Consider the following 72,089-nt stretch of genomic DNA (forward strand, 5'->3'; position numbering starts at 1 on the left):
TCTAACTACCAATATCCAATATCCTCATTTTTCTGCCCCTGGAATATAAAATAAATAAAAATAAACATACAAAGAAATAATGTGCAGAATAAACACTATTTTTATTATAATGCAAATAAATCTCTCGAATTTTGGTTGGCTTAAACACTTTGTAAACAATGCAGTAACTAAAGCATGCACAAATAACTTTGTACTTTTACATCCTAGACAGTTACCTATATGTGTGCATAAAATTATACAATACAAGCACCTCGGGTCATATAATCATACAATACAAGCACCTCGGGTCATATAATCATATAATACAAGCACCTCGGGTCATATAATCATATAATACAAGCACCTTGGGTCATATAATCATACAATACAAGCACCTCCGGTCATATAATCATACAATACAAGCACCTCGGGTCATATAATCATACAATACAAGCACCTCGGGTCATATAATCATACAATACAAGCACCTCGGGTCATATAATCATACAATACAAGCACCTCGGGTCATATAATCATACAATACAAGCACCTCGGGTCATATAATCATATAATACAAGCACCTTGGGTCATATAATCATACAATACAAGCACCTCGGGTCATATAATCATATAATACAAGCACCTCGGGTCATATAATCATACAATACAAGCACCTCGGGTCATAGAATCATATTAATACAAGCACCTCGGGTCATAGAATCATACAATACAAGCACCTTCGGGTCATATAATCATACAAATACAAGCACCTCGGGTCATATAATCATACAATACAAGCACCTCGGGTCATATAAATCATACAATACAGCACCTCGGGTCATATAATCATACAATACAAGCACCTCGGGTCCATAGAATCATACAATACAAGCACCTCGGGTCATAGAATCATACAATACAAGCACCTTGGGTCATATTTATCTCATTCAGGCAATATTCTCCCATATATAGCATCAGAGAATTGTATAACTAATAATATATGAATATACAAAGAAATATTGTGTGGAATATACAATAAATATATATTAACATACAAAAATATACAAGTATTTTATTATTTCTATTTAACTCTAAAATGCTTCACAGTATCACCTATCAAACAGATAGGACAAACAAGTGCATTATTACTCGATATATGCGCAGCATCAAACAGGAATACTTACATCTAATATGACTTTAGATCCTACGTCAACAAACCAAATGATATCAGAAAAAAATACTTCTTTACGCTTCATGTAGTTCAACATATTTTTATCAATTCTCTTTTTTATTAGCATGTTAGAAATAGATATTAATTTTTCTTGCATTACTTAATAATTCAGTGATTTTCCAGTATCATCATTAGAGGGATAAAACAGGTACCATTTTTAATTATTCTTTTTCCATTAGCATGTTAGAATGTAAAAAGATATGTTTTTGTCTTCTTGAACAATTAAGCATAGTTAATTGTTCGAAATCTTTGTAATTAATCACTCGCATACCTACCAGCCTTTATGATAATATATCAGCACATCTATACGCAATACATTAATGAATTTATTCTACAACAAAGCACATGAAATTAATGTTTAAAATCACCTTCCCTTATATAATTACAGTTATGTACGAAAATGTTTCAGCTAAGACTAAGAATACAATAGGGAAAATATGAATCCCCACTCACTGACTGTGCATCTATGCAAACTGAACTGTTAGGGGTAAAAAGATAACATCTGATAATGTGAATGAGATCCATCATCACTCATATAATGGGGAGTGCTGTCACTGCACTGAAGCTTTACTCTTCTTAAATTCAAACATTACCTTTTCCGTCACAGGCTACAATCTTCACCTTATCAACTTTGGCTAGTTCTTGCATGTCTTTAAATTCAGCATTATTTAACACAAATGTCCATACATTATCACAAAATCTGTAGGTATTCAACTTGCCCTATAGAGAAACAAAAGCTGTGATAATTGAGATAAAAAATAATACAAATGTATATAAAAGACTTTATTAAAACATAGGGTTATTATAACCCTAATGTCTCACTACTGACTGAATGCTCTGTACACATGCCTGTCTCATTTGCTCGCGATTTTGTCCCAATGGGAATGGTATGAATTGGTTTCAGGAAACTGTCAATGACATACAGCACCTAGCATATTATTTGGTGGTAGATTAGTATTTTTGTGTGAACTGTTCCAGGTGTAAGCAGATCTCACACCTGGTACTGGTAGAACCAAACATTTTCTGTCAGCTAGTAGTCTAGTTCTATAATAACTATAACAAATAATTCATGTCAGTTCCTAAATGCACTGCAATGGAAAGTGAATTTATTAAGCATTTGTCTTTTGTTGACATGTATGTTTACTACTTCTAGAAAGTGTTGTTATTTCCCCTACCTTAATATTGTCCACATGAGTTATAGAGCTCAAGTCAGGGACCATAGGTTTTAGTTCATAAACTAGTATGAATTAAAGTTTTATTTAAAGAGCTAAAGTCTAAGGCAGCAACAGTTATGACCTAGAAGAATCATACTGACCTTGAATGTTACTCTGTTTTTCACTCTATTAGCTAATGCCACATTTATAGCCTTATCAAATTGTAGAAGAACCTTCAGTGCCAGCTGAGGAGAAATCTGTCCCATCTGAAATGAAAGAAAATAATCATCTGTTACATAACAGTTTAAATGACAAGAGCAATCAGTTATCACGTATTGCCTGATGATAGCTAGTTAAGAAAGTAAGTAAGTAAGTAAAGTCTTTATTTACTGAGGCTACACATTTGGTTTCCCAATCTTCCATGTGGGCCTCAAAAGAAAAAACTACAACTTTTCACCTAAACTGTTCAAACAAAATTGCACCAAACATTAAATGATACATATTTGTACCAACTTGCAAAAATTCTCCATCAAATAAACTTAGGAAAATGTGTGGCAAGTTTTGGTGAAAAATTTAAAGACCACCAACATCGAAAAAAAAGTATATTAAAATAAAAACATACAATTTTCTTATACTGTGAATTTTTATGATATACACGAAATTTTCTGCAATTCAATTGAACAAATTTAAACAAGATCACAGCATAGGTGGGGCAATATACATCTGAATGCAAATTTGTTAAAGGAAATATAAATTAATCTTTAAATTGGAGAAAGAATCCATTCATTACTATTGTTAAGCAGTTGTATTGACGGGTGATTGGACACTCATGATCTATTTATTGTCAGTTTTGATAGAACAAGGCAGTCTGAAGGACAGCTAAATCCCCTTCCGCAATGAACATGAATGTGTACTTCTTGACCTTTTACCAACCATGACCTTGATGTTCTGCCATGCATATCATAAGCACATAGTCTCACAATGCCAAGTTATTCAAAATCTTCCATAAAGAGAACATTATAACCTTGACCCTGGGGGTATTTAAAAGTTATTGAAGGGACATGAAATGTAGACTTTTATACATTTGACCTTTAAGTGTGACCTTGGGGGAAGCAACTCAATTACTGCACTCTGCACATGTCTTTATAATGGTTATCAATTCTGTCAAGTTATTTTTTAAAAATTTAAATGGTTAACAAGTTATGTAGTGGACATGAAATGTAGACTTTAACAATTGACCTGAAAGTGCAGGGCTTTTTTTCACAGGTTGGGGAAGCAGCCCAGCCCTTAATTTTGGGGAAAAATTACATGGTATATTTGCAAAAGGGGAAGAAAAAACTTGATGTAAATTCAATTTCTGGGGAAAACTGCATGATTTTAAAGAAATTTTCTATGGGGAAGCAGCCCTATACCGGCCCCTGTTATAGTAGGTAAAAAGGCCCTGAAGTGTGACCTTGACCTTTTGGATAGCAACCCAATTCTTGCACACTGCACATCGTCTCATTAAAGTGATCACTTGTGCCAAGTTATTTTTTAAAAATTTCAGCGGTTAAAAAGTTATGGAGTGGAATCCAAATGTAGACTTCTTAATATGAAATGAAGACTTTTTAACGTTTGACCATTAAGTGTGACCTTGACCTTCGGGGTAGCAACCCAATTCTTGCGCACTGCACATCGTCTCATTATGGTGATTACTTGTGCCAAGTTATTACAAAAACTTTTCAGCGGTTAAAGTTATGACGGAGCGGACACAAAATGTAGACTTTTTATTATGAAATTAAGAATTTTAAACGTTTGACTTTTAAGTGTGACCTTGACCTTGGGGGCAGCAATCCAATTCTTGCGCTCTGCACATCGTCTCATTATAGCGATCACTTGTGCCAAGTTATTTTAATAAGAAAAAATTCAGCGGTTAAAAAGTTATGGAGCGGGCACCAAATGTTGACTTTTAATTAGGAAATGAAGACTTTTTAATGTTTGACCTTTAAGTGTGACCTTGACCTTGGGGGTAGCAACCCAATTCTTGCACTCTGCAAATCGTTTCATTATGGTGATCACTTGTGCGAAGTTATTTTAAAAGTTTTTCAGTGGTTTAAAAGTTATGGAGCGGACATGAAAGTGTTACGGACGGACAGACGAAGGCCATTCCTGTAATCCCCTTTCAGCTATGTGGAAGGGGATTAAAACTATATATTTCATTGATTCCAAGCAAAAATCCAACAATATTACCACCTGTGGGAAAATTTGGAGACGGAGAACGGACATACATGTACACATAATTTTTGTACTAGGATGTTGCACACCCATTAATTCTTTCGTTATGAACAATGTAAATAACCGAAGTATATCAAGTGAAAAAATACGAGTTGTTTCCCTTGTCTTTGAGGAAAATGCTAAAACAATACAATTACAAATTAAAATGTTTTTAAACCACTAGTTTGTTCTGATGTAATGTGTGTTATCTAAATGTTTTAGTTCTACATCATACTGCTTTAAAATTGTTTATGATCACTCTAAGCAGGTACAAATTACAATGTATACATTGTATACATTTTTAAGAGACAGCTATGAGATACAAGGGAAGCAGGGAACCAGTCTCTAGCTCTTATTTAATAGACCCCTTGGCTCTTTTTCATGCCCAGTGTATATGCATGCAAGGATTACCTTGATTTCTTACCAGTACACCTCTAAGTAGGTGGGAAACACTAAGTGTCTCTGAAAAATCCCAAGGTTATAACCCAGGATGGAACCCAGCACCACAGGAATAATAATCAGTGGTCTAACCAACTGAGCTATCGCGCCACCCATATGTATTTCGCACACATCTTTTGACACCAAAGTAATTAAATTAACTGTTAATCCTACCATATGTCAGACAATTTTTACATTTGATTTATACAGTGAGATATGCAACCCTTTATCTTTACTTGAAAAACAACTGATTAGAATAGCCGGTCATCTGCTAGTTTGGAAAGTGTTCATCAGTGTATAACTGTGAACTAATAGCAGCACAGTATACCTTCCAAAAATATGAAATCTTAGACATGTTGGGGACTATAAATGAGTCTGACATTACTAATTTTTGAAATCAAATGTGTTTAAAACTTTATCTATCTTAATATTAAGATTATCAACAAATTCTAAGATAAACTGTATTATTCACAAAAAGAACGAATGAAATTGAGTACGAATCATGCATATAACATGTTTATCATCACGAATACAGGCCCTACCTGAATAAGTTCATCGAGACTTTCCTGCAAGGTATGTCCCAACGTTGTATTTCGGTATAATTGATAAGAACTCATAGTCAGTTGCTAATTTTCCTTCTGCGTAATAAGTTTGATAAAAATTAAATGTTGCAGATCAAACCGGAAGTTGAATCTCTGAAACGGGTCGCACTAAAATGCTGACGCGTTCGCTGACGCTATAGAATATATTGGAAACTGCTGACCAGTTAAATAAAGAAAGATTATCATCATCATCATCATCATCATCATCATCGTCATCATCATCATCATCATCATCATCATCATTATTATTATTATTATTATTATTTTATGCGTACTGAAAAAGTTACAATAGATCTAATAGTAGCCTAATTAATTTGGCGTGAACGGTTTGACCCATTTTACAGACTTTTTTTTTCTTACTGTCAAACCGTTACGCCTAATTTTAACTGTCATTTTTACGCACGGAAAATCTACCGGCAACACTATCGATAGTTTGGACTGATTTTTACTGCTTAAACCTGAAAGTAACTTCAATCACCTCTAAAGATCAATAGAATATAAATTTTAGTACTAACTTCTCCTAGAAAAAATATTAGATTGTACCTGTCTTAACGCATACATGCGATTTATTTCAAATTTGTACTGTCTACTCTATCTTCGGCGGACATGTTATGACGTCATCGTAAAAAATCGATTCCGTGAAAGCTGGTAGTAGCTACCAGTGTGTCTAGCAGGTAAGTGTGGGTTACGCATGAAGATTAACTTAAACGAAATATCGGGGGAAATAAATCTATTCATTATTTTTTAATAAATGTGTGCATTATTAAATACTATTGAAAAGTATCATTGTATTTAACCTAAAATGCAATGGTCGCAAATAGGCTCCGTACAAGTACTGTTGTTTAATATTTTTTAAATATTTTAATACATATACTCAACATTTATCAATTGGTGGTTTGCCTTCTTGTTTACTGCTAATGACTGCCAAATGTCACTCTCGGATAAAATACTGACTTCATTTATACATGCATATTTATATGACAATTAGGAACGTAAAAGAAATATTGAAGGAAACTATTTGAAATACACTTCAAATTATTCAGTATTTGTACAAATAATATTTCAAGAGCTCTTTTTCACCGATTGCCGATATATAATACCATATTAAACCTATTGATAAAGTTAAATGTCTTCTTGACATACTTTATTAATTTACTAAAAAGGAACTTTATTGTGATCCAGCCATATGCTGTGTAACTATAAAGGAAGGGTCACATATTTTAATTGAAATAAATTTTAAGTAGAGGATATTAAAAAAAGTCATTGAGAAGATCAGAATTTTCAAATGAACAGATTAAGAGACTTATAAATGTATAAGGTGTATGTCTTGTTGTTTCATACTGTTTTGGTGACACTTTTGTTTGTGTCCCTTGTTGTTTTCTCGTCTATGGTAAGTTTCTTCCCTTTGCCCCTAGTTTTATTTCTTTATTTCGCCCCCTCCCCCGAATTTCCTATCCCCTTCTCCTGTGCCCGTTAACTTAGTGGTCCTGTTTCATACTGTTTTGGTGACACTTTTGTTTGTGTCCCTTGTTGTTTTTTCGTCTTTGGTAAGTATCTACCCTTTGCCCCTAGTTTTATTTCTTTATTTCGCCCCCTCCCCGAATTTCCTATCCCCTTCCCCTGTGCTCGTTAACTTTGTGGTCCTATTAATCATTCATTTATTTATTTTCTTTGATTTCCTTCTCAGTTACATTTTAGTGATAAGCCTGACCGTGCTCTCCCTTGCGCCCTTTCCCGTTTTAATTTAGGATCCTCCTGGGCTCCTTGCCAATGGTTCATGTTCCTGGGTCATGTGGGGTTTGCGTTCATTGAACGCCGCCTTTCCTTGTTCATCTTGTTTATCATATTGTATACATGTATACCGAACCGTAACAAACAGATAATGATTATCAATACAAGGTTCGGCAAACAAGCAAAGAAATGTAAAGAAACAGAAAAAACTTATCCACATTCATGTATCCACCCTCCAAAAAAACCCACCAAAAACGCCTGAAACTGCAAAATCGAAACATAAATACACAGGAGTGCCAAAGACGGCTCTGGTAGGTTCAAGTGCTCCCTTTCGCCGGTTTAAACAGAATTGATCACTTAAACATAATAATGTTGAAATTTTTAATCAACATCCATGCACAGATGTGTACATAATACGGCGGTAATCATGGAACTTTCAATGAGACACATTCGAGGTGCCGTTCAACGGGAACTAGATAACATGGAATTTTTAATGGGTATCAGAGGTTTTGGTGCCTTTTGCGACAGTCGTTCCAACATTTATCCCATCTGTCTTACATTGTTATGCTATTCAACATGTAAATAACGGTCACTAAATTCTGCTTGCTGTGTTTTTATCATAAACCCCGTCAAATCTGTGCGACAATTATATTTTACTGAGGACTGTCTGAAATTCCATTTTATAGTTTGAAATTTTAAGATTTTTTTTCAGAGTTTTAAAGTTATTTTGGGTTGTTTTGAACTTCTTCCCATACACAACCGTCCTCAATTTCTTTTAAAGAAAATAAACTAGAAAATGATATGGAGTGTAATATAAATTGAAATTCTTCTTTGCTTCATCATGTATAGTATAATTATAATTCATTAATTAAGATGTACCTACAATTACATTGTATTTTCGTATGTGGGAAATCATGGCAGGGTTATAAAATAAAACGGTAGTTCAGAAATTTCACCTAATGATCACAGATGTTAAAAATTCCAACTTAATAATATCTAATTTGACAATTTAAACGGACTTAAATGCAGTATGATCTGACATCGGACATCATAAACTATTTAATTTCTTAAGTAAGGTTATCATAATTTCCTTTACACATTCTCTTTTTAATGCTGAAATATTTGTGTGTGAATAAAAGAGTTATTCCTGCAATAATTCATATAAAAAACAAACAAATTGTATAATAAAGCTTGGCGAATACAATCGATTGCCGCCGATACCTGTGTTACACCATGGATTTTACCAGTGTTTACAATTTTACCATGACACCGTTTTCCAATATGGCCGCTTTCAATAATTTTCAACGATTAAAAAAATTAAAGTGGAATATTTAGACTTCTGTTCGACTTTGAAGTATGATAATTTGGAACCTTGCATAAAAAACGATTCTCTTTCAGGTAATGTAGACCGTTTCTTTGAAACTTTTCTAGTATTCGCTCCCAACAACTTCTAATTGGGAAGCGTCCGTGCATAAAAATGCAGTTCGTGGTTGGACTTGGAAAAAGACAGCGCCCGTCCAAAATTATCTCGGTGTCTCTTTGACAAGTCTAATTAGTTGGACTAATCTAATAGGGGAATGCTTAAAGAACCACATGTATATGTAACATGCACGGGCATTTTAATAATTGTGTAAAACTTAATTAAAAAATTTTGCAATCAGATTTCAGGTGAAAATGATGTTATGTTGACAAAAATGTTTAAACAATTATTCATACAATTTTCTCTATATATAGGCCTAACAGGTCAGCATTTACCCAATATATCTAACTGGTCAGAAAATTCTAATATATGTTTTACTGGTCAGCATTTTTTCGCCTGAATGTAAAGAGCATTAAATTTGCTGACCATATAAAAGTAGAAGGATTTTACGGCTTAAATCAATTTGAATTAATATATACTTGGTCAGCTCTTTTTACTTAATTAAATTGTCGACATATGATTTTATACAATATATATTAACTTTGCAAACATTATAAAATGAATAACAATTTCATGTCAAAATATCGTTTTTCTCTATATATCTTACTGGTCAGCAATTTCCTTATATGTCTAACAGGACAGCAGTTTCCCTATATGTCTAACTCGTCAGCATTTTCTCACCTGAATGTAAAAATTTGCTGACCATATAGAATAAGAAGAGTTTTACGGCTTAAATCTTAAGGCTAAAATCAATTTAAATATTCCGGCAAAAAATATTTTTCTCTTTATATCTGACTGGTCAGCATTTTACTTATATATCTAACTGGTCAGCAGATTCTACTATATGTTAAACTGATCAGCATTTTCTCGCTTGAATTTAAAGAGCGTTAAATTTGCTGACCATATAGAATAAGTAGAGTTTTACGGCTTAGATCAATTTGAATTAATATTTAATTGGTCACCATTTTTTTTTACTAAATTAAGTGGTCGACATAATTTTATAAGGACATATATATTATGTGATTATGTAATTCTTTCATTATTATTTCATTATTATTGTATCATTACTTCTGTTTTAGTTTTCATTTTGATACAGAATTTGCATCTTTTTAGAACGTCACAGAGGTTATATAATTTCAGTCACAGGTTAGACAGCGTGTCGTACCTTGGAGCCTGATATTACACTGGTGGGAATATATAATTGTTCTTTATCTATTTTTCTCTGAGAACTGTAAATCCCTCTCGCGAGTATTATAGGCATTACTGTGATATTTGGGGTGTGGACGTCCATATTAATAGGGAAGGGCCCACAATAATGTTGTTAAAACTTTTTGCCCTTGGAACCTTTTGTATAATGTGTAATTTTGTTTATGTAAATGAATTGATGTACCTCTATAAACGCAATAAAATATTATTAAACTAAACATACTAATCTCTTTTGCTTGTGTTTCATTTTGACTTTGTTGCATTATTATTGAACACATACTAATTTAAATTAAAAAAAAAAAACATTGCTAGTCGTATTTTATTGCCACATTTTAAATTTTGCACTCTGTTCCGTTGCGTATTTTAGTGGTACCGCTTTTAGGCTACTGAGGTCCTGAGGTTAGCCTTGGAGGAAATTTGTTGTCACGTGACACATATTCTGTCCAAAATGTCGGAAGACGGCACTGAACGAAAGTTATTCGGAAATATTGCAAGAAATCAAACTAAATATGGATCTACAACAAAACCCCAACCAAAATTCACTAAATATGTAAAACATATAGTATCCAGAGTTGATACATTGCAGGGTATATCTCTTAAATACGGAGCAACGGTGAGTTTTCTGTTTTGACAGCTGTTAATGAGATAGTTTCGTACTTAAAATTCGTCGAACACATTTATAATTTGTGATATTTTACAAATTTTAAGCAAATATACAATGGTAATTTTGGTTTTCTACAAAAGAAAAAAATACAATAACACATAACATTTCTAAATAATAAATACTTCTGTCATAACTGCCAGCAAACTTAAGGAGACAGTCTAGTTTAAATGTATTAATCTCTATAAGACAGGATAAATAATTTGGGAATACAATGCACGGCTTTAATTACAATACATGGAGTAGAAACTCCCAGATAACCACATATAAACACTTTAATATCTTGTTGTCCACCCCTTAACGGTACATCAATCATAATAAATTTGTCAGCACTAACGGCTATTAAAGTGCAGAATGCCCTTTTGAAACGGGTGGGAGTGGTTACGTCGAACTATCGGTTCGTCTAACTGATCTTCTATAGTAAAAAAGGTAGTGGTTTCGGCTAACTTAATTTATATAGTGAACAATAGCTATTGTATAATGGGCACATCAATTTTCGCGGGTCTTAATCAAGTTAATGTGTGGTTTATCACACATTTTCATGCAAGTAAAGACACAATATTGAAAATTTAAACATATTATTTGTTCTTTTCTTTAGTATAATTATGATATTTACATAAAATAATAACACAAGATCTCAGTGAACAAACAACATCATAGAAATATATATACGTTTAAAAGTACAACCTGAGTATACACCGGCTTTTACGTAGTATTCAACAATATTTTTTTATTCTTTATTCATCACTTTTTATATATAACACTTAAAAATCGTCCTCATAAATCCCGTTGTTGATGTTGTTGCATCCTATTCCAATAATGTGGCTGCACAGTCTCAGTAGTTGGGAAGTAGTCATCTCATGGATTCGGGCGTATCGTGTTAACTGATCGGCTGATAAGACAAACAAACTTTCTCTGTCATCAATTATAAACAATTGATTTATTTCGTAAACCAAGCCCTAACTAAACAATTAATTTTGCAAACAAAATAATATTGTTTTTTTTGTAATTTATTCTTGACTCAAAAATAATTTATCAAATAACGAAAAAAACTTTTCAAAATAAGTATAATAATTTTTATATAAACATACTTCTACAATATATTATATTCATTAATGATATTTGCGTCATAATTTAATTATAACAAAATATTGATGATGAAAACACTTTACAGTATATATGAACCACGTCTACTTTGCCTTTAATTACTATATATAACATCAGTTAAACGAAACCACTTTCGCACCTCTTCATAAATTAAGTTAGCCGAACCGGTAGTTCGACGAAACCACCATAATTCTTTGAAACAATCCTTACCTACTTTACAAAAAAAAATGTAGCTTTACCATTTATTATCTGGTTTTTGAAAAAAAATATTTTTAAGTGATAATACAAATATCTTATTTCTTTTTTTAAATACAGCACATCTGTCTGCAACGATGATAAAAAAACTGATACTTATAATTCATAATTACTATAATATCATAAGCTCAATTTCATTGCAATATTTCAGGTTGATTGAGTTATTTTTAGTCTTATTTATGAACTGAAATAGTTTACGGCAAAAATTACTGGCTTTAAGATTTGCAGGTAATGTGGAATAACTCTGTTCAAATTTCTGGACATGATCCTGAAGAGGATATAATTTTATGTAAATATTATATAAATCTTTTTTTCTTTATTTATAAACGTTTCTTTTTGAACTTATAATATCACATTTGTATTTAGTCCTTTCATTGAAAAATAAATTATGAAAATAATTCATTTGATGTGAATAGTGAAGAATAATGAAGGATATAATTTGTTTATAATAAAACAAGAGGTGTTTTGTGGTGTTTTGTATGCCAATAAAAGTTTATTTCTTGTCACAACTGCATCTATATATATGAATGTTTGAGTTGAATAATTGGGAAATATGTTAAATAGACTAATAAGTAGAATATTTTGATATTAATTAAAATATAATTGAAATGAAAGTATACAAATTATTTTGAAATAATTTACAGAATTTAAATATCAAACTTAAATTTCTTTAAAAATTATTAAAGCTACATTAAATAAATTTCATAAAAAAGAAATAGCTACATTTTGTTAATTAAATGTTTCATATCGACTCCCGTTCTTATTTTGTGTCCATACAACCAAAATGAGTTTTATAAACCATAAAATCTACAACCTCATTGTGGCAAAATCGGAAGTACAATTTCCATTTACATGAGAAAGTCCGCCTTTGGGTCATCCGTTCATCAATAGAAAATCAACAAACATTTTTAAGTAGCAGTCCAAATTTAATGGTATATTTCCGCAATCTTTTTTATGAGATGATTACTTTTTTGTTAACGACAGGGCTAATGTACTGTGAAACTAAAATGATATAAGTTTGTTTGCACAAGAATATCTCCTATTTGCTCATTTTGCTGTGATCTACATGGTTGCAATGGATTTTACCTTTGTGACGTAGCGCATACACAAGCTAATTATACTAGTCTTCATTTGCATGTTAAAATTTGTATACAAACTTTAGTGTTACCACAGGGTTTTCCTTTTAAAATAATAACTTGTGAACAATTTTTAATGAGATTTACAAGAATACTGTTAAAAACGTTAACAAAACTATACGATGCTTGTTTTTTTAAGCTGTCAGATTAATATGTTGACATATTTTATTTAAATCACAAAACTTATTTTGCAATGCAACCATAAAATAAACTTTTAAAAAGCTACTACAACGTCATAATTATACTTTAAAAATCTGCCTTTTATTGCTCTCTGCACAGCTATCTTGAATCTATTATTTGTTGAACAAAATCACAGTGAAAAGTTTCACAGCAATTGATCCTGTTAAAATGCAAAACAAAAAAAAATCATATACTTCATGCAAACCCATACCTAAATAATGTGTTAAAAAGTAGTTTGTGTAAATACAATATTTCATCAGTATTTGGACATGTCATCATCTCTCTTCACAACTGATTTCACGTTTATCTGATGTGCAATTTCATAAACAATTTTTAGCTATTAAACGGTAGCTTTCATTCCTTAAAATTAAAGCCATGTGTACACATGTACCAAATAAAACTGAAAATAAGAAAGGAAAACATAGGAATGACTGTGAAAGGTTAGAAAATGTTTTTTTTTAAAGTGAACAAGAGGCCCATTTCAGTTGAACAGTTTGTAAACCAAATAATATAATTAATTGTACAAATCATACTTGTAATTTTTTGTTGTTTCTATATGTGCAACATGCATACTAAAAATTTAATGCTGGAACAAGGTCATCTTTGATCAAGTTTGATGCAACTTTATTTTGCCTGAGTGTGGTTATATATCCTGGACAACTATATCTAATAAAAATGTAGATCCCTTGTATATATGATGCATTTATAAGCCATGATGACAGTCTATAACATTGTAATTGTATTCAGATAATTATAACCCCGCACAACAAAGTTGTAAGGGGGGTATACTGGAATCAGCTTGTCCGTCCTTCCGTCCGGCCGTCCGGCTGTCCGTCGGTTTTTTCTTGTCCGCCCAATAACTTAAGATTCCTTTGACCCTTAGTCTTCATATTTGGCATGGAGGTTAGACATGATTAGTAGATGACCCCTATTGATTTTGAGGTCACCAGGTGAAAGGTCAAGGTCACAGGGGCCTTGACTTCAAAAAGCTTGTCTGCCCAATAACTTAAGATTCCTTTGACCCACAGTCTTCATATTTGGCATTGAGGTTAGTCATGATTAGTAGATGACCCCTATTGATTTTGAGGTCACCAGGTCAAAGGTCAAGGTCACAGGGGCCTTGACTTCAAAAAGCTTGTCCGCCCAATAACTTATGATTCCTTTGACCCATAGTCTTCATATTTGGCATTGAGGTTAGTCATGATTAGTAGATGACCCCTATTGACTTTGAGGTCACCAGGTCAAAGGTCAAGGTCACAGGGGCCTTGACTTCAAAAAGCTTGTCCGCCCAATAACTTAAGATTCCTTTGACCCACAGTCTTCATATTTGGCATGGAGGTTAGTCATGATTAGTAGATGACCCCTATTGATTTTGAGGTCACCAGGTCAAAGGTCAAGGTCACAGGGACTTTGACTTCAAAAAGTTTGTCTGCCCAATAACTTTAGATTCCTTTGACCCACAGTCTTCATATTTGGCATGGACGTTGATCATGATTAGTAGATGACCCCTTTTGATTTTGAGGTCACTGGATCAAAGGTCAAGGTCATAGGGACTGTGACTTCAAAAAGTTTGTCCACCCATTAACTTAAGATTCCTTTGACCCACAGTCTTCATATTTGGCATGGATGTTGATCATGACTATAAGGTGACCCCTATTGATTTTGAGGTCACTGGGTCAAAGGTCAAGGTCACAGGACCTTGACAAAAAAACAACTTTTCTTCTCAATTGCTAAAGAATGTCCTGTCCGCAATGTATTGATTTTGACATTTTCACATTTGAAGCATGTAGAATACATAACTTAGCAATGCAATGGCTTAGTAACCTCAGATTTGGCAGGGAGGTTGTCCTTGAGCTCTAAATGGCCACTGTTGATTCTGACAAAGTGGTATGCGGGGGTATTCACGCCATGATAGTGGCAGTTCTAGTTTCCATTGTTTTAGCCATTTAATTTAATATATTGATATATGTTCACTTGATTAAATTCAAAGGAGCAAGTCTATAAATTAAAAGGAAAAGTTACAATCAAGCATGTCTATACAAACAAAGGCCATTGAATCATCATTGCATTATTTGTATTTTCACACCTTTTGTTTAATGTTAACAAAGTTACACTGACCATGGTTTGAATTAAAAATGGCCACAGGGAAGGATATTCTAGTGGCTGCTGGCCACAGGGAAGGATATTCTAGCGGCTGCTGGCCACAGGTAAGGATATTCTACTGGCTGCTGGCCACAGACAGCAAGTGACTGCTTATAATAATGGTGTCCATTTATGTAGGGGTTTTCAGCGTGGAGAAATTTACATGACAGTTGTTGGCAAGTGACCGCTACTCGGAAGTTACAGCTCAAGTTAAACTGTAGTATGCTTATTTACACATTAGCATACTTGCTAATCATACATCTGTTTTGCTTATACATTAATTTTTGATTATATCTTAGTACTTGGCATACTTATTGTAGCAATGTTTTCTTCGTAGTTTTCTTTTGTTTTGAACAGGGGAAAAACATGGATGGTTCTGTCTAAGGATTAATCAGTTTTATTATGTTATCTATCTACGTATCATGAACTATGGCCCCCTTCAAAGCTGTTACTTTGTCAAAAATGTTTGTGAATTGCATAATATAAGTCATTATATTTATTATCCCCCGCCGAAAAGGCGGCGGGGGATATAGTAATAGTCTCCGTCCGTACGACCGTCCGTCCATCCATCCGTCCGTCCTTCCGTCCGGCATTTTTGTCCGGAGCATATCTCAAAAAAGTATTTGAGTTATCAACTTGAAACTTCATAGGTGGATAGACCTCATTGAGGAGGAGGAGTGCAGTGCTTAAGAATGATAACTCTACCCTGCATAATTTTTGAGTTATTGCCCTTTGTAATTTTTCAAAATTAATTTTTGTCCAGAGCATAACTCAAAAAGCCTATGAGATATCAACATGAAACTTCATAGGTGCATAGATCTTACTCAGGAGGTGTGCAGTGCACACGAATGATAACTCTACCTTTCATAATTTTTGAGTTATTGCCCTTTGTTATTTTTCATACTTAATTTTTCACCTGAGTGGAGCATAACTCAAAAAGTGTTTGAGATATCAACATGAAATGTCATAGGTGGATAGATCTTATTGAGGAGGAATGCTGTGCACAAGAATGATAACTCTTCCCTACACATTTTTTGAGTTATTGCCCTTTGTTCTTTTTCATGCTATTTTGTCCAGAGCTTATCTCAAAAAGTATTTGAGGTATCAACTTGAAACTTCATAGGTGCATAGATCTCACTCAGGAGGTGTGCAGTGCACAAGAATGATAACTCTACCTTTCATAATTTTTGAGTTATTGCCCTTTGTTATTTTTATGTCTCCCCCACCTCGGGGGGAGACATATTGTTTTTGCCCTGTCCGTCCGTCAGTCCGTCCGTCAGTCCGTCAGTTCGTCCGTCCATTCTTCGTTTCCGGACGATAACTAGAGTTCCTTTTGACCTACAGCTCTCAAACTTCATAGGATGAATGGTCTTATTGAGCAGATGATCCCTATTGTTTTTGGGGTCAGTAGTTCAAAGGTCAAGGTCACAGTGACCGTTGGTCAATTTCTCGTTTCCGGATGATAACTAGAGTTCCTTTTGACCTACAGCCCTCAAACTTCATAGGATGATTGGTCTTATAGAGCTGATGATCCCTATTGTTTTTGGGGTCAGTAGGTCAAAGGTCAAGGTCACACTGACCATTGGTCAATTTCTCGTTTCCGGATGATAACTAGAGTTCCTTTAGACCTACAGACCTCAAACTTCATAGGATGATTGGTCTTATTGAGCAGATGATCCCTATTGTTTTTTGGGGTCAGTAGTTCAAAGGTCAAGGTCACAGTGACCGTTGGTCAATTTCTCGTTTCCGGATGATAACTAGAGTTCCTTTTGACCTACAGCCCTCAAACTACATAGGATGATTGGTCTTATAGAGCAGATGATCCCTATTGTTTTTGGGGTCAGTAGGTCAAAGGTCAAGGTCACAGTGACCGTTGGTCAATTTCTCATTTCCGGATGATAACTAGAGTTCCTTTTGACCTACAACCCTCAAACTTCATAGGATGATTGGTCTTATTAATCAAATGATCCCTATTGTTTTAATGGTCAGTAGGTCAAAGGTCAAGGTCACAGCGACCGTTGGTTAATTTCTCCTTTCCGGATGATAACTAGAGTTCCTTTAGACCTACAACCCTCAAACTTCATAGGATGATTGGTCTTATTGAGCAGATAATCCCTCTTGTTTATGGGGTCAGTAGGTCAAAGGTTAAGGTCACAGTGACCATTGGTCATTTTCTCATTTCCGGATGATAACTAGAGTTCTTATCAGTGAGGACATTTAACTATTATTGATATATCAGTGATATATCAGTTGTCTGGTTTTATATACTCTGTTCTTTTATCTCCATTTCCATTCCTGTTTCCATTCACAGTTATTCTCAGCAGTGGGGGAGACATGCGCTTTTTTACAAAAGCATCCTCTAGTTCATACCTAATTTTTCACCAGAGTGGAGCATAACTCAAAAGTGTTTGAGGTATCAACTTGAAACTTCATAGCTGTATGGATCTTATTGAGGAGGAGAGTGCAGTGCACAAGAATGATAACTCTACCCTGCATAATTGTTAAGGTATTGCCCTTTGTTATTTTTCAAAATTTATTTTTGTCCAGAGCATAACTCAAAAGGCCTTTGAGATATCAACATGAAACTTTATAGGTGCATAGATCTAACTCAGGAGGTGTGCAGTGCACAAGAATGATAGCTCTACCTTTTATAATTTTGAGTTATTGCCCTTTGTTATTTTTCATACTTAATTTTTCAATTCAATTTTTTTCTCAAAAAGTATTTGAGGTATCAACTTGAAACTTCATAGGTGGATAGATTTTACTGAGGAGGGATGCAGCACACAAGAATGATAACCTACCCTGCATTATTTTTCAGTTATTGCCCTTTGTTATTTTCAGCCATCAGTATTCACATAGGTTTCAAATCTATTATCACTATAGCCATCAGTTTTCATTACCAAAAGACCTCTTAAAATGGAATTATTCTGCTCTACTACATATACATTCTTCCAATGAGCAAACACATTCGGCGGGGGATGGCCATGTTGACATGGCTCTTGTTATCTGGAGTGGTTAAAAAAATGGATTAGTAATCTAAGGATCGCTTTCCTTATGGGTTCCAACCCTGTTAGGGACAAGCCGTTGTTCCCTTGAGCAAGAAACTTTACACTTCTGCATTGGTTGGTTAATTCCATGAACAGATTTGAGAGTGTCTATAAGCATTAATCTTCCTACATAATCAAACTTGAAATGAATTCTGTATAAACCAATTATCTGGTTCAGATCATTCTGATTTTTCACTTAAACATGCAGAAAGAATTAAATGGTTGCAAAATGCATATTCATTATTGATGAAGAATTAGTGTAATTTAAGTCAATACAGAGGAACTTCTTGCCTCGGATCAACATCTGCTGTTCATGAAAAGCTGGTATGCATAAAGGCAGTAATGCATAATTTCTCTAATGTCAGTTCATTTACTTGTGGAACCTGTCAATGTAGATTATTGTAACCATTATCCTAAACTAATGAGTGATTGAGCTTCCATAAACTATACAATTACAAAAAAAAATGTTTTTAATTGTATTAAAATTAGAAATATTTATTTTGTGTTTATTATGACTAAAATGCCTGTTTAATGAAAATACCCCTATTCAGTATACCATAATTACATAATCGTGTTTATAAAACTGCAATTTATAATTATTTTTATTGAGACATATGAAGGTCATTTGAAATATTATACAAATCTTTGTGGTATTCAAACTTGAGGTTAAATTATTTGTGTTTTTCTTGATTTTTTTTTTTTACCATCTCAGTAAGAGATATATAACAAACAAATCTGGAAAATGTGAGATGTCTGAAGCAATGAACAGTTAAACAATAAAATTACATGGAAGTGGCAAATTTGGTTAGAATTAATTTGAGTCTGTTCATGAGAAGTAACATGTGACACCTCTCATGCCCTAAACAGTATATGTATACAATCCAAGGCATACCTGGGTAACTGCAAACATATTAAAGTTTTGCTAATTATTGGGAACAGATAAAGTCTCAGTGGTGAACTATATTGTACTAACTGTAGGTACCATGATGTCCCTACAGATATTGAGGTAATCCAAAAGTGTCTTATAAATGAATATGAATACATGCATATGATATAGATTAGCACCACATTTAAACATTAAAGCAGATTGACCTTAACGTTTTTGTTTTTGATTTTTGACTTAAACTTTGATGGACACATATATTTTAAAGAGCAGCAACAGCTTAAAAAAAATTAAAGTCAATAAAAGTAAGTTCTTTCAATAATTTCATGATTACAAATCTCTGTAAAAATTATGTACCATTGTACCAGAGAGCACTTAACCTTTATACCCTTTATACTACCATTATAAACCTTCATTGTTGATACATATAACAATATATTATCAAAAATATTACAATGTAAATAAATCTTTAAAGGCCCATCATGCCCAGAAATGATTGATGCTTTTTTTAAAGCTTTTTTATTTTGGTACCATTTTACAGTCAATGAATTTAAGATTTTAAATTTACTAGCCCGAATTTCAATTTTGAATTTATTCTACTATATCCCTTAGGAAAAGGAAAGGCATTTAACTTGCAGTTATTTAGCATTGTTTTTCTGACCAGTTTTAACCATTTATTAAGCAGTTTTCCTTGACAAATGTGATTATGTAGAAAGCATTTAAAATGCAGTTAAAATGCATTTAAAATGCAGTTATTTAGCATTGAAAAAGCATTGAAATCAGCCGAAATATGTAAATGAGATGACATCATAAAACTGCCTCCAAATATGGAGATAGCATTTCCAACCATTTATATGACCTCATAAATAACTGCCAAAAAATTGTGTTTGCATTTTCAACCATTTATATGACATCATTAAAAAACTTTCAAAAAACTACTGAAGCCTTTATATGACCTCATAAATAACTGCAAAAAAACTTTCAAAAAACTGTTGCATTTATTTGAGCTAATATAATACTGTTAACAACTGTTCACATCTGAAAATAAATGTTTACAATGTAAACTATGCCAATATGTAAAGTATTAGAGAAAAATATTTATCATTCATGATTTTGTAGTTTTACCGGTAATCAAGTTTTAGTTTTATTCTATATAAAACGTTAAAACAGGTCAAAGTAGATAATTGTGTTTCTTGAATAAACTGATGCAATTTTTTTTAGAAATTACTATGCATTGTAGGAGCATGGTCTATATCTATTTGCATATAAATTTATGTGTAGATATAATTTTAACTTTGTAACTTTATTGTTATGTCTCAAACAAATTTTGTCATAACCATACATTGATACAATTCTAATGATATTGTGATGCTCAGGCTATTTTATCAATGTTTTATTACTTTTATTTATTTTCCGACTTTGAGTACGAATATTTCTGAGTACGAACCATCGCATTGTTTTGATGATTACTTTCTATGTAACTGCTTTTATCTCACATTATTATGATTTTCAGATGCCATTTGTATATATTAATGTTTATTATCTATTCTTAAATGCTGACATACGTTTATTTTCATGTAATCTTGCTTAATATTTTGTCACATTTCTGAATTTGCCACTGGTCGGCCATTTTGAATATTAATGTGATGACGTCACAGGGTACTATAAATACTGCGCGTTAGCATATCGTTGTCATCTCATATCAGGTCGTCTGGTAGAAAAGTACTCTATTGAGTAGATAATTGTAGACGATTAAATAACAGAAAATGGATCGGATACAGGTGAAATTCACTTGTTGTTATTGTTAAACAGTTATAATTACTTTGCCAGTGTAGAGAACGGTTGTTCCAGAAATGGTTCATACCAAATCTGGTATAATACCCAATCCGGTATAGTACCCAATCTGGTAACTACCAGATCTGGTATCTCATTATATTGTACCAAACCTGGTACTTGTTTACTGAAATCTGGTCATCTATAGGAATAATAATAATAGACTTTAGGCATCCATGACTATGTATATTTAAATAAATTCATCTATATAATATTTTATTATTTTTAATTAAAAGAGTTTTAAGTTACAAATTGTCTTATGTGTTCATTTATAATTTGGTACTTGGGCCGTGTAAAACGAACCCTGGGTTAATGTGAGGCTGCATGCAGACTGCCCTGGAAACACTAAGCAGGGGTCTGGGCACCACAATATTGTTTTTTCCATAGCTGTCCGTCTGTTGGTCCATCCGTCCTCATTTGGATTGTCAAACAACTGTTGGGATTTTGATCAATCTTCACTGGATTGATCAGTACCAAACCTAGTTGTGCATATCCCTAGCACTTTCTGTTTTGATGCACAAAATGGCCACCATAGCTAAAAAATAGAAAAAGCTTTGTGCAGCTTCACAGATCAAACTGCTAGTAAGATTTACACCAAACCCTGGTTATGCATATCTCTGTCACATTCCCTTTTGCTGCACAAAATGGCTTCCAGAGCTCAAAATAGAAAAACCTTGTTTGACTCGTATGTCTAGCTGCTGGTGGGATTTTGACCACAATTCGCAGGAGTGATCAGTCCCAACCCTTTGGTCTTTCTGCACGCAAGCATACTCTTCAAGTACAATGTAGACCTAAGCTTGTTATCAAGTTAGGATATTGCTGAATTAAGAAACAATCTTACAATTAATGATTATTATTAGACCACTTTGTTTAAGTAAATGTCTAAATATAATTAGAAATGACAGTGGATTAGTCTGATAACATGGTATGATATTAGTTATGTGATGTACCTTACATGTACATGTACTTTTGATGTACTTTTGATAGTTATAATATGCTTATTATATATACAAGTTGTACACATACAATATTGCTATGATGCACTACAAGGTATTAAGTGAATATTAGTGTGCATGAATTATATTTTCCTAAAAGCATTTAAATAAAACTTGTAAAAACTGCAGCTTCTGTCACAATCTTTTAGCTTAAAAAAATGGTTCAAGAAAATAACTTGTAAAAAATGGTAATGTAAGTATTGTTTAACATCACCATTTATTTTTAAATGTTGAAAAACTGGTAAAAAATGCTGGACACAAGTTTTTTAACAACAAGTTTTTACCAGTTTTTTAAGAACTGCTGTTTAAATGGAATCCTACAAATTAAGATGAAGGGCAAAAAATTGTAAAAAAGGCATTTATTTGAAAAAACTGCTAAATAACTGCAATATAACTACAAGTTAAATGCCTTTCCTTTTCCTAAGGGATATATTTTACTAAATTTTCTTAAAATTTTCACTAACCCGAACTAATTTTCACTGGGCCAATGCTTAATTCGATGACTGCTTTTATACTGTATAAATTCCAGAAAGCTTAATTACTAGTCACACAGGCCAATTTATACCTGAACAAATTTTTGCTTCTGTGGCTGTTTGGCAATTGAATACTAGAGATATTAAGATTCTACTTTGTTAACTTTTTGCTACTTTTATGCCAAAAATACTGACTAGAACCATTAATTAAATGTTATTAAACTCATATGTGCCCTTTCTAAAGAAGAATAGATAATTTGTTTCTGAGGAATAATTTTTAAAAAAAAGATGGGAAATAGTTATTATTTTATTTTCATTAGTTATTTTACCCATTTAACTTAACAAGCATAATCTCTAGTTACAAAACTATATATGGAATAAACACATATAACCGTGTTTGTAAACTGAATCATATAAATCATTGATGTCCCACATACTAGTGTTGTCTATCATACTCTCATACTGCATGTGATAATATGTAAAGTATATTGACATGACTTTGTTTAGTTAGAGACATTGTCCTTATATGAAGCTAGATAAATCAGCTGTTTACTAACATACACCAATTTAAGAAGACAAGTAGTGTGTAAATAATATGATAAACTTTGTAATTGGGTTCAAGGCTTACTCTGATATGTAACATCTATGTTTTAAACTTTGTTCACCATCTTGCTGTTTTTTTGCAGTCATTCACATGTTTTTGTAACTGGACAGAAATAATCCTATGCTTTTATATAAGCAGACTCAAACCCATGCTTTTATAAATATAAGCAGACTCAATCCCATAATATTATATCAAATATGCATTTATAGAAAGACAAAATCTTATGTTTTCATAAGTAGACATATTGACATGCTGTTATAAGCAGCTTGTTCTCATATTAAACAGACTCTTTCTCATGCTGTTATAAGTAGACTCAAAATATATACATAGTTTAGGGGGGTATATATAGGAGTCAGCTAAAATGTCGGTCCGTCCACTTCATGGTTTTCGAATGATAACTTGAGTTTTGAATGAGTTATTGTAATCAAACTTTATATATAGCAACCATATGTAAAAAACCCAGGTTGGGATTGCTTTAGAACCCCCTGGGTTCAAGGTTAAGGTTACTGTTACTAAAAATGAAAAAATGGTCTCCAGATAATAACTTAAGTTACAAGTGAGATAATGTAATCAAACTTGATATATAGCAAGCTAAAAATATATGAAGATCCAGGTTGGTAGTGCTTTTGGACTCCCTGGCTTCAAGGTCAAGTTAACTGTTGTAAAAAAATAGAAAAATGGTTTCCGGACAATAACTTGAATTAGGAATGAGATATTCTAATCAAACTTGGTATATAGCAAGCTATAATTATGAAGACCCAGGTTGCAATTGCACAGGTTTGGCTTGCCTTTAGACCCCTAGATTTAAGGTTAAGGTCACTGTTACTAAAAATAGAAAGATAGTTTATTACTTTTTTTTACAAAGATAATGGTTTAAACAGATGATTATACTCTTTTATTTTTATATTTATTGGTACATATATGAAACATTATAAAATATATTAGGTAGGTTTTCAAAAGGTTTTAAGACTGGTTTCATACATGTATGAATCACCTTTTATGATAGCTCTAGTTTCATGCTGTTAATGTAAATAGACTCATCTCATGCTGTTGTAAGCAGACTCTAGTTTTAAGTTTCTCTTTATTTTTCAGGTTGAACAAATAAAAAGAGAAAACAAATTATGGACAAATGACAGCTTGTTTTTACGTGAGCACTTATACATTCCTGTTACCAGTGAAAACAGTTATATGGTACAAGACGACTGGGAACTACTTTCTTCAGATGAAGTGAGGTCAAGGTCAAACAGTGATTTTTCTACCTCAGATGATCAGTGTAGTTCAGGTGCTTGTAATGATGTAAGTCAGGGTGCCAAAAGAGACACAAGTAGTGCTAATGACACTAAAGTTTCAAATGGAAGCGAAAGTTCTGGAATGGACTTCTTTAGCAAATATGATTCAAGTTTTGCAAATTTGAAAAGTAAAGTGGAAAATTTAGAAAAATCTTCAAGGTAAGACCTTTTATATAAGACAGACATGTTACTGTATAGACAGAGAAAAACTAACGATTGTGGTGCAAGATTAACGTTTCAAATCTAACAATGCTCAGTCATAAAGGCTCAGATTCCATATCAACTATACTATTTGTAGATTCAGATTTCTTCATACCTTAGTTAGAAGTTCAAATGTCATAATTTGGAGAGTTGCAGATTTAGATTCCTTCATAAAGTTTGGGGGTTCAAATTCTGCTTCAAATGTCACAGTATACTAAAGCAGCTTCTAGGGCACAGTCATGCTTGTATTAGTTTTGTTTCTTTTAATTGAAAGTCTCATTTAGCATGGATGAATACTGAGCGTTATAGTTTTATTTAATTTCTGGTTGTTGTTTTAGCATTGTTATATAGCATCTTAACTTAAATAAACACCACAATATGGAATGATACCACATCCTGATATCCCCAACTTTGTTCCTGATATTTATATATTAGCATGAACAATTTGTTATAAATTATAAGATTGGGTTTTGAATTGTCTAAATGATAACTAGTTACCCGCCTCTCATTGCCTTGCATTCTTGTCACAGATGGGGCACTTTGCATGAATGACATGTTTAGGGAAAGCTAAATTTTTTAAAGAATTAACTAAGTTAAAGTTTAATCACACTTACCACAGGTCAACATTATTACATATATATTTTACATGCATTAAATTAACAGAGGATATTGAATGAGTATAGGTTCAATACTAAATTTATTGAAGGAGTTGAATAACAGCATATTATGGGAGCCTCAGACAAGTATAGTATTGTTTTATTCAACCTTAGTTCAATAAATTTAGCTTTGAATCTAAATGAACATAATATTCTATTTATCACATATTCAAAATAAGAACGATTTACAGTTAAAAAGAGTCATTTTTCATTGGTGTGCCTATAATGTAATTCTAACATTAGCAAGCTTTAATGTTATGTTTGTATGTAAGATCAAAGTGTCGTTATATTAGTGTAATATCATTTTTATTAAATGACTTTATTGCACTACTGTACTGCAGTTCATGTGATAAGTTCCTTTAAAAATGGAAGTGTTATTTAAAATCACGTTGAAATTCCCATCAGATAATAATTTTTTTGGCAGTGATAAAAGTTTTAAAACTGCTGCAGGCTTGGCATAACCCCATACATAACTGTTAGCTAGCTTGGGGTAACAGATTCTACCCATACAATCAGGACAGAGCAAGGTCAGCCAGTGCTTTCATACCATCTGATCATGGTCTGCACACCTTGATATTCAATGATAATTGATTCTGTCCATATTTTGAAAAAATTCCTAAAAATGATGAATTGCATTGTCAAGAATTGAAAAGTGGACATGTCCATTTAAGATATTTAACATAGTATAATAGACAAGTGCATTTAAGATATTTATGAATTGTGGTATGCTTATGAAACACAAATCAACTGCATTTATACTTAAATTAAAACAGAAACATGTATGTTATAATGTTGAAGAAAAGGCTTTGTGACCCCATGCTGGTACATTTGTAGCACAGTCAAATTTTCTTTCATAAATAAATGTTTAATTGTTTATATGTATACAATATATCTGTCAATTTTGAGAATTTTGTGTTATTTTATGTAATCTTTTTTTCCCCATTTGTCTGTTTTAGTTCACCTATTGCATAATTAAGGTGAGCTATATGTGTTATTCTACTTTCTGATAATACATTTTATTTGTGTACTTTTTTCATTTTAACAACTGGATGTAGAGAAATCTTATAAAGGCTTTAATTCTTAAACTTTGCTTTATGTCTTGTTTAACTGTCTCAAACATTAACCTGCACGGATTGATGGAGTAACCTTTACCACCAGTATAGACTGTAAGGCCAGGCCTGATCCTCAATTACCACCAGTATAGACTGTCAGGCCAGGCCTGATCCTCAATTACCGCCAGTATAGACTGTCAGGCCAGGCCTGATCCTCAATTATCACCAGTATAGACTGTCAGGCCAGGCCTGATCCTCAATTACCACCAGTATAGACTGTCAGGCCAGGCCTGATCCTCAATTACCACCAGTATAAACTGTAAGGCCAGGCCTGATCCTCAATTACCACCAGTATAGACTGTAAGGCCAGACCTGATCCTCAATTACCACCAGTATAGACTGTAAGGCCAGGCCTGATCCTCAATTACCACCAGTATAGACTGTAAGGCCAGGCCTGATCCTCAATTACCACCAGTATAGACTGTCAGGCCAGGCCTGATCCTCAATTACCGCCAGTATAGACTGTAAGGCCAGGCCTGATCCTCAATTACCACCAGTATAAACTGTAAGGCCAGGCCTGATCCTCAATTACCACCAGTATAGACTGTCAGGCCAGGCCTGATCCTCAATTACCGCCAGTATCAACTGTCAGGCGAGGCCTGATCCTCAATTACCACCAGTATAGACTGTAAGGCCAGGCCTGATCCTCAATTACCACCAGTATAGACTGTCAGGCCAGGCCTGATCCTCAATTACTGCCAGTATAGACTGTCAGGCCAGGCCTGATCCTCAATTACCACCAGTATAGACTGTCAGGCCAGACCTGATCCTCAATTACCACCAGTATAGACTGTAAGGCCAGGCCTGATCCTCAATTATCACCAGTATTGACTGTCAGGCCAGGCCTGATCCTCATTACCACCAGTATAGACTGTCAGGCCAGGCCTGATCCTCAATTACCACCAGTATAGACTGTCAGGCCAGGCCTGATCCTCAATAACCTCCAGTATAGACTGTCAGGCCAGACCTGATCCTCAATTACCGCCAGTATAGACTGTCAGGCCAGGCCTGATCCTCACTTACCGCCAGTATAGACTGTCAGGCCTGGCCTGATCCTCAATTATCACCAGTATAGACTGTCAGACCAGGCCTGATCCTCAATTACCACCAATATAGACTGTCAGGCCTGGCCTGATCCTCAATTATCACCAGTATAGACTGTCAGGCCAGCCTGATCCTCATTTACCACCAGTATAGACTTTCAGGCCAGACCTGATCCTCAATTACCACCAGTATAGACTGTCAGACCAGACCTGATCCTCACTTACCACCAGTATAGACTGTCAGACCAGGCCTGATCCTCAATTACCACAAGTATAGACTGTCAGGCCAGACCTGATCCTCAATTACCACCAGTATAGACTGTCAGGCCAGGCCTGATCCTCAATTACCACCAGTATAGACTGTCAGACCAGGCCTGATCCTCAATTACCACAAGTATAGACTGTCAGGCCAGACCTGATCCTCAATTACCACCAGTATAGACTGTCAGGCCAGGCCTGATCCTCAATTATCACCAGTATAGACTGTCAGACCAGGCCTGATCCTCAATTACCACAAGTATAGACTGTCAGGCCAGGCCTTATCCTCAATTACCACCAGTATAGACTGTCAGACCAGACCTGATCCTCACTTACCACCAGTATAGACTGTCAGACCAGACCTGATCCTCAATTACCACAAGTATAGACTGTCAGGCCAGGCCTTATCCTCAATTACCACCAGTATAGACTGTCAGACCAGGCCTGATCCTCAATTACAACCAGTATAGACTGTCAGACCAGACCTGATCCTCAATTACCACAAGTATAGACTGTCAGGCCAGACCTGATCCTCAATTACCACCAGTATAGACTGTCAGACCAGGCCTGATCCTCAATTACCACCAGTATAGACTGTCAGACCAGACCTGATCCTCAATTACCACAAGTATAGACTGTCAGGCCAGACCTGATCCTCAATTACCACCAGTATAGACTGTCAGGCCAGACCTGATCCTCAATTACCACCAGTATAGACTGTCAGACCAGACCTGATCCTCAATTACCACAAGTATAGACTGTCAGGCCAGGCCTTATCCTCAATTACCACCAGTATAGACTGTCAGACCAGGCCTGATCCTCAATTACCACCAGTATAGACTGTCAGGCCTGGCCTGATCCTCACTTACCACCAGTATAGACTGTCAGACCAGACCTGATCCTCACTTACCACCAGTATAGACTGTCAGGCCAGCTCCTGCACCTCAGTATAGTCTCATCTGATTCTATATAATGTTGGCTGACCAATTTTATATTTTCATCTTGATATCTTCAAAAATGATAATGGATAATTCTTAAAGAATGAATGATGGAGATTTATATAAGAAAAAAACAGGTTTAAAAAAAAATTTTTATGATGCACATTCTTTACAAATCAAAAACCTTGGAAAACCACAAACATATTTGATTCAGAAGTAAAAAAAACTGTAAAAAAGTTAAGACTAATTTCATCTTCACAATAATTTGTGAAATGCCTTAAAATGTTTAGATTTTATACTAAGATTATTGATTGTTACTGATAAAAGTTTTTGAAAACTATCAAAGATAATTATACTTATTGTTGGCTGACATGCTAATGAGGACAAGGTATTAATATATTTAATAATTTGTGACAATTAATTTAGGAATCAGTATTTTTAGAGATGTGCCCCTTTAAACTTTTGTATCAATGCCAATATCTTAAGTATTCACAATCACAATCATAACACTATTGAATTTTTATTTAGTTACTTATGCTTAAAACAGATTTATAAGCATTATTGTGGCGTTTTGTGCATTGAAGGCCGTTCTCTGGCACCTGCTTTAAAACTGGTTTTAGTCATTTTTGAGCTAAAAAGTAAACACTTCATAAAGGCAATTCTGTGAAAAACAAAATTTGACCTACATTTAAAGCAACATGACATACAATATATATCAAAATATGCCTGAAATAAGATGTTGATTGGCAAGATTTTCTTCACTTTGAAATAGTGTTTAAAGGTCATTGATTATGTACATTTTCTAGGTTAATGTACATTTCCTAGGTTTTTGTAACATTTCCTAGGTTATATACAGTATCCATGTTTATGTACATTATCCAGGTTTATAAATTGTATCCGTAAATATGAATAGTACCAAGTAATAAGTAATTTTATTGTTCAGTAGCTAAAACCATGGTCATTAAATACATATAAATAAGTTCCCAGCTTTTTAGCTCACCTGTCACAAAGTGACAGGGTGAGCTTTTGTGATCGCTTTTCGTCCGGCGTCCGTCCGCCGTCCGTCCGTAAACTTTTGCTTTAAATGACATCTCCTCATAAACCACTGAGCCAATTTCATCCAAACTTCACAGGAATGTTCCTTTGGTGGTCACCTTTAAAAATTGTTCAAAGAATTTAAGTTCATGCAGAACTCTGGTTGCCATGGCAACCGAAAGAAAAATCTTTAAATATCTTCTTTTAAACAACCCCGAGAGCTAGAGCTTAGATATTTGGCATGAAACATCTTCTAGTAAGTGTCTACCAAGTTTGTTCAAATAAAAGCCCTGGGGTCAAAATTGGCCCCGCCCCAGGGGGTCATTGATTTTCCCTATATGCATATAGTAAAAACTTAAAAAATCTTCTTTTAAAGAACCCAAAGAGCTAGAGCTAAGATATTTGGCATGAAACATCTTCTAGTGAGTGTCTACCAAGTTTGTTCAAATAAAAGCCCTGGGGTCAAAATTGGCCCCGCCCCGGGGGGTCATTGATTTTCCCTATATGCATATAGTAAAAACTTAAAAAATCTTCTTTTAAACAACCCCAAGAGCTAGAGCTTAGATATTAAGCATGAAACATCTTCTAGTGAATGTCTACCAAGTTTGTTCAAATAAAAGCCCTGGGGTCAAAATTGGCCCTGCCCCAGGGGGTCATTGATTTTCCCTATATGCATATAGTAAAAACTTAAAAAATCTTCTTTTAAAGAACCCAAAGAGCTAGAGCTAAGATATTAAGCATGAAACATCTTCTAGTGAGTGTCTACCAAGTTTGTTCAAATATAAGCCCTGTGGTCAAAATTGGCCCCACCCCGGGGGGGTCATTGATTTTCCCTATATGCATATAGTAAAAACTTAAAAAATCTTCTTTTAAAGAACCATAAGAGCTAGAGCTTAGATATTTGGCATGAAACATCTTCTAGTGAATGTCTACCAAGTTTGTTCAAATAAAAGCCCTGGGGTCAAAATTGACCCTGCCCCAGGGGGTCATAGATTTTCCCTATATGCAATTAGTAAAAACTTAAAAAAATCTTCTTTTAAAGAACCCAAAGAGCTAGAGCTAAGATATTTAGCATGAAACATCTTCTAATAAGTGTCTACCAAGTTTGTTCAAATAAAAGCCCTTGGGTCAAAATTGGCCCCGCCCCAGGGGGTCATTGATTTTCCCTATATGCATATAGTAAAAACTTAAAAAATCTTCTTTTAAAGAACTCAAAGAGCTAGAGCTAAGATATTTAGCATGAAACATGTTCTAATGGGTGTCTACCAAGTATGTTCAAATAAAAGCCTTGGGGTCAAAACTGGCCCCGCCCGGGTGGGGGGGGGGTCATTGATTTTCCTTATATGTGTATAGCAAAAACTTAAAAAATCTTCTTTGAAAAAAAACAAATAGCTAGAGTTTAGATATTAAGCATGAAACATCTTTAAGTAAATATCTACAAAGTTTGTTCAAATAAAAGCCCGGGGGTCAAAACTGGCCCTGCCCCAGGGGTGTCATTGTTTTTAACTATATGTGTATAGTAAAAACTTTAAAAATCTTCTTTTAAAAAACCCAATGAGCTAGAAATTAGATGTTTAGCATGAAACATCTTATTATGGGTGTCTACCATTTAGTCTGTTCAAATAAACAAATAAAAGCCCTTGGGTAAAAATTGGCCCGGGGGTGGGGGGCCTATATACAGGTGAGCGACCTCAGGGCCATCATGGCCCTCTTGTTATGCTAAATGCTCATAATGGCTTTAATGTATTATTATAAGTTTACACCTAGGTTTAAGTTCAGTACTTTTCATTTTAGTGATTCAGGGCAAGAAGCACCAGTGCAAAGGTATCATATGGACAACCCCTATAGCATTAGTGAAAAGGAAACAGAATGTTGACCTTTCCGATTTACTGTCCTTGACATTTGACCTTTTAATTTACAGGTAGCACTTTTAGTATCAGAGAACACATTCATATTCAAGTGCACAATTCATTGGTGATGGTTAAGTATATGGAGTGCTCATAGCAATGCTATAGCCCCTCACTGTCTTGCTAGAGATTTTGAATTCTTTCATGTGAGGTAGCTATCCTGCTAGCTTATAGAACATCATTGTTTATATTCAGGTGGCTGTTTGTACTTGAAATAATCCTAGGAGGGGCACTCGGAATTTGTCTTCTCCACCAGTAACTCTTGTTAGTCGCCATTATGACCTTTGTTGATTTGGTTAAGTTATCATAAATTATGGCAGGCCCGTCTTCTCAAACTTGTTCTTTAAGTTTACTCAGTAATGAAAGTTTTGCTGTCAACACTCCAATATACTTTTGTATTAGGAACTTTACTTTTTGAAAAGCAAGAATGCAACATTTATTCTTGTATGTCACTCTTTTTTGTCAGTACATTAAGACAAGACATATTTTTTAGTTAGAAACACAACATTTAATGAAAATTCAAAAAATTGTCTTAAGTGTACAAATCAGTTTTATATCCAATTAAATTGCCTATTAATTGTAACAAAATATACAAAACCAGAACATGTTATGAAAACTTATTATAAAGTTAGTTATCAATTATGAAATGAAAAAAAATCATCATTTGGGTTATGCATACACATTTCTTTAACTTCATAACAAACATTATATTTTGAACCTGGAAAACTCAAATTTTGTGTCAGTGCACACCTTGATTAAACATTATACGCCCGTTGTGCTGGGCGGGTGGCATCCGATTTTTGTCTGGAGCATATCTCCTACACCCATAAAGGAATTTTAATGTTTGTTTGTCATTTGTTGAAGAGGGAAATTATTTTGAATATGCTGTTTTTTTTCTTTTTTATTATTTATTTACCTTATTTCAGTTGAAATGCTAGTATAGTTGACCCTACCTGGTAAGAAACCCACTTTAGATTATCTGTTCTTTTTTAAAAATCCTTCCTTGTTTAAATATGTTTACAGTTAAAATATTGTTCAATACAAAAATCATAATTGGTAATTACAAATATCCAAAAGTTGTCAAAAAAGGCTTAATATTTTGTTTTAAGATACATTTTAATGTGAAAATTTAATATCTTCTCACCACAGAATCATAACTATTTCTTAAATAAACTGAATGGTAAAATGTTGTTAGTCACACAACAAGAAATTCAATATCTTTGAAAGATTTTCACATGGCAAGTTAGATGCAATTAAAATTGATGGATCTTGTTTCATTTTTTTTTTCATACCAGCTATAACATATTATACATTTCCTGTGATTAAACTCTGTAATCTATTCAGCTGAATTAATGAAATGGGCACTTACATTGTACTCATAGTCTGCTTCTAATTAGGAACTGCACATTAGTATAGTTTTGTAGCTATGGGGATTTGAATATCAAAATATTATGGGTGTTTTGTTGTATTTGAACACTATTTTAATTGATTTCTGTTTAGTTAATTGCTTAAATACACACAAATATATTCAGAAAGCCTTTGACATTGTTTAGTTGTCTCCCTTTACATTATATATATACGGTATATGTAGCAGTACAGCTTATATTGACTTTAAGGAACAGTAACTCTGTTAATAGCACATTTATTCCTTGGAAATAAACAAAATTTTCATATTGTAAAAAGGGTATAATTTTCTAATGATTGATTAAGAACATGTGAGTGGCTTATCACCTTAAGAAATAAACACTAAATGGGTACTTTATCAGAATGGTAGCAATGAATAAACAAAGTGTAATTTTGACTTCCAAACAAAATAATAAATTCATGAATGCTAAAACACTAAAAGCTAAGTTATGTGGCCAACCAGGAACTTTTTGGAAACTGTAACAGGACATCAAAAATAAGAAGCTATTAAAAAATTAAAATAGCATTGTTGAGGCTTATTAATGAGCCTTTAAAGACAGGCATTTTGAAAAGTGTATAAAGTCGCTTTATCTTAAGAGAAATTCATGTTCCAATTTAGAAAATGAACTTGTGAGATTATATAATAATTGTACCTAAATACTGTGAGTTTTAACGAGTAATTTTCATTCTTTTATCATAATATACCTACATTCATATCAAACATAAATAACTACACATAAATTATGTGATGTAACTGCATATTTTATCATAATATAAATAAATGGCCATACAATTGTAATCTGTTTTGTAAATTATAAAAACAATATTTTAATAACATGCATCTACTTTTCAACAAGGATATTGAATAAGCATATATATATATATACACTGATAATCATCAATTAATTTAAGTATGCTGTACTTTTATATACAATAGTTATCATTCTTTTATATATGGTAATGATAACTGAAACAATGGGTTGGTCATTTTCAATAGAGTACTATTAAACTATGTCCTGAAATGAAGTACTATTTAACTGTTAGATAAACAAGATCATATCTGTCATGTATACAATATGTTTGTCGTACACATGTATTCTATATTTATATGTTAGGTAACTATATAGATGGTAATGATAAATTACACATTTATTATATTACATTCTGAATAATATTTTTTTTTCATGTTTATCTCCCTTTACTTTCTTTTGACAAATATTTGAAATTTATAATCATGTGTTAAGTTACACCTGTGGTAAACCATTATTTGAATAATGTTATATGAGCAGTGTCACGACAAAACCAACATAGTGCGTTTTGCGACCAGCATGGATCCAGACCAGCCTGCGCATCCACGCAGTCTGATCAGGATCCATGCTGTTCGCTTACCAACCCTATAACATGTAGAGAAACTGATAGTGAACAGCATGGATCCTGATCAGACTGCGCGGATGCGCAAGCTGGTCTGGATCCATGCTGGTCGCAAACCCATTTTGTTGATTTTGTCATGACACAGCTCAATTATATATTTTCACATGTATCATCCTTTAACTTTCTGGGTAAATTATTTTGTTAACAATGTCATGAATTTTATTATTATCTCCCTTTAAATATTACTGAATGGGTTATTATTAAAAAAAGTAATAATAAGATGATTTTCATCTTGATATTTATTCATGGTTTTCTCCAATTATATTTTTACTGACTTCATTGTCAGACAGAGTTATCTACTTCTGTCATGATTATCCTCCTTTAATGTTTTTGGCTGAATAAATCTGACATGTGACTCAATAAAAGCATTGCTTAAAATATTATTTTGTTAGAAAAGAGCTTCCCATTGTTAATTTCGTATCATATTCATTATTTCCTTCTTTTTAAGTGTAATTGATAGTGAATAACGGGGAAATAAAATCATTTTTCACCACACATTAATAATAACCCAAAACAAAGAAATAAACATAGAAACAAATTATTGTTGCAAACAAAGAAACAGGACAATAACAAACATTAAAACAGAAACAAATTGTTAATAAACAAATAGAATCAACAGAAGCTTTTTAAATCCTTTCTGTCTTCGAAAATATCTGAGATATGTGTCTGTCAATATCTGAGGTATATGTGAAACATAGATGTGATTGAAGAACCAGCAAATATTTTAGTTAGACAGGACCAGCTAATGATTGGTGACTAGATATTCTCATGGCAGCATAGAAATAGCAAATGTTTGCTTGTATTATGTAGCATCATAGCATGTGTAGCCTATTTACTAGCAAAATAGTTCAAAGTTGCTTGAGTGTATGTTAATGTTTATTTATTTGTATTCCTTTTGAATTTTCTCTTTATTTTTGCATTCTTTGCATGTCATAAACCAGGATATATGTATTAAGTCTGATCTGTTTACCAACATAAGATATGACACTGTTCATTAATTTTCATTGACTGTTTCATGCACTGAGATAATCCTCTGTTGTGCAGTTGTTGAACCCTCCAAAATTTTGAAATTACATGATTGTAGTTTCAAATAAATCTGGTCCCCAAATAAATGGAAGTTTTGGTGATTCATCAGAATCAGGACTCCACGTAAGTGTTTCTCAACATAGGATATATGCCAAAAATTTAACACAAGGTGTTAGTCTTGTCACTTTGAAGAAAACAAATAAAATGGGAAATTCTTAAAAAGTTAACAAATTAGGGGCGTCTGTAGCCAGTTGATTAAAACTGTTGACTTCAAATAACTTGCACCTCACAGCTGTGGGTTCGAATCCCACCAGGGACTTTGGAATCTTTCTTGTGAGGAAGCTATCAAGCTTGAGCCTTCAGAATGTTGTTAGTTCCACCTGAGATCATTGTCCACCAGTCTGATGCACCATATAACCTCTCCTGTGTTGGTGCAACGTAAAACCCAACAAAAAATATAAATAAAAATTTACAGTTTCATGTTGAGAAACATTTACTTCGAGCCCTGATTCTGTCTACAATTTCTGAAAACAATGTTGAATTTTTATCCAAAAAAATTAAGTCAATGCAAAAATATTTTTTTAAAAAAACCCTGTTAACAATGCGTTATTTTCAGGTCCTTTAGTATTCTTTTTTGTTTGTTTTGTAGAATTTTTGTTAAAATGTACATATTAAAGAAATATACTTAAAGATTTAACTCATTGTCGATTTTTTGAGAAAATTGTAAGATCCTACAAACATTGACATGTGCTCATGTGTGCACTTTTGTAAAGAAATTATGTTATGATGAAAATTGTATCCACTTATCTGATAATAAGAATTAGACAGGTCATTATTTTGCCAAAATATCTCAATAACTCATTATTTGACTTTTTACACATACTTTTTATTGCATGATTTATGAAAATGATTTTGTCTTCTATTCTAATGTAGATGTGATATAGATCGCATGCCCTTAGCTTATCTTAAGCTAGCTTGACATTTGTTATTCTTATTGGTGTATATATCCAGCCATTTGCTTAATTTTGATGGTGTTCAGTTAATTATGATATATTTCAAAATATTTTGTGATAACCATTTCTGTTTCTTCTTTTGAATTTGTATTCATGTTAACAAGTGGTTTTATTTATAGAAATAAAAAATGTCTCAATATCTAATTGAAAACATATAATGGTCATTATTACATTTACTTTCTTTTATTACAAAAATAATCAAATTATAACATTTAAATTTAATTGATATGTATTATATTTATTTTATTTTTCAGTCACCGTGACGACAATCTCAGTTCTCTTATTCCAAGACGTCATTCTGACATCACACACTCTTCTCGTGCTGCGCAACCGACGAGAAAAATTTCATTGGAGGACCCTGATAGTCCAGTGCTTGTTATACGATCAAATATGAAGTCAAGTAAAGTCAAAACTGCCGTTAAACGGTCCGAAAAAGCAAATGATGATTTGTTTGAATTATGATTTTATATATTACAACATTTTTATCTATATATAGAATGCTGATTACATTGTGATTACATTTGGATGATTTTTTTACAGAAAAGAAGGGTAAAGTGAATTTCTAATACATAACTATAATGATACAAAAAAACACCTGCTGTCTAATTGATGAAAACAGCTTTAATGAATTATGATTGTCATTTTTCTAATGGACAATTTAAAGAAAAAAAGACAAAGGAACCACCTAAACTCTTTTAAATGAAATACATGTAATAATAGTTCTGATCAATTCTAGTTGGTATACATTTATACTAGCAAAAATACTTTATGAAACAGGGTATGTATTTAAATTGATCTTAAGCTTATATATTTTAAGCTAATTAGGAAAGTGAAAGGAAAAAAGTTAAATTATTGACCATGTTTTAAGCTTTCTGCAGAAAGTGCAAAGATGAGCTGTTGTGATCTCCTAGAGTCCGTTATCTGACTGGTTCTCTACAGAATATTTATATATCATGACCTGTGAAGTTATCAAAATGACCCCCCCACACCCTCCTAAAAAAAACAACAACAAAAATAATGACCATGTATAAATCTAGAAATGATAATAATAATATTAACTTCACTGAGGTCCAAGAGCTTAAAATAAAATATTTGAATTACTTACATAGATCAACTGGGGCACTCAAAACAGAAACATATGCAAAAGATAATACAGAAATATGCTCACAATTTATTTGGCCTTTTTTAACACTTGAGTTTTAATTTTTTTTAACAATTATGAAGATATTATTTTGCAAGAACGAGGTGAGCGAATAGGTATTATATTTGTACAAGTTACTGATACAGAACTATATCAAATGATATATTAATTTTGAAAAAAAACATTTCTAGTCCTGTCATGTAAAAAAACAAAACTAACAGAAATCCTGCATTGTGGAGTGGTTGTCTGAATCAAGGGATGTGAAGGAACGTCTTCCGAAGGAAATGTCTAACATTGATTATAGATAGTTGAATACTGTCAGTGTTTATTTTATAATATAAACCAGTGTTATTATGCTGATGTCATATTGCTGTGATTATTTTGTTTTGGACAATGCACTACTATTTATAAACTTTTTACCTTATATTTTTATCATCTACATGTATATTCAGTTTGATAATTTTACATTTTTAACTCACCTTAGAAAAACTTGATCATAGGCGAGCTATTGAGATCACCAAATATCCTGTTGTCATTTTGAATTTAGAGTGGCAGCATTTTCTTTCTAACTTAAACCTGTAAGGCCTATCTAATTTGTTTTTCCTCCCAGAAATTTGTTGCCTATATTTAAGTAATAAACTAGGTCAAATTAAATGAAAAATTGTACACATACCTAGACTTTTTTTAATAAAACTTTTATCAGAATGCTTATTTGATAAGTAACTTATCAAGTTGAAAAAATATATGTCTAGGGTCACTTTGTTAAATCTGGAAAATGATTAACCAACATTTTTAAATTACCTCCCTTACTAACACATTAGTCAGCTTTGGAGTAATCTTCTTGAGCGATGCTGAGTGGCCTCCTTGTTTTGAATGAATATTGCCTTGTTAATTTGATGACTGTCAAGGTTTAACAATACCAGAGCTAAAGGAGTGTCATCACTATAAACAGATGTCAGGGTTGAACTAATGTCAAGATTATAATCTGATTTACCATTGTATAGAATATACATCATTTATTGTAGAATGTTTGTTTATTTGTTCTATGAACAAATAAATATCTTGTGTTACATGTTTTTAGCGTCTCTGAACATATGATTATGTAAATATTAATATATCTCAGTTTTTCTATGTCTGCTGTTGAGACTCATCATAACTAATGTAAAATTTGCACGATTATCAGTAAGGCTATTAGTAGCAATAACTTGTATATTAATCATTTTGATAGTTTTTATAATTACTTTATTGGTTAATGCTGGTGATATATTCTCATTTGCTGACTTACCACTAGGGTTTGATACCCAGGAATGAATAATTAAGGACTGTTGGTGCTTCTTCCAAATGTTTTGCTTGCAGGTTTGAAGTAATGCCAAGGGTGGCTCCATGACTGATTAGTCAAGGTCACTGACTTCATATCACTCACTACTCAACGCTGATAGTTCAAGTCCCATCAGGGACTTTGGATTCTTTCATGTTAGTAAGCTATCTGACACTGAAGGTCAGTGGTTCTACTGAGGTACTCAACTTTACGGGAAATAATGTACAAGATATTGCTGCACCAGTAAAACTGGAAAGTCGTCATATGTCGCCTCTAGATTATAGTCCCAACAAAAATAAATGATGTGGTAGGAGTGTCAGAACACATACAATATATTAAATAGATTAATTATACCGGTAAATATAATTTGTTACACTCAATACAATGTTTTCTGTAGACTCATTTGCTAAGATACAATTCTACAACAGCCGTTAATAATAGATTGAATTGATAACGCTTTGTCAGCATTAACTTGTCATTGCCAAATGCTTCGTTTATTCCTGATATTGTATATAAAATTGTATATAAATTTTGTAAGAAGTTAAATACACACATTCATCTTTCATGATTTTATATAGACATTAATATTACAGTAACATTACATTTGTATACACTATGATCCAAGTAAGTGTTGTATATCATAAATAATTCACTACTGAATATATGCATGAAATTATTTGATTTTGTTACATTAATTTTTAAGATAAATCTCTAACAAGGACGGACAGCGCAATATTTTCCATTGTATTTAAGTATACTATACCCTTTAAAACATACGGTGAATCATTTCTATAAGATGTAATAATACTTTTTTATTAGGGTATGAAGATTCTTTTTAAAGGTTATCTTTGTGGTCTCCTTGTCTATTTTAGCTCTACTATTCGAAGAATATGGAGAGCTATTGCGATGGCATCCATGTTGGCATCTACGTTGGTTAAAATATTTTGTAAAGTCAAATATCTCAATTATTGCTTCAGATATTCAATTGAAATTTACAATACTTTTTTATAGTAACAATGTACATCAGTTTGAAAAGTTGCATAACTCTGCCTGCAATGTTGCAGAATAATGCCCCTTTTGAAACTTAGAAAGTTTGGTTAAAGGTTTAAGGTCTTAAGAACTATCAAAGATATTTTCTTGAAACTTTACACATGTACTGATGGTCATAGTTGAAGGTCACATCTCAAGATCCATTACTCTGCCATGTATTTTGACATATTTATTATGCTCCTTTTGTACTAAGTTTTACATATCTCAATAACTATCAGAGATTTTAATTTGAAACTTAACATAATTTGCATGAAGGGTTATAAATGTATGTCACTGACCAAGTGCCATAATTCTATCTTTCATTTAGGCTGATTTATCTCCCTTTTTCTACTTAGTCTCTTGGTTAATGTTTACATGCAAGTTTTACATATCTCAATAATATCAAAGATATTTATTTAAAACTTCACATATGCATTTATGGTCATTATTGCAGGTCACTGACCAAGTTCCATAACTCTATCTTGCATTTAGGCTGATTTATCTCCCCTTTTCTACTTTGTCTCTTGGTTAATGTGCTTTTGCTATCATAATTATTCACATCTTTATTAAGACTGACACCTTTACTCATTGCAGGTTGACCGAAAGTGTACTTTGTTCAAAAGTGTTTTTGCTTTGTTCAAATGTTTATTTGCTTTTATGATATTCAGATTCTTATTTGTAACTTAAGCATTTTACGGCATCTTCCATTTTGTATATTCATGAATACTAATAAAAAGTACCAGTTGTTTCATATATAACTGCATTTTTTTTAATAAATATTTCAATTTTCACTTGCAGTACTTCAAACTTCTTTTCAAAAGCCATTTTCATAATAATATTCAGATAGATATAAAATGCATTTCCATAAACCAGCCATGCGCACAGGTAAGAGTGCTGGTCTGTCAAAAGGTAGACCTGTATACAATCCCTGTCCTTTCCATTAGTCCAATGCCATTATTTTGATAACTGTTCTTATTGTCGAGCATGCTGTCATAGGATAGCTCTGATTTGCTTATTTCCAATTTTATGCCCCTTTTTGCTTGACTATTCATTAAGAATCAGTAGAGCTATTGTAGGCACCCGAGCGTGGGCATCGGTGTCGGCGTCAGCGGAACCACTTATGTTAAAGTTTTTGTAATACAAAATGTACCTCAAATATTTTCAAAGTCCATGGACATATGGCTTTGAAACTTTGCATACTTGTTCACCATCATGACCCCAACCTGTAGACAGGAGTAGGTAACTGTATCAAGCATTTTGACAGAATTATGCCCCTTTTTCAACTTAGAATTTACGTTAAAGTTTTTGCAATACCTCAAATATTTTCAAAGTCCATTGACATATGGCTTTGAAACTTTGCGTAGTTGTTCACCATCATGACCCCAACCTGTAGTCAGGAGGAGGTAACTGTATTAAGCATTTTGACAGAATTATGTCCCTTTTTGACTTAGAGTTTATGTTAAAGTTTTTGTAATACCTCAGATATTTTCAAAGTCCATTTACATTATGGCTTTGAAACTTTGCACACTTGTTCACCATCATGACCTCAACCTGTAGTCAGAAGGAGGTAACTCTATGAAGCATTACAATTTACATTAGAATTTACATTTAAATTTGCATACCACCTCAGATATTTTCATATTCTATTGACACATGGCTTTAAAGCAAGTTGAAATTTTATGCTTCTCTTTGAGAGTATAAAAGGACTCTCTTCAAGGTCTAAAACTGTAACATGGATTTAAAGGCAAATTTTGCCTTTTTGTTAACTTAGAAAATTTTACATTATCAAGGCTTTTTTTACTATCAAGCACTAAGAATAGTCGAACGTTGCTGTCCTACAGACAGCTCAATGAAACTCATGGTTAACTTTTTGCTTGTAAGCTGGTATCTCCCTAACTACTGAAGGGTTAACTTTTTGCTTGTAAGCTGGTATCTCCCTAACTACTGAAGGTAATGGAATGAAACTTAACATACATTTTCACTGTGATTTTTTAACATGATTGGCACAGGTCCCATAACTCTGATTTACTTATTTACATATTTATGCCCCTTTTTATACTCAATGAAACATCCTTGTACTACTCTATCGAATAGTCAAGCATAATGCTGTCTTCTGTCAGCTCTTGTTTAAGAAAAAACTGTTAGGTTTTGCTGTATTTAAAACAGTTAAATGATATAATATAATTTCATAGTATAATCATTATCTTACAACTTTTGTAATTATGTTGAATGTTAATTATAGGTATTTTCTGTAACAGGGTCACACGGCAAAAGTTTTCTGTTAGAATACAAAAAAATGATCTAATTGTATTTATATGTTGAATGTTGAAGATATTTATAGAATGTTGAATATATTGAGTCTAGTGTAGTGTTGTCATTGGTAGATGGAATGAATTGTGATCTGTGCAATAATGTATAAAACAGTTTGATCATATCAAAGAATAAAATTGCTAGTTTAGTCATTGTGTTCTTCATTGTTTATACCACACTTGGTATGTTGTCTGAAATTTGCCATGCCATCATGCTGTTTTACTTCTACATGAATACATCACACTTGCAACTCAAACACACCCACACGGCACATGGTTGTCAGAAATTATAATTATTACCAGAACAGCAGGACACTTAAAGATAGGTGTATGAAAAAAAAAGAAGATTTTTTGCAGTTATATAAGGGGGTGTACAGGTATGATATGTATTGATTTACCAGCAGTACATGCATGAACTAGTAATCTGCCTGTCATATCTCCACTTAATATATATCAGGATAGTTATCATACTGTGATTGGGTTGGGATATTTACGTCTGCTTGTACTTGCCTCATATCTTTACTTGAGAGGGAATAAGCCTTGATTTATGCAACATCCCATGGCTAGTAGATGAACCCTATTGGATTTTAGGTCGAAGGTCAATTTGACTTTGACATTGTCCACTAAAATTAATTGTCCAACCAGTAACTAGAGAAAATTTTGACCTACAATCCTAAACTTAGGTCTGAAGTTTGGATAATCCTTATTGATTTGAAGGTCAAAGATCTAAATTACCTTGGCCATCACCAGAAGAAGCTTGTCTGACAAAAATTAAGGCAATGCTTTGGCCTATAGTCCTGAGATTCTGTTTGAAGATTTGTTATGACTACAAGATGACTTCTGTTGATGGCAGTGGGTTAAAAGTCAAGGTCACAGTGGCATCGACAACTTAAAGCTTGTATATAAATGACAAGAGACTGATTCTGTCTACACCCGTAAGATTTGGTGCTGTTTGGTTATGATTATTGATTTTAGGTCACTAGGTCAAGGTCACAGCAACGCACGAAATACTTTAAGTTTTCAAATCAAAAACAAGAGTTGCATCAGCGATAGGTTTTGTGTTATAATACTTTTATAATATATCATTCGCTAATATAACACTTGACTTTTATAAAATATACATTTAAAGTATCTACCAAATGAGGCGGAGGGATCCTGTGGTCACATTTCTAACTTTCGTTCTAGTTTTGTTACACTGCTGCAAATAGAAATTTTATAAAAAGCCGCTAGAAGAATAATAGTTCTAGGGAAAACTTGACATTAAATACTCGCGGTCATTTACATAATCTATCGTGACATGACAAAACTGTACACATAAGAAGCTGTATTAATAGACTACTAGCAAAATCCGGTCAGGAAGTCCACACTTTCTGGTTATTTTTTATTTAATTTCAGTTTTTAATGGAATTTAAATATCTTAACAATTTAATTTTTTTGCGCACTACTACTGTCAAATACAGTCCCGATGGAGACAGCTGGGAGGAATTCCCAAAGTTTGCGTTCGATCACAAAACTTAGTGAAACCCTTATACTTTGACATTGACTCTAGGGGGACCAGAAGCAATACAAAGTGGTGTCTCTACATAATGCACATAGTTTGATTTCATTTAATCAGTCTGAACTGTACTTAGTTATCGACTCCATCCAGTTAAACAACTTGAATGATTTAGTTACGATCTATATAATTTCTTTTTAGTTTATCTTTTAATACTGTAATAACTTATTTATATTAGATCTAGAACAGCTCAAATTTACCAAAAGACGTTTCCATTTTGGTAAATTTCAGAAAAAAGTTAGAATCTACATCATTCAGACTGGATAAAATAAATAAAAGAAAATAAATATGTTACATAATAATTTATATGATATGTTATTTTATTTTTAAAAAAAGTATGAAGTTATGGTCTTTTAGTATTTTACTGAAAATATTCATAATTGCTACATCGTATCGAACGTAATGTAATGTTTTGGCTAGAAAATTATGGTAAAGGTAGGCTATTTATTCGTGCGTATGTTGACACAGATGGTTTTAGGGGAACGGCAGGTTGCCTAGGTAGCGACAGAGTAAACGCTATGGTCTAGCAATTCGATGGTCACCAGCCCATTGAATATCAATATTGTACGGAATGTTACCATGTGATTGCTATACATGCTGTTTATCTATATCCAATGTCTTCACATAATTCGTGCGTCTCACAGGCGTTAAGTAGAACGTGCTTAGGAGATAAACTACCATTTTCAGTCACATTTAGCGTTTGACAAAATGGTTTGAATATGGAACAAACATGTTATTCAAAATTGCACAATATGACACATAAAATAAGCAATCATATTGGACTCGCCTTGTAACCCATTAATTGGCTCATCAATACGGTTTCTCAGCTGTTAACCCGTCTAGATATAATATCGTATTTTTTCAATACAATGTCAAATATCCTAACATCTTACAAAATATCGTTTAAAAGTTACTAATTACAAAAATAAATAATTAAAGAATGAAGTTCAAATTATAATCAGTTTCCGGTGTAAATTCGAAGTATGCTTCCTATTATATCTATGCAGTGATGATTGACATTTTTTACGATTACATACATTTATGACGATTTATATAGAATTGGACCGCCACTGATTATTTTGTAAAAACCGTTGTATTATATGTCTGTATATATGTACTCACAGGCATTTGCCTTTTGTTCAATAAAATTACTCATATACACATTTAAATATAATTATAATACTGCTTGTTTATAACGTCAATCTTCATTGGATAATCGTCATGCTGTTTAACTATCTGTAAATATTCGTTTACAGAAAACATTGTTCATTATTATGAAATCGTTACAAAGATTTTAATTACAAACGACCCTTAAAATTTAAACCTTTGCCTTGCTCAGGTTATATGAACATTCAACTGTATATTATTGTCAAAAATAAATCTAGGACATAAACAAGTTTAATTTTAAGAGATTATCTCTATAACCGGTCATCTCCATGTCAGACTGAAGCGACAAAGTTTTATCTATTTTGTAAATCTGCAAATAAGAAGCTGTGAATGAAGATGAACATATTGATAACAAAACAGATCCTGTAAAGAAACTAAAACGTTCTTACATGTAAGTAAACCTGAAAACTTTACAAGTGACAATCTCAGTCCTGTAATGATCATTCAATAAGGATGGGATTTAAAACTTGTCTCGCTGCATTTCTATGCGCCTTAGTTCTGTCAAATTATACAGAGTCGATGGAGCCGGTAGATAGAGAATGCCCAAGGTTTGCGTTCGAACACAAACTTCTTGAAAGCCTTGTACGTGTCGAACATGCAGTTACGACATTGGGAAGTAAATTCAACAACCTTGAAGAACGCATGGACAGATTGGAAAGTGGACGTAAGTACAATTATATTTTTGCTAATAATAAGACAGTGATGTTATATTTTTCTGGTCTTTCCCAATACTTCCAAACACCGGTGCTAGTGTACATTGGAGATATTGCATATACATTTCTTCATGAAACCGAGCGTGCGATATTCCATACATTTTCTTCTGCTTTCACGGCTCTAAATTGATTTCCCTTTCAATAATGGTTAAGTCACATCAGCACTATAAATTTTCCTAAAGATATTAGCACTTCATCTCCATTCTTCATTGTTTCATTATTTGTACGTGTTAATCTTATGTTTCAGATAACTGTGACAAAAAAGCTATTGCCTTCACGGCCGTTTTAGATCACAAAATAACGTTCAGTTCTCGGGATATTCTCAAATTCAACTCTGTATTGAACAACGCAGGAAATGGATACGATCCAGAAAGTGGACTGTTTACAGCGCCTTTATCAGGAACGTACATGTTTTCCTTCCAACACTTTAGAACACTGGGATACTAAACAAATAATGGCCCATCTTATGCTGGAAAACGTTCGCAAAAGTACTGCAGTTATTAATCCTGGAGGAAGAAGCGCTCAGAGTACTGGGGTTGCTGTTATACTGGTACTACGTGGGCAATCTGTTTGGATACAAGTATCAGACGGTCAGTTGTATGGAAGTGACACGTGTTACGCGACTGCCTTCAGTGGGGCCTTTCTTTATTAAAGAAAAGACTGCTTAGTTAGACTTTGTCGTAAAATTTCTAGGATTTGGACCATTAATTTAGACTTCTGCTTTTAAACACGGCTTAATTCTTTTAAAACAGTACATCTTAAAAATTGATTTTATGTTACGTTTATTAACTATTTCGAATTCAAGATAAAGTTTTAGCTTTATAATAAGCTCAACTCCGAGAGTAATGTTTTTCGAACGTTGATTCATTTTAAAGGCATATGCTAGGGTTACACATAGATAATAGTGTATTGGAAACTAACTTTGCATGATCTTAGAATATGACAACAGATTTCCGTGTAACAGTCTGGATATAAGTTATTCTTTACTTTCAGCGCAATATAAATTTGATGAATAAAATTCTAGTTGATACATACTCAAACACATAAGAAACCGTGCGTGCTTCGTTTTTTTTTATTAAACTTTTGGTATAATTGTCATAATCGTATGATGCACAGATGTTATACTTGGTACATCCGGTCACTTTTTTGCCAAAAGGTTAGGTAACGCCTAAATAGAAACGCTTTATCCCTGCATCGTTTAGATAAATGGTAATAAAATGGCTCAATAAAATGTGTTAAGTAACAAGAGAAGAAAACACGAACCATTTGGATTGATTCTAAAGCTAGCAATGCGGCGCCTTTTTAAATGTCGAAGTATAGAAACATCGTCGATTGTTTTCGCGCGGGAATTTAATTGCCCGTAATCTTCATTCAAAGAATAGGCAGACTGTGATAATGTTTGGTTCTCTTCGAATTGGCAAGACTCGCCGTAAGACGTAGTTCCTAAACCGTTATTGATTCAGCGAGACATTTCAGTGTAAGACGGGACAACGTTATGGGGCATACTCTATATTTATAATAAAATCAAACCACAAGTGAAATCCATTAAGACTATCTGCATATTTTTATGTTGGTACCTTGATCTTGAGTAACGCAATGTAATGTTGGTAAGGTACGGCTTGTTTGGAGTCTAGAGTAATGGAATGTTATGTTGGTAAGATAAATGGAATGTAATGTTGGTAAGATATGTGATCTAGAGTAATTGAATGTTGTGTTTGTAAGGTACGTGATCTAGAGTAACGGAATGTTATGTTGGTAAGGTACGGCTTGTTTGGAGTCTAGAGTAATGGAATGTTATGTTGGTAAGATAAATGGAATGTAATGTTGGTAAGATATGTGATCAAGCGAAATGGAATGTTATGTTGGTAAGATACGTGATCTAGAGTAATTGAATGTTGTGTTTGTAAGGTACGTGATCTAGAGTAACGGAATGTTATGTTGGTAACATACGTGATCTAGAGTAACAGGATGTTATGTTGGTAAGATACGTGATCTAGAGTAACGGAAGTCATGTTGGTAAAATACGTGATCTAGAGTAACAGGATGTTATGTTGGTAAGATACGTGATCTAGAGTAACAGGATGTTATGTTGGTAAGATACGTGATCTAGAGTAACAGGATGTTATGTTGGTAAGATACGTGATCTAGAGTAACAGGATGTTATGTTGGTAAGATACGTGATCTAGAGTAACAGGATGTTATGTTGGTAAGATACGTGATCTAGAGTAACAGGATTTTATGTTGGTAAGATACGTGATCTAGAGTAACGGAAGTCATGTTGGTAAAATACGTGATCTAGAGTAACATGATGTTATGCTAGTAAGATACGTGATCTAGAGCAACGGGATGTTATGTTGGTAAGATACCTGATCTAGAGTAACAGGATGTTATGTTGGTAAGATACGTGGTCTAGAGTAACAGGATGTGATCTAGAGTAACAGGAAGTTATGTTGGTAAGATAAGTGATATAGAGTAACGGAATGTTTTATTGGTAAGATATGTGATCTAGAGTAACGGAGTACGCTTCAACGGATAGATAATTTCGTAGTATGTTAGTGACAAATACGATATCATTTAAGGAAGTGCATGACTATTTTTGACTTTGGATCCGATCTTAAATTATTAAAGGCTTTGCCGGTTTTGCAAATTTTACGTATTCACCCGCCTTTCATGAATTTATTGTCCATTTTCTGAAAGGAAGTATATTGAAACTCCTTGTTTACTTAAAACGGATAGGTGTGTAATAAAAGGAAAATAGGTTTGTAGCAGCTTTATCAAGCCATGTATTTTGCTACTCCCATTGTTGGAAAATTATTTTCCGCTCGACCTTTGGTCTCGCGAGATATCAATTTTCAAATGCTGCTCGTAGCAAAATACAAAGCCTCAGAAAGCCACTACAACATAATATTCCGTATTTATTATAATAATGATAATAATAATAATAATAATTATAATAATAATAATTATAATGATTATGGTATGATGATGATGATGATAATGATGATGATGATGATGATGATGATGATGATGATGATGATGAAGTAATGGTTGATTGAAAAGGGGAACTTGCAAAACAAGAGACATTTGGAACATTACATTAAAACAACAAACAATTAATCAGAAGGTCAAAAAATTAATCAGGAATATGGCATGTTAAGCGTTGCAATATTCAATAAATCAAATTTTTTATTCTATATCCAATATTTATTTTGTATAACTCTTATTCTATATTCTATACCATAATATTTATTCAATCCTGCTGAATATTTGTTCATCATAAAAAATATTTGAGTGCGATAATTTTCTATATGTATGTTCTATATTTGAAAATATATATTGTATAATTAAAATATTTATTGTATAGATCTACTGAAAAATATTTATTCGATAATTTAGATCATGGGATAGAACACTTTAGCATACTAAGCCCCGCCTATAAAGTAAGCAAGAATGTCTGATAAAGCGTTATCATCCTGATTAATTACCCCATATAATATAACAATAGTCCATAATGGGCAATATATATGCGTTGTAAAACAATAATTTCATATCAAAGTGCAAAAAATACGATATTTTTTTCAGTAAGGCAATTTTTCCGTTAAGGTTTTTACAAACAGTGTCAATTTGCAAGAGCCATTTTAAGTTGTTATTTATGCAAGTACCCAGGACTTTTTGATCAGTTACATTTTCAAGAGCTATTTCATTTATCTTAAGATACAATTTTCTCATAATATTTACTTTTTTGTCTTGTTCCTATTACCATACATTTTGATTTATCTGGATTTAAGGCCATATTATTTATTTTGCACCATTTGTCAATGTTATTTAAATGATCTTGAAGATTTATTTCTTCTTTTGATATATTTTCTCCGGACTCATAAAGAGTAGAATCGTCTCCGTATAAATCAATTTTTATATCAGTACCAATGAAAGCTATATCATTTATGTATATTAGAAAATAATAAAGGTCCTAATATTGAGCCTTGTGGAACACTGGACATTATTTTCATTGTCTGGGATTGAAGATTGCCTTTCTTAACCATTTGTATTCTGTAAGAAAGATATGACTTAAAAAACTTAACGGCATTTTAAGAAAAATGATAAAGTTTAAGTTTATACAAAAGTATTTCCTGGTCAGCCAAATCAAAGGCTTTCTTTTAGTCTAAGAATACAGCCCCGATAATTTTTCCACTGTCAACATCTTTTAACCAAGTATCTATTAAACTAATGAGTGCAGTATTACATGAATGATTTTTGCGAAACCCTGATTGTTTATTATGAATTATGTTCGTTTTTTCAAAGAATGAGTTATTTGTTTGGCAATATGGCTCTCAAATATTTTGGATATAGTTGACAAAATTGATATCGGTCGATAGTTATTTGCTTCATTCGTATCCCCTGATTTATAAATAGGTATAACTTTAGGTCTTTTTAAATCATCTGGGAAAATATTAGCTTTAATACTATTATTGATAATTGATGCAATTATTGGTGTAATATAATCTCCACAGTATTTGATGAGGTTTGGTCCAATTCCATCTAATCCTGTAGTTTTTTTAATATTCAGTTTTTCAATAATAAGTTTTACTTCAAACGAAGTAATTAATTCAATATTAAATTCATGATATATTAGCTGTTGGTCTAAAGTTTCTTTCAAGTTTGAAAACATAATTGTATTTGAAATCTTTGTTTTATGTATGACATTCGAGATATTGACAAAAAACTTCAAATACTTGTTTAATTCATTTAAAATATTAACATTTCCGTACATTTCTTTATTACCTGTCACTATAGTCTTTCTGGCATTGTAATACAACCTTTGTTTTTAGATTTGAAACGTCCTATACATTTTTCCATACATTGCCGGGTCTTTGTTATTTTAATAGCATTCTTAAAGAAATCTCTTTTACATTTTTAATCATTGATGATATTTTATTTCTGAGCAATTTGTATTGTTCATGTTTCCCTACTTTATGATAGTAATCGCGAGCATGTATTAGATATTTTATCTCATCAGTAAACCATTCCGGTCGGTGTTCACGTTTGATACGTTTTTCTTTTATTGGTGCATGCGTTTTTAATATAGTATTTAAAATGGAGTAAAATAAGAGATTCATTCGGATTAATAATGTGTTCGACTAATTCAAGATCGGATTAAGCAAGGTCTACCTGAAAATTAATTTCAGCGAAGTTTTTAAAACATCTATATTTAACTGAATTATGTTCATTAATCAATCGGGTACATGCTTTCGTTGATCTTGAAATACATATCGGATAATGATCACTTAATGAGGTATCAGAAACAAACGATTCAATAATATATCTGCTACTGTTTGTATAAACATGATCTATAACATTTTGGGTACGTTTTGTTATCCTAGTAGGATCTGTGATAAGTTGCTTCAAACCATATTTCGTTATCAAATCACCCCATTTTGTATTGTCATTTTTTTTTCTTTTTATCCACTGGATAAAAGTTTATATTGACATCTCCTAGAATATGATATTCTGTATTTGATACATGTATATCTATTATACTTAGTTGTTTCTCATAATCGTCAATCCAAGATTGGTGTAAATTTGGTGGGCGATATAAAAAATTTTTAAAGAAAAGGTTTTCAATTTGAGATCTTTCAATTTGGGTAAATAATTTTCAACCAAACAGATTTCTAATTCGTCCGTTTCTATATCGTAACGGCGCCATATGGCACCTTGTCAGCATATATATTACAATTCCTCCGCCTTTGTGACAACTTTTACGGTCCTTTCTTTCGTGTGTGAAATTGTCTTATATTTAATTCATGGTCTGTTGTATCATCACCAAGAAATGTCTCAGTAAAAGCCGAAAATATCTGGCGAATTTAAATTTGTTTAATAGATTTGTATTTTATTTCGTCTATTTAGGCATTAAGTGATTTAACGTTAAGGGGTGCAATATGTAAACCTGCGTTTTTTTCAAACTTAGAATTGAACAATTTATTATCTGGAAAAACTTAATTTATGGAGCGTAACATATATTGAGTACTTTGCATAATATTCATCAGATCGTATTTATTGTACTGATTGATTCAAAAGGAAACAATGGATTTATCAGATGCATTAGGTGTTATTACTTTCCGTTCTTTTACTATTCAAACGATCATTTTTTCGACGTATTTAAACGATGTGTAAAATATCACATTGTGAATAACATAAATCGTAAATCACACTTAATAAACAAAGAAATAAAAAGAGTGTACATGCTCTCTATCAGTATACAAAGTTTCTTTCAACATTGATTTTGTAGAACATATCGAAACCGACTTTTTCTTTTAACAGAATTAATTGAAAAGTTCTTGTGTGTGACTGAGATTATTACTATATAGTTATTTCTTATTTGAGATAGACCAGATATGTTAATGTAATATATATAAGAGAAAATCAAAGTCAAATTATCTACATTTGTAAAAAATTTTGTTTTACTCTCACATACCTCCTTAGAATACAAATGTTACTGTTATTTGATGAAATCTCATTTTTGGATTCTTTTTCTAACAAAGTAGTCTTATTACGTTCACTTACATTGTTTATGTATTCATTGTTAAATTTATTCAACGTTTGGAATTTGTCTTTGCTATAATAATTTTTTAGAGTGTCTGTCCCGCATTATCCTAGTTCAGATACCAACAGTCTTTAGACTTGTGATTTATTCTTCCGCAGATAAAACACTGATCAAAACATTTCCTACTTCCGGTTCCGCCATATCGCATTTTACTGGAAAAGTCGTACCCGTTGCTCCGCTTCGAAGAATGTTGCCACCTTCTTGTCAAGTTTTTGTTCATGCTTCGTGTTCTATCTGTTACAGTTGTGCGCTTATCGGAAATTGGGGAGGATTGTTGTTTGATTATACGTAACCTTTTATTTATTGCCAGGACTAACGCAAACGCACCCCTCGGGCTTAAATGGATACCATCCCTTACAAATTGGTGTTTCGCTCCGCTGCCGTCACCATAGACAAATCCGCTGTATATGTCAATCATTATAGCATTATTGTCTAAACACAGCTGTGACAGTTGTTCATTTCAGTTGAGTTACATTTGCGTCTGATCTTGGGCATACAGTACATATATATATTGAACAGTCCTTGTGTTTTTCAAGTGACGCCAAGGCAATTTTTAATTCTGTCAAAGTCGATGTTAGTGGAATTTCGGATGCAATGTCATTTCCTCCGACGTAGATTATAAGAATCTTACACGGGCTGCCGCAACATATCAATTATTTTCAGAATAGAAATTTCAATATAACGCACCTTTTTCTTATAGTAGCGTATGATCTTACAACTCCATTCATAACGGTTAAGTTACGTCATCCTTAGAACGCAATTCATTCATAAAAGGCTCGCGTCAATGAGGTCATTTAAAACACGCGACTTGTCTTACATGGGGGTGTAAAGCACCGGTGAAAACGGTAGATAATCCTGTCTGATTTGCAAGAATCACCGATAATTAGCGTTTTTGTACGTTTTGAACTTGTTGATTTTTCTGAAATTGGTCTCTTTATCCGAGTGTCGTCCGTTGTAAAAATGTTATCCCTCTCTACAGTATATCTATCACTTGATTTCGGATTTATATCCTTTCTTTGTACCGTTTTTAAGCAATCAAAAAATGACTGAAGTTTCCTTTGCATAGATTCGGTGAGTATTTTGACATCTTTCTCAACGTTTTTAGAGTTTAGCAAAAGCGAGTCAAAAGAGTCCTTTGTTTGGGAGTTAACTAACGATACATGCCGTTTAATACTCACGATTTCGTCTTTAATTGAGGACATCTGCAAGTTTGTCTCTTTAATATGAAGAGAGAGTGTTTCATTTATTTCAAATATTTGATGTTGGATGTTATGGAGCATACTAATCATTAAAGAGTCGGTAGTATCTGTATCAACTCGAATGTTACTCGACTGCAAGATCACACTGCGAAATGTCCAAATTTCGCAATTTGCATCTTTATTTTCACATAGTTTTTAACGCTGTTTTATATTATGCAAGAATACCGTTGTTAGCACACCGCCTTATATTTTTCCTAGATTTAAAGTCATTTAAAAATATATCTTTTCATCCCGATCGCTTATCTTTCAAACATTTTTTTTTACAAATGGCTGTGAGGTACCAAGTAACTGAACATGGCATTGTGTTCTTCGTTTTATTTTTGACAAGGATGATCGTGTAGTTGATAATTAATTTAATGATGTAATGTAGGAACGGACTATTCTTAATCTGAATGACATATATATTATTTTCAACACATAGTTTTGCTTCTGTATCAAAACGCGTAGTTTTTTTGGGTTCGTTCAATCATTTTTCTTGGATCGAAAAAAACTATTATCTGAAGCAAACTTAAATAACTCGTACATACCAGTGTTCATTTTCAACTTTATTCCATCTCCTGTAACTCTAATGATCATTTCTTCCCGTTCTGTAGTATTCATTTTTTTTCTTAAGCGCTTTCCAACAGTTCATTTTATAATCTCGCTGCTCCTGGGAATGAATTTTTTAATCTTTTTTATCGTTCATTTTTAGAATTCTGACAACACTTTTTTTAATAATTGTTTTTCTTCCGATATCAATTACACAATTTAATGAAAATTACACTATCGTGTTCAGATTTTTCTTCTTATCAAATCCGTCTTTTTATTGAAAATCTGTGACGTTAAATAATCAAAAGTTTAATTCTTGTTAATTTTGACACTCCGCCGTTAATCAATGGTCCTTCGGGATCATTGATGCCAGCACTATTAAGTGTTGAGAATTGAGTACCGCTCAAGCCGGTGCTAGGGGGTGTGAGGGATGTTGCACTTATTACTTATCTCTCATGTACAGACTCAATCAAACCGAGTCTGCAATTCTTATGTAATTTTGTTGTTATTAATGCTTTCGAGGGATCACTTTGTTTCCAGAATTTTGTACTTCACAACAGCAGGTGTCAAGTGCCGTGTGGCAGCTGTAAAAAGTTGCCCCGTACTTAACTTCAGTGTTGTTATATTTTCTGGTCCTTCGGGATCGTTGATGCCAGCACTATGAAGTGATGAGAATTGAGTACCGCTCAAGCCGGTGCTAGGGGGCGAGAGGGATGTTGTACTTATTCATTATCTCTCATGTACAGACTCAATCAAACCGAGTCTGCAATTCTTATGTAATTTTGTTGTGATTAATGCTTCCGAGGGATCACTTTGTTTCCAGAATTTTGTTTACTGCAACCGGACGTGACGTCACTGATTGATTGATTCTTTATATGTTAATATCTACTTTATGCTTTTCAATGGATTACTGATTTATCTGTGAAAATTATATTTGATAATTTCACAATGAAAATTATCAAAATATAATTTCACACTTTTCAATGACGAAACTACTTTTTTAAGATTTTCCCCATGTGGTACCTCATTTTTTTTTTGCTGACAATTCTGACAATGTCAGGCTGTTTAAAGAAAAGCAAAGCTGAAATTGATAAATAACTTAAATGTCAAAAGTAATAAAAAGAAGAAATTTTACTTCTATTAATTCAAATTCCAATGACTAAATTTCGTTTCTATTTTTTTTTTTCAATTTTACAGTCTGAAAAATACATTCCTTCCACATGCAAAACTGTTCTTGGTGAAATTTGGGCATATTAAAGTATCCTACGAGCAATAACTGCCGTATGCTTTATGAAAACTTGAAAAGCAATGATAGCCATCAGTCGAAGAATAAGTAAACAACCCAGCGTTCCTGAGCCAGCTTTTAAAGTTCTCCATTTTCCTTGCTGCTTTTTGAATGTTTTCACATCTGTCAACACTGATTGTTTGTCTGTTACAATCCTCAAATAAGTTTTCTTTCTTTTAAAAAGGTGTATGACAAATCCATATGATATCCCTCAGAATCAAACACAATTATTTCCTCCCGTGAAATACACAACTTTAAAAAATGGCTGCCGCTTACATTTAACAAAGCCAGGTCTTATATAAATTCGCAGTAAGTAACCGAAATATGGATGGATGGTTGGACTTTTTCTCCTACAAGAATTGTTTGTTTTTATTATTAAAACAAGCGATCATTCATATTTTTTAATAAAATGAATAATATCACCGTCATTTAACGTTGATTGTCGAACTTATTTTTTCGGCTCAAGACTTCTTGTATTTAATGAGAAATTCAGACTAATTGGGGCTCTCAATGGGGAAAACAGATTTTAATATTAACGTTAATATTATGGAAATTTCATTCTAACTTGTTTTTAAGCATAAAATTAAAAGAAAATGTGTTTGTTTGTTGTGTAAGATGTAATTTTATTTCATCTTGTGAACTTTAAAAACAGTATTCTCACGTGGCTACGTCACTCGTGAGAATACTGTTTTAAAAGCCCACTCGATGAAATAAAATTACACACAAACAAACAAATATCCTCTATATAATTAAAAATATAGAAATATTTAATATAGAACATATATATAGAAATAATAAGTTGGAAACGTACAAATGTGGGCGCCAGTCTCACTAGGTGTTTCCAGTCAAACATGGAATGATCTAAAGATGTCTTTCCGACGGTTTTCATGTCTGTACTATTCTTACTTTTCTTTAGGTTGTTAGGCTGCTAGGCTGCTAACTTCACAAATTTCGAAGTGTCAAAATAAAAAAAAACTTCAATATTTAAAAAAAAATAAAGTACGCGATACTGAAATAAGTTGAGATTTAATCATATTTTATTGCTTGAAACATGTACATGTAACATAGAGATTACATTAATACAAAACAGAATACAATAAATACGAGTAAGGAAACATGTATGTTAACAGTTTGAAGCAAATGGATTGGGCCACAAGTTTTACCAACATTAATGAAGGCCCTTCCCAGGCAAGTTTAAATAACAAAATGTTCATTAGAAAGATACAAAACTTGTTTACGTAATTAATGTGTTAGGCGAAGAAACAAGAAAATATGTGTTTTTTGCGCATCATCAGAGCAATATTTACAGTTTGCTTCTATATATATCTATATTGATTTAAAAGTATTTAGATGACAATATTATGAGAAAAAAAAACAACAACAACAAAAAAAAATTGATATGAGGTTTAAATATCATGAAATAGAAAAAAAAATACACATTCTAAAAACATTCAAACTTCTGTTCACCTTTCCTCTGAAGAAAAAAAACAAAAACAAAAAAAAAACAGGTTTCGCCTCCATTTCCGTTACTGGACCAGCATTAAAAATAGAAACACGGAGTTATATTTAATTATCATTAAGATATATTAAGTTCTAAAACGATTCGTATTCTTTATATATTTTTGAACATGCCCAAAGATAATGTCATTATCGTCAGGCGACAAGTTATCAATTCCAAACAGCAGTTTCTTTACACTTAAAGGATGATATGGGCGGGTATTAATGAATAATTGATGGCGCTGTTGATGAAATAACGGACATTTGAAAAAATAGTGTTCTGCATCCTCTATGGTATATCCACAGTCACATTTTTGATTATCACGTAAGTGGTTGTAAAATAAGTCGGAGTTTAGGTAACTACATTTATTACGTATTCTTGCATGATGGACCTGTGAAAATCTTTCACCAGAAATGAAGAATGGGGGAACTATTGGGGGTTTAAATTTTTCTTTTAGAAATAAGTCGTGGAATGGAATAACTATGTGCTACCGATTCATTTCCGACGGTTTTCATGTTTGTACTATCCTGCTAGGCTGCTAACTTCACAAATTTCGAAGCGTCAGAATGAAAAAAAATATGTTAAGATAAAGTTCAACATCTTAAAAAATAAAGATCCCGATATTAAAAAAGGCGTGGAATGATCTAAAGAAGTGTTACTAATGTATTTCCGACGGTTTTCATGTTTGTTCTATTCTTAGTTTTCTTTAGGCTGTTAGGCTACTAGGCTGCCAACTTCAGGCTGTTAGGCTGCTAGGCTGCCAACTTCAGGTTGCTAGGCTGCCAACTTCACGATCATCTTCGAAATTTGTGAAGTATATTAGTCTGCTATTTTAAGTAGGGCTTTATCATTTTAGCAATGTTTTTGTGCATGCGCCAATCGCTTTATGGCAATTTATTGTCAGTTTTATTTAATACAATCATTTTGAAAGTACATGTATTCTCTATTTTCAACCCAAACAATTTTTTTTGCATTAGATATATAGCTTTATACACTTTATGGACCCGAATGATTTGTTGAATATCGAATATTTTTATGGTTTCGAAGCCCGAGGGTAACTACTAGTAGTGTCATTTGGTCCGACTTCACTGGTCGTTGGCCTATCATTGGACTATATGCTTTCATTTCTTTCATTTACGACAACATAAGACACATGCCATTATCCATTTCAAGTCCCCGAAAAAATAACAATAACCGTCAATACGCAGAAAGTCCGAGCGGGGCCAAAGGCCCCGCGAGGGCTGTAGCGCTCTTAAATAACTTGTATGACGCGTATCAATTCAAATGAAATCAAATTAAAAGTAAATGAAAAAATCCTAAGTTAACTGGGCGCCGCCATTTTGAAATCCTTTTGAGCTAAATATAGATAACAGAACGTTTTAAATGCGCAGTGGTCCCCCTTTACGTTCGGAGATTTTCGAAATATTCCGAGCGCTCCGATGATAGGCTGAACACCACCAATTTATTTGTTTTGTTTACGGTACACAATACCTGCAATTAGAAAGATCTGGTGTGCATGTACACTAAACATGTTATGCTAAAATCATAATTCATAAGAGCTTTCCGCGCCATAGGTAGCACCTAATTTCATATTAATCGACTTATTGATAAAAATTCAAAAATTCATCTTTTGGCATGTCAATAAAATGCTGATGAAACGGCGGTTAGCGTAATAATGGCGCGTCCAAAGTATCTACAACAATGTTTTTCTGTGTCTTTGGTCATCCAAACAAATCAGGAACACAAAATTTACTTCTGATTGGCTCATATGGTGTTGGGTTTATAAGAACGGTCTTTGACCCTAAAATAACAAAGGGATATCACTCTAACCTTGCATTATTAATCCAGATAGAGTAACCTCCCCTGAAGAAACAAAGGGAAATCACTCTAACTTTAACTTATTAATCCAGATAGAGTAACCTCTCCTGAAGAAAACAAAGGGAAATCACTCTTACCTAAGATTACAAAGCCGGATTGAGTTACCTCCCCTGAAGAAAAACAAAGGGAAATCACTCTAACCATTCTTTATTAAGCCAGAAAGAGTAACCTCCCCTGAAGAAAACAAAGGGAAACCACTCTTACCTAAAATTATTAAGTCAGATAGAGTAACCTCCCCTGGAAAAACAAAGGGAAATCACTCTTACCTAAAATTATTAAGCCAGATAGAGTAACCTCCCCTGAAGAAAACAAAGGGAAATCACTCTTACCTAAAATTATTAAGCCAGATAGAGTAACCTCCCCTGAAGAAAACAAAGGGAAATCACTCTTACCTAAGATTACAAAGCCGGATTGAGTTACCTCCCCTGAAGAAAAACAAAGGGAAATCACTCTAACCATTCTTTATTAAGCCAGATAGAGTAACCTCCCCTGAAGAAAACAAAGGGAAACCACTCTTACCTAAAATTATTAAGTCAGATAGAGTAACCTCCCCTGAAAAAAAAAGGGAAATCACTCTTACCTAAAATTATTTAGCCAGATAGAGTAACCTCCCCTGAAGAAAACAAAGGGAAATCACTCTTACCTAAAATTATTAAGTCAGATAGAGTAACCTCCCCTGAAAAAGGGAGGTTACTCGATCTGGATTAATAATTTAAGGTAAGAGTGATTTCCCTTTGTTTTTTCAGGGGAGGTTACGTTATCTGACTTAATAATGAAAGGTTAGAGTGATTTCCCTTTGTTTTCTTCAGGGGAGGTTACTCTATCTGGCTTAATAAAGAAAGTTTAGACTGATTTCCCTTTGTTACCTTCAGGGGAAACTACTTTATCTGGATTAATAATTTAAGGTCAGAGTGATTACCCTTTGTTTGTTTAGGGGAGCTTACTCAATTTGACTTCGTAATGAAAGGTTAGAATGATTTCCCTTTCTCTCTTCAGGGGAGGTTGTTACTCTACCTGGCTTAATACTGAAAGGTAAGAGTGATTTCCCTTTATTTTCTTCAGGGGAGGTTACTCTATCTGGCTAAATAATTTTAGGTAAGAGTGATTTCCCTTTGTTTTCTTCAGGGGAGGTTACTCTATCTGGCTAATTAATTTTAGGTAAGAGTGATTTCCCTTTGTTTTCTTCAGGGGAGGTTACTCTATCTGGCTTAATAAAGAAAGGTTGGAGTGATTTCCCTTTGTTCCCTTCAGGGGAGGTTACACTATCTGGATTAATAATTTAAGGTTAGAGTGATTTCCCTTTGTTTGTTCAGGAGAGATTACTCTGACTTAATGAAAGGTAATAGTGATTTCCCTTTGTTTTCATCATGGGAGGTTACTATATCTGACTAAATAATGAAAGGTAAGAGCGATTTCCCTTCGTTTTCATGCGCAATTTGCATTTTTCAGGGGAGGTTACTCTACCTGATTTAATGAAATGTTAGCGTGATTTCCATTTGGTTTTTACGCCATTTACAATTTTCATTTGACTTGATATTGAAAGGTTTGAGTGGTTTCACTTTAGTCATACTATCAGATAGACTTTATAATGAAGGATAAGTGAGTTTACTGGCCCCTAACACAATTTGTATTTTTCGGGGAAGGTTAATCTATCTTACAAATATTAGGGGAGGTTAAAAATAGATAAGGTATATTATCAATAAAGATTGGGGAAAGATAACTTAACACGTTCAGAAAAATCCTTTTTAATTCCAGTCTTATTTGATCGTTTTTCAAAATAATTTGCATACAAAATACTTGTAATTGTTTTTGTTTACAAAATCAATGATATCAATCAACTGCATAAAAGACAAAACTGTTGCATGATACACATATTTAATATAAAGTTAGGTGCTACTATGGTGCGGAAAGCTCTTATGATTTTAACATAACATGTTTAGTGCACATGTTAACCAGATCTTCTTGCACTTCATTAGTAAATGCAGGTCTTTTAACTTAAAAATATACAGGACGCAAATTCAAGTAAGTTCTTTTAAGAACTTATTTCATGACGGCAATGAAAATTCAAATTATGAATAATTATTGTAAGGTCAATTATTCAGGTTCAACAGTTCAATCAGGAGGTTAATCAAGTTTAAAAAAAAAGAAATCAAAGTAACTGATTGTATAAAACATCTTCAAGTAATCAATGAAACCAAAATAATAGTAAAAAATAGTTGATGTTCCAGACTCAAACTAATTATCATATTTCCCAACTATTCCCTTTAAGACTTCAAACTTAGTAAAAGATATTTCAAGTATTGTTCCAGAGACTTCTAAACTTAGCTTATGGTAATTTTCAATTATTGTTCCAAAGACTTCAAAAACTAAGCTATGAAATATGTTCAACTATTCCTTCAAGACCTCAAACTAAGTAAAGATACTTCAAGTATTGTTCCAGACTCAAACCAAGTTACTGATATTTCAAATTATTGTTGCCATGACTCAAAACTAAGTTATAAGAATATTTTTAAATTTATTGTTCAAGAACCTCAAACTAGGTTAAAAGATATTTCAAGACTGTTCCAACTCAAAACCAAGTTATGAATTTTCAATTTATTTGCCAGGACTTTAAACTAATTTAAAATATTTTAAATTTTGTTTAAGACCAAACTAGGTTAAATATTTTTAAATTTGGGTTTCCCGACTCCAAAATAAAAATTTAAAAAATTATTTTTCAAAAAATTTAAACTAAGGGAAAGTTAATTATTTTTAAGTTTTTCTCTAAGACCTTAAACCAATTAAGATGTTTTTAAGTATCCTTCAAAACTAAAACCCAAATTTAAAATATTTCAAGTATGGTTTTCCCGACTCAAAACCCAAATTTTTGAATATTTTAATTATTGGTTCCAGACTCAAAAATTTAAATTAAGATTTTAAATTTTATTTTTTCCCAAACACTCAAAAATAGGTTTAAGAAAAATTTTTAAGTATTGTTTCAGACTCAAAAAAAGTTTTAAAAATTTTTTCTAGACTTAAAATAAGTTAAAACTCAAATAAATAGAGTTTTCTAAGTGTTGTTCCTGATTACAACCTAATAAAAAATTTAAAAAGGTGGGTTTTCCAGACTTTCAATCAAGGGTTAAATATTTTCAAGGGGTTAATTTCCAAGACTCAAAGCTAAGGGTTTAAGATATTTCAAGTTTTTGTCCCAGCCTCAAACTAGTTTTAAAAATATTCAAGTATTGTTCCAGAAATCAAGCTAATTAAAAAATTTTCAAAGGTTTGGGTGTTCCAGAACTTAAAACTCAGTTAAAAATAATTTCAAGTATTGTTCCTGACTCAAACTGAGGTAAGATATTTCAAGTGTTGTCCCAGACTTCAAACTCAGTTAAGGGATGTTTCAAGTATTCTTGACTCAAACTTATTTGAGATATTTCAAGTGTTGTTCCATGGCTCCCAAACTAAGTTAGATTTTTTCCCAAATTTTTATTCTAGACCCCTTTAAAATAAGTTTTAAAAATTTAAATAAGTAAAGATTTTCAAAGTACTGTTCCCCGAAAAACAAAAACCCAAATTTTAAAAAAATTTAAAAAATTGTTCCAGACTCAAACCATTGGGAAAAATTTCAAAGGGATTGTTTTTAGACCCCAACCAAGAAGGATATTTTTAAATTTTTTCCCAGCCCAAACTCAGTTAAAAAAATTTTCAAGGGAATTTTTCCAAAAATCAAACCAGTTTAAAAATGGTTTCAAAATTGTTCCAGACACAAGCGAAATTTAGAAATTTTAAAGGTTTTAAAAAGGGTTTTTCCCCAAACCCAAATCCCGTTTTTTGATGTTTTGAAAATTTTTGTTTTAAGACCAAACCCAAAATTTTAAATAATTTTTAAGTATTGTTTAAAAAACTTTAAATTAAGTTAGATATTTTTAAGTATTGTTTTAAGATCAAATAAGTTAAGAAAAATTTCATGTATTGTTCCCGACTCAAACTAAAATTAAAAAATATTTCAAAGTGTTTGTTCCAGACAAACCCTTTGTTTTAAAAAAATTTAAAAAATTGATTTTAGACTTTAAACTAAGTTTTAAAAAATTTCTAGTATTGGGTTTAAGAACCAAAATTAAAATTAAAAATATTTTAAGCCCCCTTTTTCCAGGGCTTTTAACTAACTTAAATATATCAATATTGGGTTCCCCAAATCAAAAAAAAGTTAAGACTCCCAATTAAGTAAAATATTTTAAGTGGGTTTTTCCAGACACAAAGGTTTTTTAAGAAATTTTCCCAATTTTTTTTTCCCCGACCAAAAATATTTAAAATATTTTAAGTATTTCCCGGGAATGGCCAACTTTCCGGGATTTTGAAACCCTTCATTCTTTAAAATTTTGGGGGAAAAAAAAAACATGAAAAAAAAATCAAATTTTTAAATTGGTCTGCCAACGGTTTTTTGACCTGGTCAATCTGAACGGAAGTGCAGGATGGCCAAGGCTGCCAAAAACTGGTGGGAAAGGCTGGGCACTTTAAAAGGGCCAAGCCCTGTTTTAGGTAAACATTTAAATGGTCACTTTTGACCCAATTTTTAAATTTTTTTTTATTCCCTTTCTTGTTAAAACCCTTTTTTCAATTTGTTTTTTTTTTCTATTTTTTTTATTATTTTTTATCGGGTTTTTTTTTTATCTTATTTCAATTTTTTTTCTTTGTTTAATTTTTTTTCATTTTTTTGGGTTTTTTTATTATTATTCATATTGGGTTTTTTCATTTTTTTTGGGGTTTATTAAAAGTTTTTTCTGGGGTCGGTTATATAACAAATTTTTTTTAATAATTTTTTTTTCAATTTTTTTTATCCCTTATGTTTTGGTGAATTAAATATTTCATCGGGGTTGGGGTTTTTGTTATGTTTCATTTTTCTTTATTTCCGGGGGGTAGTGGTGATAAATTTTTGGGGTGGGTTTTTTATTTTCTAAATCCTTTTTAAAAAATTTCAAATTGGGGTGTTTCTATCATGACGTTTTTTTAAAATTATCATTTTTTTTTCATTTTTTTCGGCCCCCAGTTAAAGTTTTTTTAATTCAACTATTAAAAGTTTCATATTACACTTTTTGAAAATTACATTAAAAAATTTCGCATTATTCATTTCTGCAATTTTACTATTGCCAAATTTTTCCCGGGAAAAGTATGTTTTCATATAATTAGTCTTTTAAAAAATTTCATTCCTGGGTCAAAATTTTACCCTTTTTACAAACCCCCTTGGGGAAATTTTACATGGCAAAAAAACATCATATTATATTGGGCAATTAAAATTCATTATTGGGGTCCATTACAAGACATTACGGTACAATGTGTTTGGGTAAATAGAAGATGTAACAATGTAAAAAAGCAAATAAAATGTCCCTTCTATCCGTTCACATCACGGTGCTGCAATTTATGAAGGTGGTTTTTAAATTTGAAGCTCAAAGTAGAAAATGCCAATCGAGCTAACACCTCTTATGGTTTTTTATTACTACGCCAAAAACCATTACTTCATAATTGCCATAGAATTTAGACAGCTTACATGTAATAATTACTTAAACTTGGCAGTAAAAAAACACCAAATTCAGTAAGTGAACATTATATTTTTAGAAAGATACCAAATCCGTATCACTGTCACATATGTGTACGGCATGCAGTAGTTCCAAACCGAAGCCATAGTTATTTCTGACGTAAAGAGGGTTTTGTTTTCTTCATTCCTTCATGCTGCTCGAATCACCATGGTTTCGTGATTCTGAAATGTAAAGCATCACTGATACATCCTCGCATTCACTTAGAGTCACTGTTTGTTTAAATGCAGCATATGCCTCGAAATTAATAATTTTCCTACATCGGCAAAAGTAAAACACAGTAGTATTTAACTCCAACACACATACTAAATCCATTAACAAAGCTGTCAGTCAGTAAGGACACGCAACGCTCGAACTATCTTAATGCTTGAAGTAAAGTAAAACAAAAGCTGAATGTAAAAAAAAGAATTTAAAACAAAAGGCATTTTTTTCTTTAAATCCATGTAGTGTTATACGGGCCTTGAAAGAGTCCTATATCTCTCAGTAGAGTATAACGAATTCAACTTGTTTCAAAGCCAGATATCAATAGAATATGTAAAATGTATGAGGTGGTTATAATGGCAAACTTAAATGTAATTCTAGTCGAAAAACGGCAATAATATCGCTCAAAATGCTTGATACAGTACCTTCCTCCTTTCTACAGTTGGGTCAGATAAGTGAACTCAATGTGCAAGAGTTCAAAGCATATGTCAATGGACTTTGAAAATATTGAGGATTACAGAAAACTTTAACAAAAATTCTAAAGCGAAAAAGGGGCATATTAATTTCTGTCAAAAGTGAATACATGTTACCTGTCTCCTGTCTACAGGTGGGGCGAGGTAACAAGGTGCAAAGGTCAAAGCCATTGATGTCAATGGACTTTGAAATATTTGAGGTTTACAAAAACTTAACATAAGTGGTATCCGACGCCGACGCTCGGGGACTACAATACTTTACTTATTCTATCGAATAGTCGAGCTAGAAAATTTTTCAAAAACAAAAGATATTCATATAAATTAATCCGATTATTTTTGCTTGACCGGTACCATTCAATTTTGTCGGCAACAGACAAACATTCAGAATTTCAACTGGCATATACCTTTGAATTCTATCATTAGGATTCTACTTTTCACAAAAATATGCAACTGAATTTAATACAACGAGCACATACAAACATGGAGAATAAAATTAATTTTGTGCTCGGAAATATTTCAACTGTAATAGAGAACATTTTCAAAATGCTGATTGACTGTTCACATCATTTGCGGCGTCTTTGATGTGCAGGCATCACATTTAAACTTGTATATTATGAATTAAAATATTCACATCACTTGTAACGCTTGCGTTCTCTTGGCAAAAACAGCACACACATCGGATGAACCACCAATAAAAAAACAAGTTACATTAACCACTACTTCAAAAATCACAAAAAGAATTCAGGAATACACACAAGAAAATAGGCGTCCTACTCAAATCGTGATCCATACAACTTTTATTCACTGATGTCATGTAAACCCATTTCTGCTAAGTATTTCTATATATTGTCTTAACTGCAATGGTTCAATTATTTTGGTAGTTTAAACGCCTTTACCTAGTTGCCCGTGAACTCCGTTGCCCAGGCTATATATTATCGTCTGCTCAAATTTGGTATTTTGTTAATTGAAATCCATAAACTTCAAATGACGGTTCCAAATTCAATGCAGGGCAGATCCAGAACACACATTAGTAGTGAATGGTTACTGCCTTCGACGGTACAATAATAAGGTTTTTCTGAGCTTTTCGCGGAAGAGAGGTCGAAAATAGCCTCTTTAAGATATTTATGACACGTGGGGAACTCGATGTAGAACCACCAATTTTATCTGGGGCCCAAATTTTTTCCCAAAAATGGAAATTTCAAAAGTCCCCGCCCCCCCCCTGCGCTCGCCCTCGAAAGTGAAAATTTAGCGTTTTTTGTAATAGAAGGGGTTGAATGATTTGAAGTAATGAATTCATCATCACTTCGGTAACCGACGCCCGCTTTATTAATGAAAAATGCGATACAAGTGTATTTGCAGACATGTATTACTTAGCCAAAGCTTCATTGAAAAATGAATAACAACAACAAAGGTTACTTTCTATTCTTATATTTTCAATATTATTTTTATCAAACCCGAAATTGAACATTTCACCAATGCGTACTGTTTCAGACCAGAATGAAGAACATGTCTCAATACAAGCCTAAAGTTGCACGCTCCGAATAAGCCAATCATTTTCAAGAGAACAACTTAAGACACAAACATGTGCTCAATTTTAATGAGAATAAAAAGATTTAGATTTCAAGGTAATTATTTTGTGCTAATGAATGTCTTAAACGACCGAAGTCGCAGTAATCTTTAAGCCGATATTTCTATGCGGACTAACGCATAATGCTATTAGTTTGTTATAAATTTTTGGCCTCTTATTTTTTGTAATTTAAGTAGACTGTAAATGCTGTTTGTAATGTAATAACTTCCTTGTTCACTACATTGTTTCTAATTTTCTATTTAGATATCACGTCAAATTTACATGAACATGCAATCTGGAGCTGCTTGCTTTAACCACTTCGGAATAGTTAAATGATGCTTCCACATTTCATTAAGGAACAGTCCATTATATATGAAGTATTATAGACTAATTATCACATGCAAAGTGAAAATGAATTTGGCAAATACAGTTAAGAGGCGGTCAAAACTGCACAAAAGGCACGCTGGCCGCTCTATTCTGGCAGGCAAAGACTTATGACTTTCGCCTCACAAGGCATAAAACAAACTTATACAATATCAAAAACTTCTACAATTTAACCCTCATCTTAACAGTAGGCCTCCAGTTTATGGCGATAAGGATGTAAACAGCCAGACAGTTGCCGGTGCTTCATTCCATACTTTCGTTCTTTCTTAACTGAAATATAGGTTAGAAACAGATATCTAATGTATCAAAGCACCAATTCATTACAAATACACATTGTAAGAAATATAATATATATTATTATTTAGAGATATGTTACTTTTGTCCCTTATACTTGTAATACATTTCAAGTAATATGCGAGTGATCTCCGGACATTACAAAATTAAATGTATATTTTGTGTATTATTTATATCTCCGAAAAAAGTTATTATATTATGTTCAGTTCATATTTTTTTTCTAGAAAAGCAACATGATTACAAAAAGTCATGTTCCATCTGAAATTAACGATGCTTTGAAAAACAACATTGTACCAAATTAAAAGTTGTCCTTATTAATGAACTGTAATCAGTACTTTCTGTTTATTTTGTTTTGGTATGTTGATTAACTCTCAGCCTTCTAGTGCCAACATAATATACATGTATCCGTGCGACCAGTGCATACCAAAATCAGTCAGCACATCCCTGACATCTGCTCATGATCTGCACTATTCGATATAAAGTCAGTACATATTTTGAAAATGTCTGTTAAAATGAGAAATGTTTGTCCAGATTTGAAGATGGGCAAGTTCATTTAAAATATTTTGCAGAGTTAAAGGTGTAATCAGCGACTCACAAACCCCTATCTGAAAAATGTATTGTTCTATGTTTAGCAAAAATTTGTGGCAAAAAAAACATACCTTAACACTGAACGTCAGGGGAAGTAACTGAGATCACAACATCGAGTAGCAGACACACCGGAAGTCGCAAATTTCCACTTTACAATTTATTGTCGTCTGCTACCTGTGGATACACTATTGGTAATATGGTCACATTTTTTAACAATGTACATTTTTTAGCATTTTAAAAATAATTGTAACTAAGATTATAAGTTATTTGTTTAAAGTACTGAAATGTTCTTAATGACCCATAACTCAGCATTATTATGCTAATTTGATAAGAATATATTGTAAACTTAAATTATTGTTTTAAACATGACTGCTTTAAATCAAGGTAACCAAGTGGCATACATGTAATTATATATTTAAAGTTAAAGGTGTTTAGATTATGTTCCCGTTACACAATCATAATGAATTCTGAAGTAGGAAGTTACACACAAAACATCTGCAAAACGAAGTGTTTACAAGAACAAACGACCAAGTGACTAAAATAGCGCTTACTCCCTTTTCAAACAGTTTGGCTAAAAATGGTTCATTTGTTTCATGAAACATTAGACAAGAATGATATGTCTACATAATTTGTACATTGACACGAAAGTTTATTATCAAAAAGTAAACAAGACATACATTACAAAGTTATGATTTCCTTTTCAAAACCCTAACCTGCTGAAAGCGAGTCCAGTATAGAGCTAGGCCAGTCCGTAATTTCGGGCAATCTGATATGGTGCATGATTGCATCTGCGCGACAACTGTCGTCTGCTAGGATTCTTTCCGCCATTTCCTGTTTTTTACGTCTGCTCAATGATCAATAAACATTTTTTACAATCAATCGAACAATAGTCTGAAATATATATGTGGTAATATTTAGAAATATACAATTTTATCTAGTTTTGTCTTTCATAAGTAATCCAGTGATGTTTTCTTACGCCATCTGAAAACAAACGAAAAACCAAAGAACAATAATATTACTTACTAGTCTAAAATGTCGCATTCTGCATCTAAAACAATCAGTATTGTTAATCATTATTAGAAATGTCACGTTCTAATCTAAAAGAATCAATGTTTTCTTTAATATATTGTCGCATTCTCCACCTAAATATTAATATCAAAACTATCGCATTACTCATATTAAACATCAATATAATTATACAAAATTGGGTATTGTACAGCTAAAATTCAATATAACTATAAATGTGTCTCCCATTTCTAATGAAATTCAGCTAAAAATTTAATATAACTATGTGTCTCCCATTTCTAATGAATTTGATATAACTATTTGAAATGATGAATAATAATAATTTGACTAGTAAAACAAAATCCAAAATTTTCAAATCGATCACAATGTATCAGCAAAGAATCAACTGTCTTATCGACCACCAATTCCCAACTATTTAGAAATACATGTAAGGCCTGAATTTTCGACAAAGAAAAACTACCACAACACGCAAATGACATTAACAACTCCAATAAAGACAAAGAAAAACTACCATAACACACATAAACAACTCCACAAAGAGACAAACTAAAACACAGAACCCAAATCGAATAAGCCCAATCACACACCAACTCCAAAAATTTGAGAAAGAAACCAAAACAACCAAAATCTTTATACACAATGCACACAAAATATCGTCAATATACATAAACATAAAACATAGTTTTAAATTTTGACAAAAAATCTTCATTTTAAAATAAAATTTTGTAATTCTACGCAATTTCAGTTACTGACATAATACCATTTATATGTATATATGTATATCAAATTTCTTATAATGTCAAATTTTCAAAATGTAAAATATGCTGATTTACGTTGCATAATGTGTGCTGTTCTTGTTCCACAAGCATGGCCCGATATAGTATGATTACTTGTAAGTTCATTGGTTCCTTTTGAAATTTCATCTTCTGAAACTGATAAAACTTACGATCTCATTTGTCTAAAAATAATCAGTTTCTAAACAAGAGCTGTCGGTAGGACAGCATGCTCGACTATTCTTAGTGCTTGATAGTAAAAGAAAAGCCTGATACAGTTACCTCCTCCTGTTTACAGGTTGGGGTCATGATGGTGAACAAGTGTGCAAAGTTTCAAAGCCATATGTCAATGGACTTTGAAAATATTTGAACTATTACAAAAACTTTAACGTAAATTCTAAGACGAAAAAGGGGCATAATTCTGTCAAAATGCTTGATAGAGTTACCTCCTCCTGTTTACAGGTTGGGGTCATGATGTTGAACAACTGTGCAAAGTTTCAAAGCCATATGTCAATGGACTTTGAAAATATTTGAACTATTACAAAAACTTTAACGTAAATTCTAAGTCGAAAAAGGGGCATAATTCTGTCAAAATGCTTAATAGAGTTACCTCCTGCTGTCTACAGGTTGGGTCATGATGTTGAACAAGTGTGCAAAGTTTCAAAAGCCATATGTCTATGGACTTTGAAAATATTTGACCTATTACAAAAACTTTAACGTAATTCTAAGTCGAAAAAGGGGCATAATTCTGTCAAAATGCTTGATAGAGTTACCTCCTCCTGTCTACAGGTTGGGGTCATGATGGTGAACAAGTGTGCAAAGTTTCAAAGCCATATGTCAATGGACTTTGAAAATATTTGAACTATTACAAAAACTTTAACGTAAATTCTAAGTCGAAAAAGGGGCATAATTCTGTCAAAATACTTGATAGAGTTACCGCCTCCTGTCTACAGGTTGGGGTCATGATGGTGAACAAGTGTGCAAAGTTTCAAAGCGAAACGTCACATGAAAAATTAATTATGATTAATGCTAATTTACAAAATGTATAATTTAAGTCCTTATTCATGGCAAATTTAACTTTGTGTCAAACAAATTGTACCTACGAAAAATATTTGATAATTTACAAATTTTATGTGATACAATAACATTTCCCGGATTGTCTGTGAAATATTTAAATTTTTCCTTTAAAAAACAGTAACACTTTCCCGATTTTCATGTGTAGTAATATTACGTTTCGGCTATATAGTTTTAATGAAACATAAAATAACTTACATTTTTTGATTGATACTTAGTTCTTCGACGTCCTAAAATAAAAGCAACAATTCCAAATCTCCCATACTTTCGTTTCCGTCACATCCCTTTCACAAATTTCACGCAAATGTAGCTAACAGTAAAGTGTATAGAAAATCACTCGACCATGAATCTTGAGCGCTCGGGGACAATCTTGTATGTTTAACCACTGATTGATTCTCACCTAAACTTAACTAAACAAATCCCTTAAAGACGCCAGCAAAAAAATTTTCCCTATTGTTCCCCGCCTGGATTATTCGGAAGGACCACCATCACGTGACATGCGCGAAACAGTTTATAATATATAAGTTTGTTAAGCTATGGCCAGTGCGATTATTATAATCTTGGTTTACAATTGTATAAATCATTCTACTATTCTACCTTATGGTCTTATGGTGATTTTTTAACAATTTAACAGTCAATTTCAAAATTGGTTATGCGTTATATTTATTTTTTAAAATAATGACAATTTTGTTCTTAGTTGTATTATTCTTTTATTTTCTTGTATGTATGATACATTTTCATTGCAGCAAAACACATATATAGAAGATATTGAATGAGTGTAAGTTCAATACTGAATTTATTGCACGCGTTGAATAAAATTATATTATGCGAGCCTCTGGCGAGCATAATATTATTTTATTCAACGAGTGCAATAAATTCAGTAACGAACTTACACGAATTTAATATTCTATTCATCACATACCCAAAATAAAGACCGTTAAAGTGAAATAAGAGTCATTATTCATCGACGCGCCTATAGTATAACGCTAACATTTAGTGCGACTTTACACTATGTTTGTATAACGCTAATGACGTCACGTCAAAATAATATGCACGGCCGTGCAATACCATATTTACGGAGTCGCAAAATCGGTACGTGTGTGTGATAAAATAGTTTATTACATGTGCAATTTTCCAGCATTCAAGTTACAGAAGTAAAGAATGAAAGTTTGCGTCATTACTAGAGCTCATTTATAATCATACATTATATTA

At 32.7% G+C, this 72,089-nt stretch overlaps 3 protein-coding genes across 4 annotated transcripts in view; 2 read left to right on the plus strand and 1 right to left on the minus strand.

Moving 5' to 3' along the window:
• The window catches only part of LOC132716100 (transcription initiation factor IIA subunit 2-like), an 8,343-nt gene extending 2,567 nt beyond the window's left edge, over positions 1 to 5,776 (minus strand). The window contains exons 1-4 of the mRNA XM_060699275.1: positions 5,598 to 5,776; positions 2,526 to 2,630; positions 1,804 to 1,930; positions 1 to 38 (exon numbers count right to left, since the gene is read on the minus strand). The exon at positions 1 to 38 is cut by the window's left edge and continues 2,567 nt beyond it. Of these exons, the coding sequence (XP_060555258.1) occupies positions 25 to 38; positions 1,804 to 1,930; positions 2,526 to 2,630; positions 5,598 to 5,672 (321 nt within the window). The 5' untranslated portion in view covers positions 5,673 to 5,776 and the 3' untranslated portion in view covers positions 1 to 24. The remainder of the gene's footprint in view (positions 39 to 1,803; positions 1,931 to 2,525; positions 2,631 to 5,597) is intronic.
• Positions 5,777 to 10,427: 4,651 nt separating this feature from the next.
• LOC132716101 (lysM and putative peptidoglycan-binding domain-containing protein 2-like) lies at positions 10,428 to 42,589 on the plus strand. 2 transcript variants are annotated; one of them, XM_060699276.1, is made up of 4 exons: positions 10,428 to 10,627; positions 24,423 to 24,778; positions 31,657 to 31,686; positions 36,898 to 42,589. In XM_060699276.1, exons 1-4 carry the CDS (start codon positions 10,463 to 10,465, stop codon positions 37,103 to 37,105), a joined length of 759 nt encoding a protein of 252 aa, XP_060555259.1. In that variant the 5' UTR covers positions 10,428 to 10,462; the 3' UTR covers positions 37,106 to 42,589. The 2 variants fall into 2 exon arrangements, with proteins under 2 accessions (XP_060555259.1, XP_060555260.1); XM_060699277.1 differs by lacking the exon at positions 31,657 to 31,686 and having other exon boundaries at positions 10,430 to 10,627.
• A 2,918-nt stretch (positions 42,590 to 45,507) lies between these two features.
• Positions 45,508 to 47,595, plus strand: LOC132716105 (uncharacterized). The gene is made up of 2 exons (XM_060699280.1): positions 45,508 to 45,826; positions 46,123 to 47,595. Exons 1-2 carry the CDS (start codon positions 45,616 to 45,618, stop codon positions 46,320 to 46,322), a joined length of 411 nt encoding a protein of 136 aa, XP_060555263.1. The 5' UTR covers positions 45,508 to 45,615; the 3' UTR covers positions 46,323 to 47,595.
• The last annotated feature ends 24,494 nt before the right edge of the window (positions 47,596 to 72,089 follow it).

This window comes from Ruditapes philippinarum, unplaced genomic scaffold, assembly GCF_026571515.1.
Source record: "Ruditapes philippinarum isolate M1 unplaced genomic scaffold, ASM2657151v2 ctg579_1_1_1_1, whole genome shotgun sequence".
Lineage (NCBI taxonomy): Eukaryota > Metazoa > Mollusca > Bivalvia > Venerida > Veneridae > Ruditapes > Ruditapes philippinarum.

Excerpts from the sequence above, each read along its gene's own strand:
- LOC132716101 (XM_060699276.1), top strand. The coding sequence starts at position 10,463 with ATGTCGGAAGACGGCACTGAACGAAAGTTATTCGGAAATATTGCAAGA. Across the intron at positions 10,628-24,422 it reads CTCTTAAATACGGAGCAACG|GTTGAACAAATAAAAAGAGA; the intron begins GTGAGTTTTCTG and ends TTTATTTTTCAG. Across the intron at positions 31,687-36,897 it reads CAAGAAGCACCAGTGCAAAG|TCACCGTGACGACAATCTCA; the intron begins GTATCATATGGA and ends TTTATTTTTCAG.
- LOC132716105 (XM_060699280.1), top strand. The coding sequence starts at position 45,616 with ATGGGATTTAAAACTTGTCTCGCTGCATTTCTATGCGCCTTAGTTCTG. Across the intron at positions 45,827-46,122 it reads GGACAGATTGGAAAGTGGAC|ATAACTGTGACAAAAAAGCT; the intron begins GTAAGTACAATT and ends CTTATGTTTCAG.